The sequence below is a fragment of the Tenrec ecaudatus genome, unplaced genomic scaffold, assembly GCF_050624435.1.
Source record: "Tenrec ecaudatus isolate mTenEca1 unplaced genomic scaffold, mTenEca1.hap1 Scaffold_476, whole genome shotgun sequence".
Classification (NCBI taxonomy): domain Eukaryota; kingdom Metazoa; phylum Chordata; class Mammalia; order Afrosoricida; family Tenrecidae; genus Tenrec; species Tenrec ecaudatus.
This window is the reverse complement of record NW_027459385.1, coordinates 93,980-166,068: the sequence shown is the minus strand read 5'-3', so window position 1 is coordinate 166,068 and position 72,089 is coordinate 93,980.

The following is a 72,089-nucleotide window of genomic DNA, read 5'->3' as shown; positions in this document are numbered from 1 at the left end:
AAGGGTTTGTAATCCTTGTGTAGGCTGGGGGTGGGGCTGATAGGGGGGGATTGATACCACAGGATCCTGTGGGACTGAAAGTGAGGACCTGAGGGTGGACGGGCAGAGGGAGTGCCCCATCCTCTGAGGCAGGAAGGTGGTCAGCTAGGGTGAGTACGGAGGAAGATGAACAGGGGCTGCTGCAGTCACGCAAATGTCACGTAAGAATCTCACTTTAGTATAAAATGTTTGTCTCCATTGCAAAGCCACCTCTAGCAACTAGGATCCCCTCTCTCCCCATCTGGAGTTGACAAGTGAAGAAAATCAAAAACTGAAGCAAAGCAGTCCACAGGACTAACGGACCACCAACACCACAGCCCTCCATCCTTGTCTTGGAGACCAGGAGAGTTAGATGGTGCCCAGCCACCGCCTCAAACTGCTCTGGTTGAGCTCAAACTGGCAACTTGTGCACAGCTTGAAAGCCAATGGAAGGTGACTTCATGAAGAGGGCATTACAAGTTTGACAGGGACTGCTGGAACCCCGAGACCAAGGCCCTTCAAATCCAAAACAGAGTGCAGCTCCAGGAATCACCCCTGCCCAAGCAACAGTCGAGCTGATAAAGTGAACGCATGGCACCTCTGAGGCAAGTGCTTCCCAGAGCAAAGGGGAGCATTTGCCCTCAAAGTTCAGGAGGGAGGGAGGGGCCAGGGAGAAGGCAAGAAGAGTGCTGTGTTATATTATGAGAGCTGCAAACAAAATGTGTAGAAATTGTTAAATTGCTCTGCATGTTTCCACTTAAAACAAAACCCTCTATATTAAAATTCATATATATATGTGCATTATATGTGTGTATATATATATATATTGGTCAAACCCAAGGTCAGAAAAGGCATGCCCCGGGCTGCTGCTCATGGCAAGGTCAGTGGTCTGAAACCCATCACAAAGACAAGGCTCGGCTGTCTGCTCCCGTAGTGACAGCCTCAGAGACGCAGGGGCCGTCGTGTGCTGTCCTACAGGGCCTCGATGATAGAAATCGACTCGATGGCAATGATTTGAGTGCTTTGAAGGTCAGAAACTGTAGACAGTGATCTATAAACGTCCTTCTCTCCTGTAAGGTGTCTGTAACACAATCAAAGGAAAACAATCGGTCTGCTCTCCAGATCTTCAATGGGATCATTTCCAGGTAGCCTGGTCACACACTGCCAGACTGTGCCTTCTCAGATCCGCTGGCACTGCTAGGAAGGTTGTGGGCCCTGCAGGGGTGGGGTACTCTCCAGCCTGCTCCCCAGCAATAGAGGCACTAGGCCAAGACTGGAAGAGCCCCGGCAGGGGAGAGTGGGGAGGTTGAGGCAGTCACGGTGCCCTGCTTCTGACACTCTTCATGTGGCTGCTATGGTCACCCTTGACCTCAGGGAAGGCCAAGGGTCACCAGGGCAGAAAACACTTCCTTTTTATGGTGAGGGCCATATCGCGTCTCAACTTCACTGCTAATTAGCTGTGGTCTCTAGCAAGTAACCCAGCCTCTCGGTGCACCCAGTTTCCCCAGTGCTATCTGGAGTCCCCAGAAGGGCCAGGTACAGCCAGGCTGCTTGCAGCTGGGCCAGAACCAGCAGCTGCCCTCACCGTGCCCTGAAGCCAGAAGCCCAGAACTCAAAGGCTGAGCTTTGCTGAAGGTCGTCTGACATGGCCTCTCAGCTTGAGTAAGGGGTCCCAACTCCAGGCTGCACAAGTTGCTCCCTGGAACACGTGGCCCGGGCCCCCAATGTGGGCACACAGAAAGCCAGTTCACCTCTCAGGGGTTTGGCAGAGCCGCAGCACAGCAAGGGTCTCCCTGGAAGCCCGTCCAGCCCATGCCCAGCACCTCCCCCAAACTCACCCCTGCTCCAGGCTGCTGGTACTCACTGTAGGTCCTGTCACCACTGCTGGGCCCTGGGGGCAGTGCTGGGCCGCCACTCCAGCAGGCTCTCCGCTAGTGGGGCAGGCTGCCCCCTGGTGGCCACCCATCTTCACTTGGTGCTGAAACATTGCAAACTTGGTTAAGAGGAGCTGAGAAGAGAGGAGAGGGGTCCCAGGGGGCCCTGGCTGGTGAGACACCTCAGTGAGTGACTGGGCAGGGCAAGACTGGACAGCCACAGAACTTGCCCCTCTATGCAGAGAGGGGAATAGGAAGCCACAGCTGTCCTCAGTCCAGACTGATGTTCCCCATCAGCCCCTTGTGCATGCAGCCCCCCCTCCACCACCCGTCTTCCTTCGGCTCCAGGGCACCTTCCTTGCCCCTAGCCCCTTCCTCACTAGGGTGTGCTCATAGTCCTCTCTCCTCTGGCCACCAGCTGCTGGCTGCTCAGCCAGCTCTGCAAGTCCTTGGCTTCCCTCAGGAAGCCCTGCAGTGCCAGCATCCTCTTCAGATCCTGGCCCCTGTGGTGACAGCTGAGTCCCCCAACAGTTAGTGTGCATGTGTCCACACTCTGGAGGACAAGGGACTCGATCAAAGGGGCTGCCTGAAGGACAAGGTTCTTCATGGTCTTTGCCCAGGCTGCTCCTCTGGATTCAAGAAGCAAACCCAGGGCAGGGGGAGTTGGGGCTGGCGAGGGTGTGGCTGTGGGGGAGGGCAGGTGACTGGAGCCAGGGAGCCAAGCCCCTGCCCTGCAGGCTCTCCTCAAAGGTTTGTGGGAAGAGGAAACAGTGAAGGACTCATCTTTTCCTGACACATGTCTATAGGCCTCTGTCACGGTTCTCTTCAAGGCAGGGGTAGCATCTAGGGGAATAAGCAACCCCAGCCAGTTTTCTGGTACCCCCGGATGCAGTGACCCTCACTGTTGGGCTGCCAACTCCCACAGTGTCTTCAGCTGCTTCCAGAGCCTCCCCTGCATCACACCCAGCTGCTCTGAGACCTCAGTTACAAGGATCTACATATAACTTCCTCCCTGGGGGATGGACAACAGAAAAGTGGGTGAAGGGAGACAAAATATGTAAGATCTGACAAATTATCAAGGGTTCATGAGTGAGGGGGGAACAGGGAGGGCGGAGAAAAATGAGGACATGATGCCAAGGCCTTAAGTGGAGAGCAAATGTTTTGAGAATGATGAGGGCAATGAATGTACGGATGTGCTTTACACAACTGATGTATGTATGGATTGTGATAAGAGTTGTATGTGCCCCTAATAAAATGATTTTAAAAAATTAACTCATTTATATTTCTTAGGACAATGCCATTTGTATTTCAAAGCAACATTCACGAAAGCTATTTTTTCACCTTCACTATCTTCTATTTAGTTTTAAACAGTGCAAAAACAATTCTTATGCCTTTTTATGAGATGTAATGCAAGTAGACATAAATTTATGCATAATTAAAAATGTGAATGAACAAAATATTTTGTTAAAGAATTTGAACTTTTGTGAAAATCATAGAAAGCATATAGCATTTTATTGAAGGGTTGGGATTTTTTTCCTCTATTTTATTCTAGTATTTGGTCTGAGGTTCTTACGGCATATTCTGATTGTTGTCATGTAAGAGAATGTACATTCCACATAAGAGAAAACTTTCCTTATAATATTTTCCTATCCATTGCTTCCTGCTGAATCTCTCATTTGTTCTTTTATCATTTTTTCCTATAAAAAACCCAGGCTGCTTAATTTTATTCTTATTAATCATTTATATAAGTTAGGAAAATATTTATTATATATACATTTTTATTAAAAATCTTTTATTGGAGACTCTTACAACTTTTGTTGCAATCCATATTGATTGCATCAGGCATTTTATACATATGTTGCCTTCATTCATTTATAGACATTTCTTTCTTTTTCTTTTTTAAAATCATTTTATTGGGGCTCATACAACTCATCACAATCCATACATACACCAATTGTGTAAAGCACACTTATACATTCGTTGCCTTCATCATTCTCAAAATTTGCTTTCTGCTTGGGTTCCTGGAATCAGCTCATTTCCCCTTTCCCCTATCCCCTTCTCACCCTGCTCCTCTTCCCTCATGAACCCTTAATAATTTATACATTATTATTTTCTCTTATCTTACACTGCGCGGCGTCTCCCATCACCCAATTTTCTGTTGCCCATCTCCCAGGGGGGAAGTTATATGTAGATCCTTGTGATCGGTTTCCCATTTCTATACCCACTTCCCTCCCAGTATCGCCACTCTCACCGCTGGTCCTGGGGGGTTCATCTGTCCTGGATTCCCTGTGTTTCCAGTTCCCGTCTGTACCGCTGTGTATCTTCTGGTCTAACCAGGTTTGCAAGGTAGAATTGGGATCATGAGATGTGGGGGGAGGAAGCGTTTAATAACTAGAGGAAGGTTGTGAGTTTCATTATTGCTACACTGAACCCTGAGTGACTCATCTCCTTCCCACTACCCCTCCGCAAGGGATGTCCAGTTGTCTACAGGTGGGCATTGGTCCCCCGTCATGCACTCCCCTCATTCACGATGATATAATCCCACCTCCCGCCTTTGTTGCTTGAAAACTGGTCCCCTCAGCCCTTCATGATCACACATGTTGGTGTGATGCTTCCATGTGGGCTTTGTTGCTTCTGGGCCAGCTTGTTTACTTTCAAGCCTCTAAGACCCGGGACGCTATATCGCTTGATAGCCGGCCACCATCAGCCTTCTTCACCACACATACTTATGCACACATTCATCTTCAGCGTTTATGTGGGGAAGGTGATCACACAATGATGGTTTTTGTTCTTTGGTGTCTGCTACCTGATCCCTTCAACACCTCGTGCTCACTTAGGCTTGTGTGCTACTTCTCTGTGGGCTTTGTTGCTTCTGAGCTAGATTTCAGCCTGTTTGCCTTCAAGCCTTTAAGACCCCCAGAGTTTCATTATATTGTGCAGAGAGTGGCTATGAGCCAAACCCACTAGACTGCACCCAACAACAGTAACAACAGGACTTGTGCTTCTAACAATATGCTGAAGAAGACCTTAAGAGAATCTCCCCTTCGTTTAGAGCAGCGGCTCTCGACCTGTGGGTCGTGTCTACTTAGGGGGTCAAACAGCCCTTTCATGGGGTGGCCTGAATTATAGCAGTAGCAAAATTACAGCTATGATGTAGCAACAAAAATAATTGTATGGTTGGTTGGTCACGACTACATGAGGAACTGGATGAAAGGGTCGTGAGTAAGAATGTTGAAAACCACTGTCCAAGAGGAAGACTCAATTCTTGATACAGTTGAAGGGCAACAAAATAGACTCAGCCCCAATATAGATGGGATAGCACAGTGGCTGCAACAATAAACACAAGCCAAAGAAACACTGCAAGGATGGCACAAGACAGGACAGTGTTTCATTATATTGACATAGAGTTGCTATGAGCAAAACCCACAAGAAATAAAACAGGACTTGTTTTTCTAACAATGTACCTAAGTAGACCTTAAGAGAATCTCCTATTAGTTTAGTGCAGCGGGCCTCAAACTGAGGGTCGTGACCCCTTTTGGGGGATGAATGACGCTTTCACAGCAGTGGACCGTTCATTAAAGTGGAAAAATTAGAGTTATGATGTAGCAATGAAAATAATTTCATGATTTGGCAATCACCACTACATGAGGAATGGTATGAAAGAGTCGTGGCATTAGGAAGGTTGAGAACCACTTCCCTAGGGCAAGACACAAATCTGGTACAGAAGGGAAGGAAGAGAGCGGCAGTCTCCAACAAGTTGGATTAGCACAGTGGCTGCAACACTGAGGCCAAGCACACAAGCACGGTGAGGGTGGCTAAGGGCAGGGCAGCGTTTCATTATATTGTGCATAGAGTTGCTAAGAGTCAAAACCCACTCGACGGAACTTGACAATAACTACAGGACGTGTACTTCTAACAATATGCTGAAGTAGATCTTAAGAGAAACTCCTCTAAATTTAGAGCAGTGGTTCTTAACTTGTGGGTCGCGACCCCCTCTCACAGGTGTTGCCCAATTCATAACAGTAGTGAAATCACAGTAATGGAGTAACAATGAAAAAAAATTACTGTTGGAGGATCACCACAACATTAAGAATTGTATAAAGGAGCCATGCCATTAAGAAGGTTCAGAAACACTGCCCGAGAGGAATACACAAAACGTGGTACTGCAGAAGGGCAGCAAGTGAGAGGCAGACCCTACAAGATGGAATAGCTCAGTGGCTGCAACAATGAGTGCCATCAACGAACCACTGTGAGGACGGCACAGGACGGGGCAGCATTTCATTATATTGTGCGTAGAGTTGCTGAGAGTCAAAACCCACTCGACGGCAACTAACAGCAACACAAAAAGAACTTGAGCTTCTAACAATATGCTGACGTAGATCTTAAGAGAAACTCCTCTTAGTTTAGTGCAGGGTTCTCAGCCTATGAATCACGAACCCTTTTGGGGAGTGAGTGGGTTGAATGACCCTTTCACAAGGGTTGCCTGATTCATAAGATTAGCAAAATTACAGTTATGAAATATCAGCGAAAGTTTTGTATGACTGGGGGTCCACCACTATTTTGGGAACTGCATGAAAGGGTCGTAGATTTAGGAAGATTGAGAACCACTGTCTGAGAGGAAGACACAAATGTTGGTAGAGTAGAAGGGCAGCAAAGGAGAGGCAGCCCCTCCAAGTTGGAATAGCTCAGTGGCTGCAACAACCAGCGCAAGCAAAGAACCACTGTGAGGAATGCACAGGATGGGGGAGCATTTCGTTATATTTTGCATAGTGTTGCTATGAGCCAAAACCCACTTGAAGGCACCTAAATACAATAACAACAGGACTTTTGCTTCTAACAATGTGCTGAAATATATCTTAAGAGATATTCTTCATTGTTTGGAGCAGAGATTCTCAACTTGTGGGTCATGACTCCATTAGGGTGATGAACTACCCTTGCACAGGGGTGACCCAATTCATAGCAGTAGCTACATTACTCTTATGAAGTAGCAATGACGATAAATTTATGACTGGGATTGTACCCACTACATGAGGAGTGGTATAAAAGGCCTGTGGCATTATAGGAAGGTTGAGAGCCACTGTCCTCGAGCAAGACAGAAATCTTGGCAGAGCAGAAAGGCAGCAAATGAGAGGCAGACCCCCAGATGATAGATTAGCGCAGTGGCTGCAACAATGAGTGCAGACAAGAAACCACTGTGAGGATGGCACAGGACGGGGCAGCGTTTCATTATCTTGTGCGTAGAGTTGCTGAGAATCGAAACCCACTGGGCAACACCTAACAACAATCACTGTAGGACTCATGCTTTTCACAATATGGTGCTGTAGATCCTAAGAGAAACTCCTCTTAGTTTAGAGCAGTGGTTCTCAACCTGTGGGTCACGAGCCCTTTGGGGGGGGGGTCAAATGACCCTTTCACAGTGGAGGCCTGATTCATAACTGTAGCAAAATTAAAGTTACGAAGTAGCAATGAAAATAATTTTATGATTGGGGGTTCATCACTACATGAGGAAATGAATGAAAGGGTAGTAGAGGGGCAGCAAAAGAGAGGCAGCCCCCCAAAAGTTGGATTAGCCCATGGCTGCAACAATGACAACAAGCAAAATAACCACGGTGAGGGTGGCACGAGACGGGGTCACGTTTCATTATATTGTGTATAGAGTTGCTATGAGCCAGCACACACTCAAAGGCACCAAACAATAACAACAGGACTGTGCGTCTATGAATATGCTGAAGTAGACCTTAAGAGAAACTCCCCTTAGTTTAGACCACTGGTTCTCAAACTGTGTCACAGTGCCTTTAGAAGACTAATGAACCTTTCACATGGGTGGCCTGATCCATAACAGAAGCGAAATTACAGTTATGATGTAGCAATGAAAATATTTTATGGTTGGGGAGTCACCACTACATGAGGACTGGTATGAAATAGTAGTGGCATTCAGAAAGTTGAGAACCACTATTTTTGAGGAAGACGCAAATCTTGGTACGGAAGGGCGGGAAAAGAGAGGTAGTCCCTAACAAGATGGATTACCACAGTGGCCGCAACAATGAGCCCAAACAGCAGAACCATCGTGAGGATGCACAGGGCAGGACAACGTTTCATTACATTGTGCATACGGTTGGTATGAGCCAAAACCCACTGGAAGGCAGCCAAAAACAAGAACAGGATTTGTGCTTCTAACAATATGCTGAAACATCCCTTAAAAAGAAACTCCTCTTAGTGTAGAATAGCAGTTCTCAAACTGTGGGTCGTGATGCCTTTTGGGGGGTGGGGGGGAGAATGACTATATCACATGGTGGCCTGATTCATAACAGTAGCATAATTTTAGTTATAAAGTAACAAGGAAAGTAATTTTATGATTGGGGGGGGGGAGGTCACCAATACATGAGGAATGGTGTAAAAGAGTCGTGCATTAGGAAGTTTGAGAACCACTGCCCTAGAGGAAGACACAAATCTGGGTACAGTTGAAGGTCAGCAAATGAGAGGCAGTCCCCCAAAAGATGGATTAGCACAGAGACTGCAACAATGAGTGAAAACAAAAGAAAAGTGTGAGGGTGTTAGAGGATGGAACAGTGTTTCATGATACTGTGCATAGAGTTGTTATGAGCCAACTATGAGCCAAACCCACTCGACAGCCTCCTAACAACAATAAGAACAGGACTCGTGCGTGTAATAATATACTGAGCTAGACCACAGGAGAAACTCCTCTTAATTTAGAACAGCGGTTCTCAACCTGTGACTTGTGACCACTTTGGTTGGTTGAACAACCCTTTCACAGGGTGACTAGATTCATAAGACTTGCAAAATTACAGTTATGGAATAACAGTAGAAAAAAACCTTTATGCTTTGGGGACCACCACTACACATTGGGAAGTGTATGGAAAGGTCGTAGAAATAGGAAGCGTGAGAAACACTGTCCTAGAGGAAGACGCAAGTACAGTAGAAGGGCAGCAGAAGAGAGGAAGTCCCTACAAGACGGATTTGCACGGTGGCTGCAACAATGAGCGCAAGCAAAGAACCACCGTGAGGATGATGCAAGACTGGGCAGGCCTTTATTATATTGTGCACAGGGTTGCTATCAGCCCAAACCCTCTCCACGGCCCGAACAACAATAACAGGAGGAATCATACATCTAACAGTATGCTCAACTAAACCTTGAGAGAAACTGCTCTTAGTTTAGAGCAGCCGTTCTCAACTTGTGAGTTGAGTGGTAAATCCTTTGGGGGTGTTCGAATGACCCTCCCATAGGCGTGGCCAGATACGTAACAGTAGCAAAATTACAGTTATGAAGTAGCAACAGTACAATTTTTTTGGTTGGGGGGTCATTACTACACGAGGCACTGTATGAAAGGGTCGTGGCATTAGGATTGCTGAAAACCACAGTCCTACAGGAAGACACAAGTCTTGATACAGTTGAAGGGCCGCAATATAGAGTCAGCCCCCAAATAGATGGAATAGCACAGTGGCTGCAGCAATGAGCTCAAGCTAAGGGAACACTGTGAGGATGGCACAACATGGGGCAGCGTTACATTATATGGAGCACAGAGTTGCTATGAGTCAAAACCCACTCGACTGCACCTGACAACAAAACAACAGGACTTGTGTTTCTTATAATGTGCTGAAGTAGACCTTAAGAGAAACTCCTATTAGTTTAGTGCAGCGGTTCTCAACTTTTGGGTCACGAGCCCTGTTGGGGGATGAATGAACCTTTCATAGTGGTCGCCCAGTCATAACAGTAGGAAAATTAGAGTTACAAAGTTGCAATGAAAATAATTTTATGATTTGGCAGTCAGCACTATATGAGGAACGGTATGAAAATGTTGTGGCATTAGGAAGGTTGAGAACCACTGCACTAAAGGAAGACACAAATCTTGGTAGAGTAGAAGGGCAACAAAAAATAGCCAGGCCCCCCAAATATGGCTCCAACAATGAGCACTAGCAAACAACCACTGACAGGATGGCACAGGTCTGGGAAGCATTTCATGATATTGTGCATAGAGATGCGATGAGCCAAAACCCCCTCCGCAGAACTTAACAACAATAACAACAGGGCTTGTGTGTTTAACAATATGCTGAAGTAAATCTTAAGAGCAACTCTTCTTAGTTTACAGCAGGGTTCTCAACATTGGGTCGTGAACACTTTCAGGTGGGGGGTGTTTCGAAACACCCCTTCACAGTGATGGCCTGATTCATAACAGTAGCAAAAGTACAGTTATGAAATATCAATGAATATAATTTTATGATTGGGGTCCACCACTACATTGGGAACTGTACGAAAGGGCCACAGAATTAGGATGTATGAGAAACATTGTCCTAGAGGAAGACACAAATGTTGGTACAGCAGAAGGGCTGCAAAAGTCAGGCAGCCCCTACAAATGGAATTGATGCAGCAGTGAGCGCAAGCAAAGGACCACAGTGAGGATGGCACGAGATGGGGCCGAGTTTCATTATATTGTGCATACAGTTGGTATGAGCCAACACACACTCAAAGGCACCAAACACTAATAAAAAGAACTTGGGCTTCTAAGAATATTCTGAAGTAGACCTTAAGAGAAACTCCTATTCGTTTAGACCATTGGTTCTCACACTGTGTGTCAAGACACCTTTGAGGAGACTAACGAACCTTTCACATGGGTGGCCTGATCCATAACAGAAGCAAAATTACAATTATGATGTAGCAATGCAAATATTTTATGGTTGGATGTCACCACTACACGAGGAATGGTGTGAAGTGGTTGTGGCATTTGGAAAGTTGAGAACCACTGCTCTAGAGGAAGACACATATCTTGGTACAGAAGGGCAGGAAAAGAGAGGCAGTGCCCAACAAGATGGATTAGCACAGTGGCTGCAAAAATGAGTGTGAGCAAAAGAACCACTGTATGGAAGGCACAGGATGGGAAAGCATTTCATTACATGGTGCATAGAGTTGGTATGAGCCTAAACCCATTCGAAGGCACCAAACAACAGGATTTGTGCCTCTAACATTATGCTGAAGAAGACTTTAAAAGAAACTCTTAGTGTAGAGTAACAGTTCTCTAACTGTGGGTCACAACGTCTTAGGAGGGAACAATGAGCATTTCACATGGGTGACCTGATTCATAACAATAGCAAATTTATAGTTATGGAGTAACAAGGAAAATAATTTTATGATTGGGGGGGGGGTCACTAGTACATGAGGAATGGTGTGAAAGAGTCATGACATTAGGAAGGTTGAGAACCACTGCCCTAGAGGGAGACATAGATCTGGGTACAGTAGAAGGGCAGCAAAAAGAGGCAGCCCACAGCACGATGGAATACAACAGTGGCTGCAACAATCCGCGCAAGCAAAAGAACCACTGGGAGGATGGCGCAGGACAGGACACCTTTCCATCATATTGTGCTTAGAGTTGCTAGGCGTCGAAAGCTACACAACAGAATCTAACAATAACTATAGGATTTGTGCTCCTGACAATAGGGTGAAGTAGATATTAAGAGAAACTCCTCTTAGTTTAGACCAGCGGTTTTTAACCTGTGGTTCGCGACCACTTTTGGCGATCAAATGACCCTTTCACAGGTGTGAAATGATTCACAACTTTAGGAAAATTACAGTTATGAAGTAACAATAATGTTATGATGGGGGTCACCACTACATGAGGAACTGTATGAAAGGGTCATGGCATTAGGAAATTTGACAACCACTGCCCTAGAGGAAGACACAAGTCTTGGTACAGTAGAAAGGCCACAAAAAAGAGGCAGCTACCCAAAAGTTGGATTAGCACAGTGGCTGCAACAATGCGCACAAGCAAAAGAAGCACTGTGAGGATGGCGTAGGATGGGAAAGCGTTTCATTATATTGTGCATAGAGTTACTATGAGCCAAAACCCACTCGATGGTGCCTAACACCAATAACAACAGAACTTGTGCATCTACCAGTATGCTGAATTCTATCTTAAGAGAATCTCCTCTTAGTTTAGAGCAGGGGATCTTCAGCTGTGTGTCGCGACCCCTTTGTGGATATGGAATGAAAATTTCACAGGGGTGTCGTGACTCATAACAGTAACAAAATTACAGTTATGAAGCTGCAATGAAATCATTTTATGGTTGGGGGTGTCACCACTAAATGAGAATCGGTATGAAAATATCATGGCATTAGGAAAGTGGAGAACCACTGCTCTAGAGGAAGTCCCAAATCTTGGTATGAAAGGGCAGGAAAAGAGAGGCGGTCCCCAACAAGATGCATTAGCACAGTGGCTGCAACAATGAGCGCAAGCAGAGAACCACTGTGAGGATGTCACAGGACAGGGCGGCGTTTCATTATATTGTGCGTAGAGTTGCTATGAGACATACCCACTCGACGGCACCTAACAAAAACAACAAATGGACTTGAGCTTCTAACAGTATGGTGAAATAGACCTTAAGAGAGACTCCTCTCAATTTAGAGTAGCGGTTCTCACCATGTGGGTCGTGACCCCTTTGGGGCTTAGACGAACCCTTTACAGGGTTGCACTATTCATAACTTGTAACAAAACGAGAGTTACGAAGTAGCAAAGAATATAATTTTATGATTGGGGTCTACCACTACAAAGGAAACTGTATGAAAGTGTCGTGGATTTAGGAAGGTTGAGAAGCACTGTCCTAGAGGAAGACACAGATATTGGTAGAGTAGAAGGGCAGCAAAGGAGAGGCAGCCCCTACAATTTGGAATAGCTCAGTGGCTGCAACAATGAGCGCAAGCAAAGAACCACTGTGAGGAATGCACTAATGGGGCAGTGTTTCGGTACATTGTACATAGAGTTGCTGTGAGCCAAAATCCACTCGACGGCACTTAACAACAACAATAACAGGACTTGGGCGTCTAACAATATACTGAAGTACATCTTAAAGAAACACCTCTTAGTTTAGAGCAGCGGTTCTCAACCTGTGGATCGGGACCTCTTTGGGGGTTGAGCTACCCATTCACAGGGGTCGGTCTCTTCTTCATAGTAGCAAAATTACAGTTATGAAGTAGCAACGAAAATAATTTTACGAATGGATGTTCACCACAACATCAGGAACTTCATTATAGTGCCAAGGAATTAGGAAGGTTGAGAACCACTGGTTTAGAGCACAGGAAATCTGATGCAATACTGCATATTTTAACACACATGAAGTTGGAAAATAAAGGAAATTGGGAGATGACAGTAGTATCAAATTCCTATGAGTCAGAATTTTTCTATATCATAGAGTAGCTATGACAATGAGAAGAAATGACAAAGTCAAAGAGCTGAAGAGAAAATTCCATAGGACAGGTGGCAACAGCTTTATGCTCTTGTTAGACCCTCGGGGCCTCCTTATCTTTTGTTGGCTTTCTTAAGCCCATCCCCACCATTGTGAATAGTCTTCATTAAACTCTCTTTAATTAAACCTTCGGCATGGTTTTTTTTTCTGCTGGAACCCTCAGAGATATCATTTAATTTTCTTGATTGCAATTCATCTCTAGAATACAGAAATCTTTCAAGAGTTTGTTTTATGTTTTGTTTTCATCCACAATAACATTTCCTTCCAGATTTGTTTGTCCTTGAGACATGATCAATAGTTCTTTCCTCTCCAATGAAACCCAAGTGATACGCTGCCTGACTGCCTATGAAGTTCATGTGTAGTCTACATGGAGATCCCAACCTTTCCCTAGACAAGTGTTTCTCAACCTTCTGAATGCCATGATTCTTTCATACAGTTCCTCAGGTTGTGTTTACCCCGATCATAAAAGTTATTTCATTGCTAATTCATCACTGTAATTGTGCTACTGCGATGAACCAGGCAACCCCTGTGAGAGTGTCATTGGACCCCCAAAGGTGTCGTGACCCACTGGTTGAGATCCACTACCTTAGACCAATGTATGGCCCGAGGGCTGTATAGGGCCCCCCAAATAATCAATAGCTGCCAGCATCACACATCTCAACAACGAGAAGCATTTGTAGCCATCACCTTAGGGGTGAGTTCATTAAATATTTGACCTGTATGGCCCCATGAATGATGTTATAAATCACCACATGGTCCTTGGCAGAAAAACAGGTTTCCAGCTCCTGCTCCAGACCAAAGGTTCCCAAACTTATTCTGCCTACTGCCCTCTTTTCAGAAAAAGAAATTACTCAGGACCCCCCAGCAATGAAATAATTTTGTACTATAGCCCACCATCCAGGATAAAATGTAGATATCTGCTTTGTAGATCTCTGGATTTTTCTGTGCCCAGTAGGTGGGTGGTGTTGCCCACTTTGGGAAACGAGACTCTAGGAAAATCAGGTGTGTTTTCACTCTCTCTGCAAGAATTTCAGTTGAGGAGCAAGATCTGCCTTGAAAGAAGTGTATCCAGATTGCTCCTTAGAGGCAAGGATGGCTAGACTTTATCTCACATCCTTGGGCATCAGGAGCTATGAGGAACAACATCATGGAAAAGGCCATCATGCTTGGTAAAGGGGCACCCAAAAGGGGAGGACCCTCACCAAGATGGATGGACACAGTTTCTACAACAACACACTAAAACATAACAATTGTGAGGCTGGCACAGGAGCAGGCAGTGTTTCTTTCGGTTGTATGTAGAGTCGCCACGAGTTGAAACCAACTTGACAGCATCCAACAGAACCAGATGTGGAGAAAGCATGGCCTGGTCTGTGTACAGTGGCCCCACCGAGGTTCCTCATCAGTTGTGTTTGAATGGGTCAGGTGCTCTCACAAACCTCCTCTTCAATAGACAACTTAGAATGTTTTCTTTCAGCCCAGGAACCATCTTGAAATTTAAAATGACCATTTGACACTGAGTTGATTGCGATTCATGGTGAGTCATAGGACTTTCAATGGGCATAACCTTTCAGAAACAGATGGCCAGGCTTTTCTTCCAAGGTATTTCTGGGTGCGCTTGAACCTCCTCAGTTTCTGTTAAAATGGCCAAGTGTTTTAACCATTTGTACTCTCCAGGGATGACTCACAGCTCTATATATCCTTAAAACTGACATCTCTCCTCTCTTTGGAAAGCCATGGCAATTGTTCTGTTTCAGTAGATTTACCTTCTTTAAATATAGGAATGACATATACTTCTACCACCTCACAGAAAATGTCAGAAACTCGTAGCTCACATTTAATAATGGCGTGGGTGATTACATATTGGGCTGCTAATCCCAAAGCCAATAGTTCAAAACCACCAGCCACTCTCAGCGAAAAACATGAAACTTTCCAATCCTATAAAGTTACAATCTCAAATACCCACAGGAGCAGTTGGACCCTGTCCTATAGGGTAGAACTCAGGTCATGAGGAGTCAGAGTGGATTCGATGGCAGTGAGTTTGGTTTGGTTTTTGGACTCCCCTCCTACCACAATAGCTCACAATTACTAAGTGCATGTTATGTACAAGTATCCTAAGCATTGCATGTACATTCACTCATTTCATCCCACGGGTGGTGGTGTGGGTGAAGCATTAGAACTGCTAACCAGAAGGTCCGTGATTCAAACCCACCAGCTGTTCTTCGGAATCAAGATGGGGCTGTCTGAGCTCATAAAGATTTTCAGGGTCGGACGTCTGCAGGGACAGTTATTACTTTATCCTGCTGAGTTGCTATGAGTCTGAATGAACTCTAGAGAAGTGGGGTTTTGGTGACTTTTGCAACCCCTTTAAGAGGAGCGCTGGCGGGGCAGTAGAGAAGCCCTTGACTATTTACCACTAGCTCAGCGAAACCCTCAGCAGCTTCCCATGAGAATGATGCATCAATTTGCTCCAGTATCAGTCACAGCCTATGGGAACGCCTATAGAATGGTTCCACTCTGTCCTCCAGGCTCACTATGAGTTGGAATCGACTGACCCATTGGTAGTGCATCAGCTTCCGTCTATAGGTGAGAACACGAATGCACAGAGAGGTGAAGCCATCTGGCCCAGGGGTAACCAGGTTATCCAAGGGGGAGCTGGAATTTAAATCCCAGCAGACCAGCCTCAGAGACTACAGGCTTAGCTCTACCGTCTGCTGATATCTGGACTAAGAGTGGTTGGATTTTGCCTCCTTTTCCCTACACATCATCTCCACTGTCCCCTATCAAGCAAAATTAGCTTGAGCATTGAACAGGCACCCTCCAGCCCTGCCCGATTGCACACGCGCAGGGGAGAAAAGGATGGGGAGATCACTGGGCTGTTTTAGCTGCCACCTCTACTCGCACTGCGCCAACACACCCACAACGAAATCAGAGAAAGAATTCTTGGCCTTGTAACCACTCCTCAGCCATGACACCTTGGAGAGAGCCAAAGCCACTCTCTTGGACACCCACTCGACTGCTACCTGGGAACTTCCAATGGAGCACTTGGGGACAAAGGAGAGGGAGCACGCCTGCAATGTAATTAACATTATGACAACTTGTACCCCCCTTGGAGAATGACACCATTAGCTGCTTCAATTGTGCATGAAATGTAAATTACACGACTCAGGGGTATCACGTCTGAGCAGCCATGATGCTAAGTGACGAGGCTCTCCATCGAGCAGCCCCTCCCCAAGCAGCAGGAACTAAGAAACCCAAGCCCCGAGGCCGACAGCTGAGACCGAGGTCCTGTGGTCTTTGAGTGTGCCTACTTCACAGAGCATACAAGGGAGAATCTTTCCGGGTGGCCCTGGATGCCAGGCTAGGATGTTCCAGCCACCTGCTGTCATCACCCTGGACCTCCCATTTTCTTTAAAGGGAGTCGAACGCTGGACAGCACTCTTTCCTCTCTATCTCTCAGAAAATTAGGAAAAAGGGTTGGTGGCTGTGGTTGTGGTAATATCCTTCTTGCTAAGGAGTTTTGGTGATGCTGTGGGTTAAGCATCCCGCTACTAATCTCAAAGCCAGCAGTTCAAACCCACTAGCTGCTCTGAGAGGGAGAAAGATGAGGCCTTCTGACAATGGACAAATTTATAGTGCCAGAAACCCACAGAGGCAGATCCAAACTCGTCCCCCAGATTACTTCCATATCCATTCTGCCTCCCATTCATTACTCTGTCTGGCTCAAATTACTCCGTGTTCACTCCCTGGCCAGCCCCCCACAGTTCCCTACCCCCTTTCACCACGAACTCTCTGGACACTACTCGAAATCAGCTTGAGACACTGGATCAGCCACACTTCTTTGTGGCCCATGAAAGAACTTTCCAAAACCTCCTGTCACAAGCAGGTCCACTTGCTTTTAGAGAAGAGGCATAGGCGAAATTGTATGTTTCCACCTTGAGAGGGGCAAGCACCACCATGTACAATTAGTAGGTGACCACCAGTGTGTCACTTTTGTGGTCACCACACATCTCCTTTGGGGACCCATTTGCCCCTCTCCTAGCACCCTGATCCCTGGTGCCATGGCTAGACTGGGATGGGAAATCCATGTGCTCAACCAGGAACTTCCAGGTGGAATCAGAGCCACTGTCCCCTCTGCAGAGCCTCTGTGAGGACAGGGAGTTTGGAAACACAGCCTAAAGCTGCAGGAGGATCAATTTAAGAAATGATCACGCATTTACCCTAATGTCAACTGTACAAATCCCACAACCACCCTTCAAATGCCCTGCCACTGAGCAGAGCCAAAAGCAGGAAGAGCCAAAACCTACATATGGGTACAGGAAGACCTCTGGAAGGTGTCTCTGTGGGGGGCCGGGGAAGGGGGAGAGTGGAGTTGAGGAGGCTCAGGGGCTCAGGCTCAGGCTGGGAAAGAGCCAGAGTTCCTAGTTCGACTGTCTCTTTGTCTCTCTGACTAACCACCCACCTCCCACCCAGTCCAGGAGATTCTTTGAACAGGGCCCACAGGGTCAGAGGTGAGAGCTGTCAGCTCCTGTTACTACCCTGACTTGGGAAACCTCTCTCATTCTGGAAATTCATATATTTTCTTGGGCTTTGATCAAGATCCAGGTCAAGCCTCCCCTCCCCCTTTTCTCACAGAGGCACTTGGTCAGAAAGGCAAATAGCCCTCAACTGTGCCATGCACTCCGCCTCTTCATTCCCTGTTCCCTTTGAACCATCTGCTGCAAAAAAATCACAAAACAGCCCGATGGAGGGCAGGTCGGTGCTTCTTTTTCAGACTTCCCTCTCATTCTTTCTCTGGTCGCATCATCATTCCAGGTACAGCAAACCCATTACTGTCCAGTCAATTCCAACTCATGGAGGCCCTATGTAAATTTTCCAACGTTGTCCAACATTACTGGAACAGACAGCCTCATCGTTTTCCTTGAAGCAGCTGGTGGTTTGAACTGTCAACCTTTGAGCTAGCAGTTCAACATTTACATGACATCCCTTCAGTGTGGTGAGTCATAGTCTGCAGACACCGTGGGCAAGAATCATTGTTCTGGCTTATTTTCATAAGGTGGGATTCTAGGTAGGCAGGTGTGACGCAGGTGTAACTGGAAGTCGACTTGATGGCAACAAACAACAACACTGATGTCATTGTTTCGGGACTTGGGAACTGAGACCTCTGAGGCATGGAGCTAAGTAACAGCTACTTCAGGTTTGTTAGGTACTTCATTGCTGAGCTCTGTTCTAGATACTGGGAATACAGCTAGAAGGAAGGTGGCATCTCTGTTCCTGGGGTTGAGAGATGAGAGGGGTTGGGAAACTTCCTGTCCTGTTAGTAGCGGGTGTAGACATTGTTTCTGCTGTTAGATGCCATTGAGTCAGTTCCAACCCCTAGCCACCCTATGGATAATAGAACGAAACACAACCCAGTCCTGCCCCATCCTCTCAATTGTTGTTATGTTTGAGCCCCTTGTTGCAGCCACTGTGTCAATCCATTGGCCGAAGTTCTTCTTCATTTTCACTGCCTCTCTGCTTCACCAAGCAGGACGTCCTTCCTCCCCCAGGGACTGGTCTCTCCCTAACAGTATGCCCACGGTACGTGAGGGGAGGCCTCACCATCCTGGCTTCTAAGGAGTATTCTGGCTGTACTTCTAACCCACATTTGTTTGTTCTTTGGCAGTTCATAGTACTTTCAATATTCTTTACCAGCCTCCCAATTCAAATGCATTGATTCTTCTCTGATCTTACTTTTCAATGTCCAACTTTCACATGCATAGAAGGCCATCGAAAATATGACTAAGATGGCTTTAGTCAGGTGCACCTTAATGTAACATTCTTGCTCTTAAACCCTTTGAAGAACACTTTTGAAAGAGGTCTCTGGCGGCAGCACGCGGCCCCTTTAAGGGTGAGGAGGAGGGGCGCACAGGTGGAAGCCCATGGCCCCTTTAAGGCTTGGCCTACTTGGCAGCAGCTGGAGCCTATTGAGAACATGACAGGAGGTCAGCCAGCACTTCCTATAGAGGTCAAGGGCTCAGGAGCTGAGCGAGCCAAGCTCTGAAGCCTCAGAGCCGCACTGCCTCCATGGGCCATAATGACCTGATGCGCAAGGCCTAGGACTTCAAAGACCAGGTGTGGCCTGTGCAGCCTTCCCGCCCCTTCCCAGACCCCTGCCCACCAGGAAGGGCCTTGCCACCATGACCCCTGATGTGGGTCTGGAACCCACCAGGCACCTGGCCAGCCACCAGGATCCCCGCCCTGCCCAGCTGACACACCCAGGACCACACTCCAGACCCCTGACCCCTCCCTGGGCCTGCTCACCACCAAGACTCTGCCCTGGGCCCGCTGCCCACCCAGGAACCTGCATCAGGGCCTTTGCCAACCCTGGGTCCAGTCCAGGCCGGGCACATGCATGGGATCCCTGTTCCAAGTCCCTGCCCACCTGGGACTGGGCCTGCCACAAAGACCCTGCCCGATGCCCTCTGCCTACCCAGGAAACACCACCTGCCCAGCTAGCCCCTGGCTCATCTGGGCACTGCCCCAGGCCCCCTGCCTGCCCAAGATCTTGTGTTAGCCTGACTGGCCATGGAGGATGGAGAGGAAGAGGGACCCTACCCAGGCCCCTGCACCCCATCCCACTTGGGATGCCCTGGGTTGGTCCAGCCCCAAAGGTGGCTCCCCTCCCCCAGGCCCACATACCCAGAACTCCATTGGGCCCACTGCTTACCTGAGGCCTCCCCATCAAGTGCTTGGGATATGTAACCCCAGCCTGGGATGGGCTCCTAGCTTGCTAGGGCCCCATGCCACTCTCCTTAAGCCCCAACTACTTAAGATCCCTAGAAAGTGCCTGTGGGGGCCCTTGTTGAGTCACACTCTGGCTGTAAGGGGCTAGGCTGTAGCTCTTGAAACTTGTCTTCTCCATTCTGAACCTTTAGGACATTGGTCCTTCCACAGGGCAGTTCTACAGAAGTGGCAGGGAACTCTATTCCCGAGTGGAGTTGGCCAGGTTTGAGTGGGGGGTGCCCTGGCAGGGACCCCAACTTGGGAGAACAGCCCATCTCCCCTTTCTCTTTCCCAGCTGCAAAAAGAGAAAAAAGAAAGAGATCTCAAACAGCAGATTTACCCAATACAATACATCCCTTGAGTTCTTGACCGGGGCTCGCATGATCATTTATTGTGGACTCCAGAAAGAAGATAGCCCTGATCACTTCAGTCTTTTCTCCATTTATCCTGATCATGTTGTAGATGACAGGGTCATAATTACATATAAATATGTCCCTGGGACCCAGCTCCTGGGGAGTCCCAAACAACTTGATGTAAAGAAAATAAGAGAGAGAAAACAAGCACTCTGAGCTCTTGTTTGGAAGGAGAGTTCTTTGTGAATAGAGAGCTGCAAGGATATTGGAGTTCCTGAAGGGGGGCAAACAGTTCCACACACAACTATTTAACAAATCATTTGCCATTGGAACCCACCCAGGGACACCATGGAGGAATGGCCTGGCAACCTGCTTAAAGCCTATAGTCTTGAAAGTCCTATGCAATGCACACATGGGGAACCATGAGTCAGAATCAACTCTCTCATGCCTGTTTTGGTTTAGGGCGAGGAGCTATTAGAAGCACTGTGGTATAATGTTGAATCCCAAAATAGGAAGGATTTGGTCACCATTAAAGTGACTTCTGACCAAATTACTAACAATCATAGGGACTTTAGTGGGAGAAAGATGAGGAGTTCTACTGCTGTAAATATTTCGTGTCAAAAACCCACAGACAGTTCTACCCTGTCCTATATAGTCGCTGACTTGCTGTCAACTGGATGGCACTAAGATAGCACCTATCTGCTGAAAGGTTGCCATGCGGCAGGACTTGTGCCAAGTCCATTATGGTTATGCCTATGATCTTTGTGGGAGACAAAGCCCTGCTTATGTTTAATGTCTCTGTTGTCAGATCGCTCCATTGTCCAGTCCTGGCTCTATGTCCTTCGAGCTCCATGACCTGGGACAAATCATTGAACCCCCTTTGCGCTGCTGTGTGTAGAAGGGAAGTGAAAAATAGTGCTTAGGTTGTGTGTTCGAGGTTGAGATTGAATGCATCAATACATAGAAAGACCTTGTTGTTGTTGTTAGTCTCCAGTAAGTCAAATTTGACTCCTTTTGACCGTAGGTCTGATAGGACAAATCACTGCCAGATCCTATGCCATCTTCCTGCCCATCGGCTGGTTTGAGGTCATTGTTGCGGTTATGGTGCCAGTCCGTGTCATGAAGAGTTTCCCCAGATCCACATGATGTCCTCTTCTCGCAACTGGTCTTTCCTAACGACATGACCAAAATCAGCATGACAAAATTTTGCCATTCTCTCTTCTAGGAACATTCTGTGAAGAGTGTCCTGGCTCAATTTCCTCCAGGACTGATTTGCTCGTTCTCCTGGCCACACACAGTATACTCCACAAACGGTCTTTGCCATCACTGCCATTCAAATGCCTCAATCCTTCTGAGAATCCTGGTCCTCACTGTTGTCCCCATTAGAAACTCCATTTCTCACAGCTTGCTTCAGATCTGCTGAAGTGGAATCTGAGTTTCTGTTAGGCCCCAAGGGCATTGTATTTGTGTGCCTGCTAGAAGCACGGCTGGGGAACAATGTCTGGCCCATAGTAAGTGCTTTATAATTATTGGTTGTGATCAGTGTCATTCTTTATTACTCCATCTAATCTTTCCAGCACACTCACAGGTCAGGAAACCAAGATTCTGAGCCTGTCAGTGCCTTTGCTGAGGCTAGCCCTCAGGAGAGGGCAGGGGCTCCATGCAAATCGAATATAGGATCAGGCCAACATTTGGATCACTCTGAATGGAGACACAGTCAATGCTCATTAACCAGTCACTCCCCATTGCTTTCATCACCCAATCCTTATCAACCGTGACTCTGCTTGCTGTCTATGGATTTCCCTATGGATTCTGCATATTTTATATCAATCTCATTATGGTCTGACATGTTTCACTCAGCAGAAGGTGTTCAAGGTCCCTGCATGGTGTAGCATGTTCCAAAACATCATTCCTTTTTAAAGGCTGAATAATATTCCATTGTATGACTTAGATATTGTTTGGTTTATCCATTCTTCGGGCCCTGGGCACTTTGGTAATAGTCACCTTTCAGCTATTGTGGGTAGTGCTGCAGTGAACTTGTATACCACTATCTCTTTGAGTCTCTGTTTGTTATTCTTTGAGGTATATGCTTAGATGTAGAATTGTGAGGTGGTCAAGGATTTCCTCTTCCTTGGATCCATGATCAATGCTCATGCAAGCAGCAGTCAAGAGCTTAAAAAATGCATTGCATTGTATTGGCTAAATATTCAAAAGACCTCTTTAGAGTATTGAAAAGCAGGGATGTTATTTTGAGAACTAAGGTGCATCTGACACAAGCCATAGTATGTTCAAACACTTCCTATGCATGTAAAATTTGGAGATTAAATAAGGCAGGCCAAAGAAGAATCGATGCATTTGAATTATGGTGCTAGGAAAAAAGAACCATAGAAAGTACTATGGACTACCAGAAGCACCAATAAACTTGTCTTGGAAGAAGCACAGGCCAAATGCTCCTTAGAAGTAAGGATGGCCAGATTTTGTCACCCTTTGGATGTGTACTTTCAACATGTTGTCAGGAGAGACCAGGCCCAGGAATAGGACTTCATGTTTGGTAAAGTGGAAGGGCAATGGAAAAGAGGAAGGCTCTCATGAGAAGGATGGACATGGGGGCTGCAGTAATGGGCTCAAACATAAGAACAATTGTGATGATGGTACCGGGTGGCGTTGTGTTCTGTTTGACATAGGGTTGTTATGAGTGGGAACCAACAGGACCGACCCTAACAACAATAGTAAATCTCTGACTTGTTAAGAAGAAACAAGCATTTTTCATTTCCTCTATGAGCCAGGCACTGAGAAGACACTGAAGGTCCAGATAGAAACAGCACTTGGCCCCTACCCATGATGGGTACCCAGTCTAGGCGTGAGGCAGCAGATCTCCACTTTTGGATGAGACCTATGCAGCCCCCTTGGGGTTCTAGTGTGTGCTGGAGAGACTCCAGTTAACTTTGCCTTTCTCTATACCCGCCTTTAGGGAAGTGGAAGAACTTTACAATAAAGCATCCCCCGAGATTGCACAATTAGACAAAAGGAAAACAATGGTGGCTAAAGAGAGCGAACAGAGAATCCAGAGCTGTGTCTGGGTCCTTGGCCATGCAGCTCTCAATCAGCACAGTTGAGTTCAGGAATCAGGAAGCGAAGATCCTCAATATCTGGATCCAGTAGGTATAGAAGGTGTAGCTTCAAAGAAAAAGAAGGATAAACCCTCTTTCGCTTTCAGGAGGAACTCACCCAGGGAGAACTCATTCAGGTGGGACTGCACTAAAGCCTTAGAACTGGGAGGGTCCATAGGAGCATGTTTACTGCCAGAATGGTGGCTTCCCATTCAAGAGCTTCTATCATATTCCAGCTCATGAATGGTCCTCCGAGTGCCTTGGTTCTTTTGCTGTGACTTCTGTGGCATCACTTGAACGCTCCATCCCCTCCAGCCAGGAGCAGTGGCAGGAAAAATCTCTTAGGGAGAAGTGAGAGAGTGAGCTAGGAGATATTCCGTACACAGATTGCAGTCTCCTTCAGCAAATGCCCTGTGGGGTGGGGACTTAACTTTTCTGATTCTCTCCTGTTAGAAGTCAACACGGAGCTAAAGAAGCATGAATGGAAGAAAGCAGGATGATGAGCTGACAGCTTTTCCATAAGGAAATAATAGCCAGAAGGGCTCCAAGTTGGGATGAGGGGATGGTGGGGAGGGGAACACACGTGCTGCTACCAAGAGGATAGTGAGAAGCAAGAGACCAGTAGAGGCTAGTCTCAAAGCCATCTCCAATAACATTTCCCCAACAGGCTGTTTTCCTCTCCCCACTCTAAACACGTCAGCCTTCACCTCCACCAAGCACCAAAACCCCCAATGCAGCCTTTATCTTTCCATTCCTCCCACCAATTGGTCCAGGTTGCTATGGGAACTCTGGGAGTAGTAACGGGTTCCCTCTATTACTACCTACCTCCCCGATTTCAGCACAGATCAATCAACCCGTCCCCGCAGCCCCATATCTAAGGGGAAGGTCCTAGGGGAGAGTAAGGGAAAGATAGATTCAACACAGGACAAGAACAAGAGTGAAAAACTTACAAAGAGAGCGAGTGATGTAATTCCAGAGTATTAGTCAATTCCTTTTGTCCTTCCAGCTACCATCCTCTCGCCCAGCTTAACTCCCTGAAGGAGGAAGGATCTCTCAGTGGGTGTCTGCCAAGGTGAGGTTCTAGGCCACTTGGGGGCTTCTGAGGCTTCCCTTCCAAATTTGCCTTCCCTCCCTTCAAAAGAAAGTCACTGGAACTCACCAGCCAGAGTTGGCAAGGCTACCACTGAGTTGCCCAGTTAAGGTTTATGTCCTGGGGAAGACTGTAGCTCACAAAACGCCTTCAGGGATTGTTTCTTCCCTACAAGCTCTTCCAGAATCTTGTCATTCTGCATCCCAAGTTGGAGTCTATGTTTCCTCCTTTGAACCCACGCCGGCCTTATGGCTCTCCAGGAGTCAAGTTTGGCAGGTGAGGTGTGGTGTGACTTCTGAGGTAATACAGCTCCCACCTGGCTCTTTCTCTGTACAAGACCCTCGGAGTCCAGTCCCCTTGCCGTGAGGAAGTGTGATGAAGAGGCCACATGCAGATGCTGACACTAGTCCCTCTTAAAGTCCCAGCAAACACCAGTGGCCATTGTCAAGTACACCAGTGGGAAAGCTGTGTGAGATGTCTCCATCAGAAGCCATTGCCAGACGGCAACCGCACAGAAGAATCTGCTAGCTTAGTACTGCCAATCCGCAGAACCATAGGAAATGATGACTGATGAGGAAGATAATAATTGACTCCAATTTTGTTTCAAATTGGAAGAAATGTGCTGCACAGCACCGGAGTTGTAGCTCTGGAGCCACAGTCCCGATGCAGATGTATTAAATAATTTATTATCTAGTGATTGTTCCTGGTCCTCACCCTTCCCAGCTTCCCTGTGCCCACCCAGTCCAAGCAGCTGCTTCATCACTTATTCTGTAAAAGTATGTGAGGGTAAGTCAGAAAGCATTGCTCTAAAACCACAGACACTTTATTAAGCAAAAATATCAAAATGTGAAGTGACTGTTTCTAGACATAGCCGCCATCTTGATCTACATCCGGGGAGGCAAACTTTTGAGATAGAAGAGCCCACTTTGTCTCTCACAACAATTGAAACATTCTTTGAGATAAAAATATAGTTTTGCAACTTCAATCACCATTATCTGAATAATAACTGTCCTTGAATAGGTTTCCATTTTACTTCAGAGCCACATGCATGGACCGAGAGACCCGCAGTGTATCCCTGACCCCTGCTCTATAGACTTCAGTAATTGTTCTCTAGGGATTCTCTGCTCATATACACTTCTAGTCACACGACATACCATGACCAACAGGGTCGTTCAAACTCTCTCCAGAGATTCTGCAAGGGTGTGAGTGTGTGTGTGTGTTTGCGTGTGTGTGTGTGTGGAAAAAGAACACGAAGTCAGAAGACATCCAGTGATTATGGAAGGGTATGAGTGTGAATGTGTGTGTGTAAAAAGGACACGAAGTCAGAAGCCCTCTACAGATTCTGAAAGGATGTGTGTGTTTGTATGTAAAAAGGACATGACTTTAGAAGCCCTCCAGAGATTCTGCAAGGGTGTGCGTGTGTGTGTGTGTGTGTGTGTGTGTGTGTGTAAAGGACAAGATGTCAAAAGCCCTCTAGAGATTCTTCAAGGGTATGAGTGTGAGTGGGTGTGTAAAAAGGACACGAAGTCAGAAGCCCTCTGAAGATTCTGCAAGGGTGCATGTATGTGTGTGTTTGGAAAAAGGACATGAAGTCCGAAGCCCTAAGGAGATTCTGGAAGGGTATGATTGTGAGTGTGTGTGTGTGTGTGTGTGTGTGTGTGTAAAAAACAAGAAATCAGAAGCCCTCTATACATTCTGCAAGGGTGTGTGTGTGTATCTGTGTGGGTGTGTCGTGTAAAAAGGACAGGAAATCAGAATCCCTCCAGATATTCTGCAAGGGTGCGTGCATGTGTGTATATGTGTGTGTGTTAGTGTGTAAAAAGGACACGAAGTCAGAAGCCCTCCAGAGGTTCTGCAAGTGTGTGTGTGTGTGTGTATGTGTGTGTGTGTGTGTAAAGGACGGTAAATCAGAAGCATTCTAGAGATTCTGCAACGGTGTGTATGTGTGTTTGTGTGTAAAAAAGACACAATGTCAGAAGCCCTCTAGTGATTCTGCCTGGGTATGATGTTAGTGTGTGTGTGTGTGTGTGTGTGTAAAAGGAAACAAAATCAGAAGCCCTCTAGTGATCCTGCAAGGGGTGTGTGTGTGTGTGTGTGTGTGTGTGTGTGTAAAAAGGACATGAAGTCAGACGCCTTCCAGAGATTCTGCAAGGGTATGGGTATGCATTTGGATGTGAGTGTGACCGTGTGTGTGTGTGTGTGTGTGTGTGTGTGTGTGTAAAAAGGACCCGAAATCAGAAGCCCTGTTTGTGAACCCTGGCTCTATTCCTTAGTGGTCCTTATCTCTCAATTTTGGATGCCCAGATACCTGAGGGTGTCATGGTTCTGTGTTGGGGTTCTAATGGCAAGGACAGCAGTTAGGCCCCACCAGGCACTCCAAAGGAGAAAGATGACACTTTGTGGTCCCCTAGATAGTTCGTATCGGAAACCCACAGGGGCAGTTTTGCTGTGTTCTGTAGGGTCACTGTGAGTCAGAATCGACTCAGCGACAGTGAATGTGGTTGAGTGTTTGAGCACAGTTCCTTTCATCCTCTGTGCAGGCAGCTCTGTTTTAGAGGAGTTAGGCCAGTCCCATGTATTAGACTCTCCTTCAGAGCAACTGGGCAAGTGTGAGTCTGCGTGTTTCTAACGTCATCTTGTTTTCCTCATTCAAGGGATGTGGAGAGCAGGGGTCTTCAAATCGGTTTAAAGAGAGAAAGGAGATAAAAAAGAGAACAAAGAAAAAGAGGGTGAAAAAGGATTGGAGGGGGGGGGGCTCTGAGGAGAAGAGGATGATGCTCAGGCTTCTAAGGCTGTCAATCAGCCTGGTAGCCAACTGTGAGCTTACCTGGTGCACCTCCAAGATCCCAGAATCCCTAGTTGACAGTGGAATTTGCATAGCGAACTGGCTCATTGAGCCGAGCCGGAGGCCTCTGTCTGCAGAAGAGACCAAGCCCTGTGCTGCAGCTCCTGCTCCCATCTGCAAGCAGTGGGGTCCAGATGCGGGTCCTGTGTCTGCTTCCTGTTGTAAAAGGCAGTGTTGGGACAAGTAGCTTTCTACTGAGTCTCTCCTCCGTCTACGCAGTCGACCCCCTTACCTGGGGGAGCAGGCTCCAGGCTTGCTGTGGCCAGCTAATAGCAAGTAGTAGGCACAGCGCTAATGAAGAGAGGGGACAGCTGGGCAGAGGGCCTAAACCTGCTGAGCGCCATGGCCCCTGAGACACTGGCAAGCTGTTGGCTCCCAGCTCCTTGTCCCTGACTCTTACCTGCCTTCCTCTCTCGAGTTCACTCTTGAATTTCAGTCTCCATGTAATCTCACCCAGCCTTGCTGCCTGACTGGAGAGGGAGCCTGGAGGCTGTTAGAATGGCGCTGCTCAGTCTCTTTGGGCTAAAGAGTCTGACTTGGGCCAGCAGCTCCATGAAGTTCCCTCCCTCAGGTAGTTTTCTGCCTCTCCATCCCCCTTAGTCTCCCTGCAGGCCTGGCCCTGGGCCCTGACCTTCCACTTGCTTTCTCATCCAACATGTGGAGGGCTGTCTCTTGCCAAGTACACACATGGGTGCAGACATGAGAGATCCCACTCTCTCCTGGAAACAAGGAGGTCTGTAAACAAGGGCACAGCTGAGGCCTGTTCTTACCCAAATCATGTGCATCCTTCTCTCTGCCCTCTGCCCTGGGGTAGGGACAAGGGCTCTGGGAAGACCGGCCACCCCATCACTGGGCACCCAGGGCTCCCTACAGGCCCTTGCACCGTGTGGGGCTACAGAAGGGGAGAAAGGCAGAAGAGTGCTGCCAGGAGCCAGCTGCACTCTGGCAACATGGGGTCTTCCGGGCTGGGCCACTGAGGTGGGGTGCTAAGCCTGTGCTCCCCTCTCCCTCTCCCCAGGTGTGTGGTTGTGCTCTTCAATCCCCGGAAACACAAGCAGCACCACATCCTCAACAGCTCCAGGTAAATGGGCTCTGGGGCTTTGGGGAGTGCCACCTTTCCCCAGGGACGGCCAGAGGGGTGCCACCTGCTTCTCTGTAGCATTGGGCCCTGTTGGGCCCCAGGCCTGCAAGGGAAGCAGCACAGGGAGGGCAGGTTTGCTGCCCTTGTTTAGAGAGGGGACTGTGAGAGGCCAGACCTGGGCCAGGCTGCCAGTGCCCCTCTTGAGCCTGCCCCCATTCCTTTCAGGAAAACCATCACTGCCCTTGCCTTCTCTCCTGATGGCAAGTACCTGGTCACCGGCGAGGTGAGTGAGGTAGGAAGCTCAGGCACTGCTGAGGGGGTGGCCTGGCCTTAGCAGAGAGTGACAGCCTGCGGCCCTCATAGGACTGGTGCCAAGTTTGATTTTCTGTACTGGTGTCCACTTTGGGTGTTTGGTCTGCCCTAGAGCAGTGTTCTTAGGCTGTAGCCTGCGTCAGAAGTGCTATGGTGGCCCCGTAGTACAGACTGCTGGCTCTCGGGCTCAGCAGGTCTGGGGTGGCTCTCTTCAGTTTGCAATGCTAACAAGTAGTTCCAGATGAGGCTGAAGCTGCCAATTTGGGAACCACATTTTGGAAAACACCTCCTTAAAACATTCCTTATCCCTGGAGTCCCCCTGCTGGTCAGAGTGTGGAACAGGGCTGCCCTCCCATAGACTTGCCCTGTGAGGCTGTGGGAGCAAACCGCAGGAGTGGTGGTTCTTGCCCATTCAAATCACGCCAGGAGCCCATCCCTGAGAGTCCCTGTTCCCCAACACTGACCACATTCCCTCCGGGGGTATCCTTGATTCATGTGCAGGCACATTAGGTTAGGTGTCCTTCATTTATGTGCAGGCTCTTGTCCAGTGGCTGGGAGGGCCAGGCCTCCGTGGATGGGGAGGGAGCTGGCTGCCTCTGGCCTTTACTTTGTGGTCTTCGTCCCCGCAGAGTGGACACATGCCTGCTGTGCGGGTATGGGACGTGTCGGAGCGCAGCTAGGTGGCAGAGCTTCAGGAGCATAAGTATGGCTTGGCGTGTGTGGCCTTCTCACCCAGCGCCAAGTACATTGTCTCAGTGGGCTACCAGCATGACATGATTGTCAATGTCTGGGCCTGGAAGGTGAGTGGGCTGCTGGCCTCAGGACAGGCAGGGCCAGGAGGGGAGCCAAGAAACTGCTGACAGGTGGCCTTCACTTCCGCCTGCTGGCCTCAGTCCCTCTCTAGAGAACTCTGAGCAGAAAGGAGCAACTGTGTATCTAGGATGCTGAAGAAGGGGCAGAAGGAGAGGTCAAGTTCACAGCTTGTCTAACCTCCTTCAGTGTGTAAGTTTCTTTTCCCTCAGCTCCTAGAAGCAGAGCCTTGATTTCCCTTGACTTTCTCTCCAGAAAAAAACATTGTAGTGGCTTCCAACAAGGTGTCCAGTCGGGTGACAGCAGTATCCTTCTCTGAGGACTGCAGCTACTTTGTCATTGCAGGCAACCAGCACATCAAATTCTGGTACCTTGATGACAGCAAGACCTCAAAGGTGAGGCAGCAAGTAGCCACCAGGGTGGGGTCTGCCCAGATCTGTTCCACCTGCGCCCCCTTCTGCATGCTCAAAAGCCCCTTGGAAGTCTCAGCTGGGCCAGGTGCTATGTCAATCTGCAAGGGAAGCCTTTTCCCTCTCTCCCCAGGGCCTGCTTTCCAGAGGGTAGCCTGCAGGGTGGGTGGGTGGGTGGCACCTGTGGTGTGCCTCCACAGGTGAATGCCACTGTGCCCCTGCTGGGCCGCTCCGCGCTGCTGGGGGACCTGCGGAACAACCTGTTCACTGATGTAGCCTGTGGCCGCGGGAAGAAGGCTGACAGCACCTTCTGTATCACATCCTCGGGGCAGCTGTGCGAGTTCAGTGACCGGAGACTGGAGGACAAGTGGGTGGAGCTGAGGGTAAGTGAATGCTTTGTCGGCACCCTCCTGTCTGTCACCTCCAGGCTCCGGGGTTCCTCAGGCTAGCATCGGGGTCTGCATGCACGCTGGGGGAGGCCCCAGGCGGAGGAAGGTGTTTGGGAACCTCTCAGCTCGCTCGTGCTCTCTGTCTCTGCCTCTTCCTCTGCTTTCCTCTTCTGCTCAGCACAAAGATAGCATCACAGTAAGTGTGCTGGCCCTGTCTGCTGCCTCTGCTGCCTTTATCTTGGCCGGCCTTTTCTGAGTGTGTCTTTGCCTAAAACTCAGGTGCCTTATACGGCTTGCTGACTCCTTCCCCCTAATTGCACGGAGCTGTGGGCCATCTGGCTAGCTGCTGTTAGAGGGAGTGGCAATGAGGGGCTCCGGCCAGGGCAGCTGGCCTGCCTTGCACTTGTCCTTGCCTCTTGGCTCATGGCTGTTGAGGTGTCAGGTGAAGGAGTGCGCAGACGCCCTTGCTGACTGGGGCTTCTGTGCTCACAGACCACAGTGGCCCACTGCATCTCGGTGAGCCAGGACTACATCTTCTGTGGCTGTGCTGACGGCACCGTGCGCCTTTTCAACCCCTCCAACCTGCACTTCCTCAGCACGCTGCCCCGGCACCATGCCCTGGGGACAGACATTGCCAGCATCACAGAGGCCAGGTGAGCGGTGTGGGTGGGCCCCTGAGTCCTGTCAGAGCCCCACTCTGTGCCAGGCCATCCTTGGCATGCTGCAAGGAGAGGAGGGCACACATAGACCTCTGGGAAGACCCTTGCAGTCAAGCACAGGTGGGTCTTTTAGCATTTCTTGCTCACTGTGGGCAACCGTGGTAATCTGAGTCTGCCGTGTGGTAATGCATTGTCCTGTAAAGACCACAGCTAGGACAGACGGGCAGTTCCTTAGGGTTTCTGAGAGAGACTGGAAACCTGATGGAGCAGGCCTTTCTCCCTCAGGGTGGTCCTGGGTGGCAGCTGCGGTAGGAGGGGCTTATTGTAGCCTCGGGCCTTGGGTTGGGTGATTGCAGGAAGTGAAGTTTTGCTCTGGTTTCAGTGCTGTCAGGAAGCGGGGCAGTTCTGCAGTTGGGTATATTAATTTCTCTTTCAGGGCAGGACGGGACTAAATCTGCAATTGGTAGGAAATGATATATGACCATGGTTGTGGCTTGCACAGTGTCCTTCCTTGTCCTCTGACGTGAGTCTAGAAGGGCCTGACATCTGCTTGGCTGCATCACGGCCACACACTATCCCCGCCTGACGTTGGGGGCTATGAAATAACTTGTGTTCTTTTGGAGAGCCCCATGGCAAGGAATGCCAGGCCAGCTGCTGTGTTCTTTCTCCAGTGACTGCTGGCCAACCTGCTGCTCCTCCCTTGAGTGCCCCATTTCATTAGCGCTCACTCACCAGTTTGCCCTGTCTGCCCTGGACACCCCGCCCCCCTCTTTCCTCAGTCACCTTTTCGCTGCAGTGGCCAATGCGAGGTATCCGGACACCATCGCCTTGACCTTTGATCCTGCAAATCAGTGGCTGTCTTGTGTGTACAATGACCATAGTATTTATGTCTGGGATGTGAAGGAACCAAGAAAGTGGGCAAGGTGTATTCAGCTCTCTATCATTCCTCCTGCTTCTGGAGTGTAGAGGTACGTGGGCCAGGTCTGCTGAGACTGACCGTGTTTCCTGGGCTACTATTAGGAGCTGGAGTTCCTCAAGTGTGGAATTTGTTTCCTCCAGCACCCTTGCTCCCCCAGCAGTGCCCCTGGGTCCCTGCGTATCTGTTAATTGGCTCTGAGGATGGGAGGGGATTTTAGTGCTGACTCATCTCAGACGTTTTTCAGTATGCCCCTGTGCAGTCTTAGCTTTGCCTCTTTGGACATGTTCCTGAACTTGACCAAACCTTAGTTTCTGCAATTGTGAAATGACATACCTGATGCATTTGATTTTTACGAAAAGGAGACAATGTAAGTGGGAGATTTAGAATGCCTAGTACTTACTAGGTGCTTGGTTAATGTATATTCCTTTACTTGTTAAAGACAAGAGCTAATCATTATGACTTGCTTGCTCTGGGAAAAGCCTGGGGCTAAGTCTTGAACAACCTTTTCTCTACTCTCATCCCGTCCCATCTCTGTGGGCAGCCAAGGTCTGACCCAGGTCCCTCTGGTCCTTGTGCTCCTCCAGGTCTACCCTGAGGTGAAGGACAGTCAACAGGCCTGCCTGCCCCCGAGCTCCTTTATCACCTGCTCTTCTGACAGCACCATCCGCCTGTGGAATACAGAGAGCTCTGGGGTGCATGGCTCCACCCTGCACCGAAACATCCTCAGCCACGTGAGCTTGGTGCCCCCACACCACAGTCTCAGGATCTGAGTCTCCAGAACAGACTGTTCCAGATGTTTCTCAAAGTGTATGAGTGTGAGTGTGTGTGTGTGTGTGTGTGTGTGTGTGTAAAAAGGACCCGAAGTCAGAAGCACTCTAGACATTCTGCAAGGGTGTGTGAGTGTGTGTGTGGGTGTGTGTGTGTGTAAAAAGGACCCGAAGTCAGAAGCCCCTTACAGTTTTTGCAAGAGTGTGTGTGTGTTTGTGTTTGTAAAAATGACATTAAGTCAGACACCCTCCAGAGATTCAGAAAGGGTTTGTGTGTGTGTGTGTGTGTGTGTGTGTGTGTGTGTGTGTGTGAAAAGGGCACGAAGTCAGAAGCGCTCTAGAGATTCTGCCATGGTGTGTGTGTGTGTTTGTGTAAAAAGAACAAGAAGTCAGAAGCCCTCTAGAGGTTCTGCAAGGGTCTGAGTGTGAGTGTGTGTGTGTTTGTAAAAAGACACGAAGTCAGAAGCCCTCCAGCGATTCTGCAAGAATGTTTTGTGTTTGTGTAAAATGGAAACCAATTCAGAAGCCTTCTACAGTTTCAGCAACGGTGTGTATGTGTGTGTGTCTGTAAAAAGGAGAAGAAGTCAGAAGCTCTCCTAAAATTCTGCAAGGGTATGAGTGTGAGTATGTGTGTGTGTGTGTGTGTGTGTGTGTGTGTGTTTAAAAAGGACACGATATCAGAAGCTCTCTAGAGATGCTTGAAGGCTGTGTGTGGGTGTGAGTGTAAAGGATACAAAGTCAGAAGCCCTCCAGAGATTAGGAACGGGTGTGAGTGTTTGTGTGTGTGTGACTAAAAAAGACACGAATTCAGAAGCCCTCCAGAGATTCTGCAAGGGTATGAGTGTGAGTATGTGTGTGTGTATAAAAATGACACGATGTCAGAAGCCCTCTAGAGATTATGCAAGGTTGTGTGTGGTTGTGTGTGTAAAGGACACGAAGTCAGAAGCACTCAAGAGATTCTGCAAAGGTGTGTGTGTGTGTGTGTGTGTGTGTAAAAAGAACGAAGTCAGCAGCCCTCCAGAGATTCTCCAAGGGTGCGTGTATGTGTCTGTGTGTGTAAAAATGAAACAAAATCAGAAGCCCTCTAGTGATTCTGGAAGGGTGTGTGTGTGTCCTAAAAAGGACACAAAGTCAGAAGCCCTCCAGAGATTCTGTAGGGGCATGAGTGTGTGTGTGTGTGTGTGTGTGTGTGTGTGTAAGTAAAACCTACAGTCAGAAGCCCTCCAGAGATTTTGCAAGTGTTTTTGTGTGTATGTGAGTGTAAAAAGGACATGAAATCAGACGCCCTACAGAGATTCTGCAAGGGTGCGTGTATGTTTGTGTGTGTAAAAAGGACACGAAACTAGAAGCCTTATACAGATTCTGGAAGTGCGTGTGTGTTTGCGTTTGTAAAAAGGACATTAAGTCAGAAACCCTCCAGAGATTCTGAAAGTGTGTATGTGTGTGTGTGTTTGTGTGTGTGTGTGTAAAAAGTACACGAAGTCATAAGCCCCCTAGAAATTCTGCCGTGTGTGTGTGTGTTTGTGTAAAAAGGACACGAAGTTAGAAGCCCTCTAGAGATTCTGCAAGGGTCTGAGTGTGAGTGTGTGTGTGCGTGTGTTTGTGTGTGTGTAAAAAGGACACGAAGTCAGAAGCCCTCCTGAGATTCTGCAAGATTGTGTGTGTATTTGTGTAAAAAGGAAACCAAATCAGTAGCCTTCTAGAGATTTGCAAGGATGTGTGTGCGTGTGAGTGTAAAGGACACGAAGTCAGAAGCTCTCAAGGGATTCTGCAAGTGTAGGAGTGTGTTTCAAAAGGGCACGAATAAGAAGCCCTCCAGAGATTTTTCAAAGGTGTGAGTGTTTGTGTGTGTGTGTCAAAAAAGGAAATGAATTCAGAAGCCCTCCAGAGATTCAGCAAGGGTGCGTGATAGTTTGTGTGTGTGTGTGTGTAAAAAGGACAGTAAATCAGAAGCCTTCTAGAGATTCTGCAATGGTGTGTATGTGTATGTGTAAAAAGGAGAAGTCAGAAGCCCTCCAGAGATTCTGTAAGGGTGCGTGTATGTGTGCATGTGTGTGTGTGAGTGTGTAGAAAGGACACAAATTCAGAAGAACTGCAGATATTCTGCAAGGGTGTGTGTGCATGTGTGTGTACAAAGGACACGAGGTCAGAAGCCCTCCAGATATTCTGAGAGAGTGTGAGTGTGTGTGTGTATCTATAAAAAGGACACGAGATCAGAAGCATTCTAGAGATTCTGCAAGGGTGTGTGAGTGTGTGTGTGTGTGTGTGTGTGTGTGTAAAAAAGAGAAAAAGTCAAAAGCTCTCTAGAGTTTCTGTAAGAGTTTGTTTGTTTCTGTTTGTAAAAATGACATTAAGTCAGACACCCTCCAGGTATTCAGAAAGGGTGTGTGTGTGTTGTGTGTGTGTGTGTGTGTGTAAAAAGGGCATGAAGTCAGAAGCCCTCTAGAGATTCTGCCGTGGTGTGTGTGTGTTTGTGTTAAAAGAACAAGAAGTAATAAGCCCTCTAGAGATACTGCAAGGGTCTGAGGGGGAGTGTGTGTGTGTGCGTGTGTGTGTAAAAAGGGCATGAAATCAGAAGCACTCTAGAGATTCTGCCATGGTGTGTGTGTGTGTGTGTGTTTGTGTTAAAAGAACAAGAAGTCATAAGCCCTCTAGAGATACTGCAAGGGTCTGAGGGTGAGTGTGTGTTAGTGTGTGTGTGTGCGTGTGTGTGTAAAAAGGGCACGAAGTCAGAAGCCCTCTAGAGATTCTGCCGTGGTGTGTGTGTGTGTTTGTGTTAAAAGAACAAGAAGTCATAAGCCCTCTAGAGATACTGCAAAGGTCTGAGGATGAGTGTGTGTGAGTGTGTGTGTGTGCGTGTGTGTGTGTGTAAAAAAGACACGAAGTCAGAATCCCTCCAGAGATTCTTCAAGATTCTGTGTGTGTTTGTGTAAAAATGAAACCAAATCAGTAGCCTTTGAGAGATTTGCAAGGATGTATGTGGGTGTGAGTGTAAAGGACATAAAGTCAGAAGCTCTCAAGAGATTTTGCAAGTGTATGAATGTGTGTGAGTGTCTGTGTGTGTGTGTGTGTGTGTGTGTGTAAAAAAGGACACGAAATCAGAAGCACTATAGAGATTCTGCAAGGGTGTGTGAGTGTGTGTGTAAAAAGGACACGAAGTCAGAAGCACTCTAGAGTTTCTGCAAGAGTGTTTGTGTTTGTAAAAAGGATATTAAGTCAGACACCCTCCAGAGATTCAGAAAGGTTCTGTGTGTGTGTGTGTGTGTGTGTGTGTGTGTGCGTGTGTAAAAAGGGGACGAAGTCAGAAGCCCTCTATAGATTCTGCTATGGTGTGTGTGTGTGTGTGTTTGTGTTAAAAGAACAAGAAGTCATAAGCCCTCTAGAGATACTGCAAGGGTCTGAGGGTGAGTGTGTGTGTGTGCATGTGTGTGTGTGTAATAAGGACACGAAGTCAGAAGCCCTCCAGAGATTCTGCAAGATTGTGTGTGTGTTTGTGTAAAAAGAAACCAAATCAGTAGCCTTTGAGAGATTTTCAAGGATGTATGTGGGTGTGAGTGTAAAGGACATAAAGTCAGAAGCTCTCAAGAGATTCTGCAAGTGTATGAGTGTGTGTGTGTGTCAAAAAAGACATGAATTAAGAAGCCCTCCAGAGATTCTGCAAGTGTATGAGTGTGTGTGTGTGTGTGTGTGTGTGTGCCGGGAACGTGGATGGAGGAACGGAGGGTAGGGTAGATGCTGGGTGGGCTGAGGGGGCAGGAGTTGCCCTGCAGAGTTCTAGAACCAGGGCTGAGGGATGTGGGAGCTGTTGGGACCAGCTGGCCCATTCTTGAGTTTTAGGAGCTGCCTGAACCCCATCCACATTGACCCTCTCCAGCCCCACCTTTGGCAGATGCTGGAAGAGAAGTTCAAGGTCTTCCGGGAGAAAAGGCAGAGTGTGGGGCTGCCAGGGTGCAGGCCCTGAGGGAGCTGGCAGGTGCCCTGGAACTCGCCTCCCCCAGCTCCATGGCCCTGAGTCAAGTCCACAGGAGCTGCGTTGAGGCCACATGGGTGAGGCTGGACAAGGCGATGAAAGCACGCACAGAGTTAGGTGCCCAGAGGGACAGGCCAGTGACAGCCAAGGGGCTCGGGACACAGGGGCCTACCCCAGATGTGTGTGCGTGCTCATGTGTAGGGGTGGGCATGTGGGTATGTGCATGCATACTTCTGTGTGTATTCTCGTGTGTGCATGTGTGTATGAAGGGGCATGGCTGACTCCAGCTTCCAGCATCAATCAGCCTTCCCCGTCCAACCACGCTCCTTCCTGCCCCCAGTTTGGAGTCGTTCAGCGCAGGTCACTCCTTGTGGCAGGACCACGAAGTGGGCTCTCCCAATGCTCCCTGAGCACGGGCTGCAGTTTCGTTGGGGGCACAGGCCCTGCTGGTCTTCTTGCTGACCGCCACTCTTAGAGCTCCCTGCCTCCCCTCCCCACACCCTCCTTTCTCGGGATCTGGTGTCTCAGTGCACTGAGCACCTGACAGGTCCTGCTACCGAAATCCTGGGGCTGGGTGGCCCCGGGGCCAGCCCTCTCCTCACTGACTGTTGGAGGTGCTACAGGCAGACCCCCTGACAGGCAGCCCACTCGCTCCCTGAGCCGCCGTCCTCATGTGCTCAGGGCTCCCCATCTTTTTGCCTTCCTCCCAACATGCGTGTCAAGACCCTTTCCTCCCTCGGGCCCTGCCTGTGGCCCCCGGGCCTCATCAGGAACCTGCTGTGATCAGAGGAAACCATCCATCTTCTAACCACCGAAGGGCCAGAAGGCGCGAATGTACAGCGATGATAATAGGTAAAGGTCACGGTAAAGTCACAGAGGACAGGAAAGACAGGGGCGAGAGAATACAATACAGAGTCAGACATGTTTTATTAGGCATGCTCACTTCAGCTCCTCTTGATGGACCACGTGGAACTGGGAGAAGTGGAACCTTTGCTATCTTGGGACATGTATAGGGAGCCTGGAGACACACCTCTTCAGTAGTGACATGGTCACAAGGTGGGCGGTATCTATCGTAAGGTCCCTGTACTTGAGCTCACCAAGGTGAGGAAAGCTAATACCTGAATTGGGGGAAGCTCAAAGTGGGGTTGAGTGTCACGGTGGGAAGAGAGGGCAAAAGGATCATATCTGCTTCTACACAGAGATACAATCAGCCATGTGCTCACATTAAGGCAGCCTAGCTGTTAACGGAGAATCCGTGGGAATGATTTTTAAAGCAGGATAATGTACTTGGACTTTACCTCTAACTTACCAAAGTAGAGGCTTTCCTACCGTGGAATACCAGCTTTCCAGATTCTCCCTGTTATAAGTTAGGGAATAGAGTCTTCGTCCTATTTCCCTCCGTGTTAAAGCCCCACAAATCCCCAAGCCACAGTCTTTGCTCAAAAGGAGGTGGCCCTGTTCTAAGGGAGAAAGTTGCTGGCCCTCCTTCCCGCTGTGCCCTCGACTTCCACAAGGCGGCGCTCGAGCTGTGGGGCCACATGCAGAAGGTGGTCCTGGTGGAGGGTTCTGTCCTTGGCCACGACCTAGCGTCTGTGGAGGTCCTGCAGCGCCAGCACCGCCTCCTGCAGGGGAGGGCCCCAGTCCCTCCCCCCCGCAAGAACCCCTCTTTGTAGGCAATAGATGGATGAGGAGCCCTCACCCCCAGCTGACCCCAGGCAGGACTGCAGCCTGCCCATGCCCCCTCTGGGATGGGGGTTGATGGGCCTGGGCTTGACCTAGGCTGGGGTACAGCCAGGATGGCCTGCAGAGTCCTGGGTGGAGGAGCATTCAGCCTGCTCTCTGCCAGCTGCAGAGGGAGCTGGTGGCTGTGGACGAGGTGGTGGTTCAGATGCGGATGGAGGCCATCCAGGTACACCCTGCGGTCCTGGAGGTCCGGGCCGGGCAGCTGGCTGAGGTGCAGGAGGCCTGGGCCACCTGGACATGAAGGCCTGGGAGCAGGGCCAGCACCTGGAGTGGGTAGCCCATGGCCACGCCTTCCTCAGGCACTGCCAGGAACTGCTGTATGTGCCACCCCACCTGGATGCGGGCTCGCTCTGTTCCATGCGGGTGGGGGCACCCAGCTCTTCCCTGCCTCCTCCCTGTTCTTCCCTCTGGCCCTGAGACCCGTTCCCATGCCCTGTCCCCCACCCAGTACTCGGGCTCAAGAGAAGCAGGCGCTAGTCTATATCCTCAGAATGGCCAGTTAGGGCCAAGGAGACACTGGGGCAGGAGCTCTGCCTGAGAGCCCAGGCAGTGCGGCCGGCGGGGTAGCAGCTGCTGGACACCAGCCACGTCATGGCCCCAGAGATGTGCGCGCTGAGGGCTAGGGCCTGGGTGGTGCGTGGCCAGAGCTCCCTTTCTTGCTTCTCCCTGCTCCACGGTAACCCAGCCCTGCCCCACCCAGGCGACACCCTGCGCCCCTCCCAACAGCTCTCTGCCCCCCAGGTCACAGTGTTTCCGGGAGCTGCACAGGCAGCTGCAGGAGCTCCGGACGGCCTGGGCCCTTCATCAGGAGCACTGCCAGGTGAGCCAGGACCAGGAGGAGCTGCGGGGATTGCTGGGTCAGGCCGAGGTCTGGCTGGCCTCCTGAGAGGACCTCCTGCTAGACCCTGACTGTGGGGTGAGCAGGGATCCGCCCCTTAAGAGGGCCACATACCTGACACCAGGACTTGGAAAGGCAGCTGGCGGCCCATGAGGAGAAGCTCACCCAGCTCCAAATGTAGGTGAGGATGTGGAGGGCGGGACTGAGGAGGGGTCGGGGGGCCTCCACCTGCGGTGGGGTCTCCAGAGCATTGATCTGCCCTGAGGGGCACACCTTCGGGGAAACAGCCACAGGGTCCTGTCCTCCATGGGCAGTCTGGCTCTGTGGGGTCCTTCACAGCTTCTTCTGCCCAACTGCTCTCTACACTCTCCTCCTGGTTTCCCCCTCTGAGAGCTGCCCCCAGAGCAAGCCCTGTGGGACACAGAGGGTCAATATGGGTGGAAACCAATCAATAATCTCATGGGTGCAGAGCACACTCTGAGGAACACAGGGGAGGTGACACTAGCTACAGAGAATCTGAGTGGAGCGAGGGTTTTAATCCTTGTGTAGGCTGGAGGTGGGGCTGATAGGGTGGGTGGGGGATTGATACCACAGGATCCTGTGGGACTGAAAGTGAGGACCTGAGGGTGGACGGGCAGAGGGAGTGCCCCATCCTCTGAGGCAGGAAGGTGGTCAGCTAGGGTGAGCATGGAGAAAGATGAGCAGGGGCTGCTGCAGTCACGCAAATGTCACGTAAGAATCCCACTTTAGTATAAAATGTTTGTCTCCATTGCAAAGCCACCTCTAGCAACTAGGATCCCCTCTCTCCCCATCTGGAGTTGACGAGTGAAGAAAATCAAAAACTGAAACAAAGCAGTCCACAGGACTAACGGACCACCAACACCACAGCCCTCCATCCTTGTCCTGGAGACCAGGAGAGTTAGATGGTGCCCAGCCACCGCCTCTAACTCTTTCTGTGCTGTATTCTCTCTCTCCTTCCTTCCTACTTTTTCATTAATGCTTTTATTTCTCTTCTGCCCCTTTTCTATAGATTCTCCTTCTCTCTCTTTTTTTCTTCTCCTTCCACCTCTACTAGTATCACAGCTTGTCCCTCTTCTATTACAGATTCTCCTCCCTCCCTCTCCAATTTTTTTCTTCCTCCTTCCCAATATTTTGTTAAAAACTATTTTTAAATCGTTAACCTTTTAAATCCTTTTTATTACTAACCTCCACTCCCCATAAAGGGGGTTGCTAAGGGTACCCTGTCACACCTGGTCAAAGCAGCCTGAGGACACTCACTGAGGCTCCAGCCCCCATTCCAGCTGCTGATACATCTCTGCACTGCGGGTTACCAACCCGACAGGGAACTCGGTCTACACAGCAGTCTGACCCACCCTTACAGTAGGTCATAGGCAATTGCCTGAAAGAATCCTTAACAATAACATAGATAAGGTTACCCCGGTCTCACAGAAGCATGGGGCCTATGAAAGAATCAAGAAAAAATCAACAGACCACATCACTCCCAACAAAGAAATAAGAGAAACGAGGCACTTAAACAGACCTAATGTCACTCATAGAAGAAACAGATATGGATCAGCCACAAAAGGAAATCTTCAGAACTCTGCTTGCAGTAATACAGGAGCTAAGAGAAGCAACCCAGAATAAGGATGCAACAATAGAAGGGATGAAATACACAATAGAGGGTATGAAGTCCACAATAGAGGGGATGAATGGTATGAAGTCCACAATAGAGGGGATGAATGCTACCCACCAAAGGGAACTGCAGAAACTAACAGAGGAGGTAGCAGAGGCCACACAAAAGGTCACAGAAGCTACATCTAGGCTTGAGGAGGCTGAGAACCGTATCAGTGAACTGAGGACACTCAAACCGGACGAAGCAAGCAAGAAAAACAATCAGATGGGAAAATTAAAGAAACAGAAGACAGCCTGAGATCAATGACAGATGCTATGAAGAGGAATAATGTTCGAATAATCGGTCTACCGGAACACAACATAACACAAAAATGGACAGCAAAGATAGCAAAGGAATTTCTGGAAGAAGATTTTCCCAACCTAGCAAAGGAGAATCAGACTTTCATACAGGAAGCAGAGAGGACGCCGGCTAAGGTAAACACCAAGAGCAACACGCCAAGACATATAATAGTAAAAATATCCAACTTAGAGGAAAAAGAGAAAATTTATGAGCAGCAAGAGAAAGGAAGACAGTCACATACAAAGGAGCGCAGGTAAGAATATGCTCAGACTTATCAGCAGAAACCATGAAGGAGGAGAGAATGGAGCAACATCTTCCAAAAACTGAAAGATAAAAATGCCTCACCCAGAATCCTATACCCTGCCAAGTTATCCATTAAGATAGAGGGTAAGGGTCTTCCAGGACAAGGAAGAACTCAAAAATATGCTTCAAGTCACCCGACCCTGCAGAAGATATTGGCGGACTCACTATGGCCAGAAGATCAAGCTCCAACTAGAACCATCGGGAGGCCACCATATATCCCATCTCCATCTAGAAGTCAACATGCCAGCAACAAGTACCAGGACAACAGGGTCTCAGATGGAAAAGAGGACATGATAGAAACCCTCCACTCAAACGCAGCACACTGATATGAAGGGAGATAGGTAAAGACCCAAAACACAAAACAGAGTATGGAAACTATGAAGCCAGAGATAGTAATAATCACTCTGAATACCAATGGGCTCAATTCGTACATTAAAAGTAAGAGGCTGGAGGACTGGATTAGAAAACATAACCCATCAATCTGCTTCCTGCAAGAGACCCACCTTAAGCTAGCAGACAAGCTGATGGTTCCCGGCTATCAAAAATATATAGCGTCTGGGGTCTTAAAGGCTTGAAGGCAAATAAGCGGCCATCTAGCTCAGAAGCAACAAAGCCCAAAGAGAAGAAGCACACGGCCTAAGCGAATACAAGGTGTTGAATGGACCATGTAGCAGACACCAAGGAACAAAAACAATCATTGTGTGATCACCTTCCTCACATAATCACTGAAGACGAAAGTGTGCATAAGCAAGTGTGGTGAAGAAGGCTGATGGTGCCCGGCTACTGAGAGACATAGCGTCTGGGGACTTAAAGGCTTGAAAGCAAACAAGCGGCCATCTAGCTCAAAAGCAACCAAGCTCACACGGAAGCAGCACACCAACATATAGGTGATCATGAAGGGCAGAGGAGACCAGGTCTCCAACAACAAAGGTGGGGTGGTGGTGAGAATCATATCACCGTGAAAGAGGGGGAGTAAATGATGGGGACCCAATGCCCAACTGTAGACAGCTGGACATCCCATCCCTTCCAGAGGGGTAGTGGGGAGGAGATGAGTCACTCAGGGTTCAGTGTAGCAACAATGAAACTAAAAACCTTCCTCTAGTTCCTGAATGCTTCCTCCCCTCCCAATTATCATGACCCCAATTTTACCTAGCGGACCTGGTTATACCAGAGGATGTACAGCGGTGCAGTAGGGATCTGGAAACACAGGGAATCTAGGACAGACGAACCCCTCAACACCAGTGGTGGGAGTGGCGACACCAGGAGGGAAGGGGGTGTAGAAAGGGAGAACCGATCTCGGAGACCTATGTGTAACCTCCTCACTTGGAGATGGGCAATGGCGAGGTGGGTAAGGGGAAGATGCCGGAGAGTGTAAGATAAGATATAATAATTATTTATAAACTATCAAGGGACCAGGGGTGGCATCGGGGAGGGAGGGGGACAGGGGCAAAAAAGGGAAACCGAGCTGATTCCAGGAACCCAAGTGGAAGGTGAATTATGAGAATGACGAGTGCAATGAATGTATAAGGGTGCTTTGCTCAATTGATGTATGTACAGATTGTGATAAGAGCCTTATGAGCCCCAATAAAAAGATTGAAAAAATAAAATAAAATGTTAAAAAAATATTCACTGACTTAATGTTTAAAGTGTTGTAAAATATATATGTATATATGCATATATATCATAATGAATTCTTATGTTCTTTCCCCCTCCCACATTCATTGTTTGCTCCCAAAATTTCCTCACCCATGCTACTCCTCTACTCCCCTAGGGCCCTATAGACCATTGCATCAGTTATTGTCTCTAGGGATCCGTGTCTGTGCGTTACAACTTTGGAAACCCAATAGAAACAACCAAAACCAAAACTAAAATAAAGCTGCAAGAAGAAAATAATAATAATATAAAGATAAAAATGAAAATAAAGAATGAGAAAGGAAAGACTACCATCAATATTTTAAAGTTCAGCAAAAAAAAATACTGTTATGGAACAAGTGGGAAATACTTTACCTTAGAGCAAGTACAGGTTGGATCGAGAGGTAGGTCAACTGACCAATTGTCATATTATGCCATGGTCTGATCCACTGTGATCAAGTTCACAATCATCTCTGTCTGATGGTAAACCTTTTCAAGGGGATGTACCAGAGGTTTAATATGACTAGATATTCTTCAGATGGATTTTGAGTTCTCACTGTTCACCTACCCTTCGACAAGATGGATGTTCTTCATTTGAGCTCTGGGACTTTTTCCTTCATTACATTTGAATTTAATTGTCACTATCTTTGGATCCCACATGCTGGTGTGCTTCTTCATTGTGGACTTCCTTGACACCTGACTTAGATGGCTGCTTCTTTGAAGACAAGCCTTTTAGACCCCAGATAATTGATAGCCTGGCACCATCTGCTTTTTTTCACCCCACTTTGCTGTAATGCCCTTATCTTCATTCATTTTTCAATGAAGGTAAGTATTGAACAGAGCCATGTTAAGATCTTGTACCCAGAATATGATCACCTAGAGGATGGATCTAGCTAAATCTTGTCATAAACCATGGGCACCTCTACCTAGTGCCTGGAAAGTGAACATGTGAAACTCCACAACTGTGTTACTCTGGGTTGACTAGGGAAAAAATTCATAGACATTCATATGTGTACAAGAGAGAACTTTATATCAAAGAGCAATTGTACATTAAGAAAGCATACCTGCCCAGTCCAGTTGAAGTCACTAAGTCTGAAATTAGCCCATATATCCAATACCAGACTATAAATTCTTTTCAGACTCACACAACATATACAATGATGTCGAATGCAGGAAGACCACATGCCAGTGAGTGGAAATCTTTTGGATCCAGTGGAGGCGGAAACATCTCAATGCTGTCAAGGGTCTCCACGTGGCTCCTTCAGCTCCAGGGCTCTAGTGTCGCTTCATGTGTCTTGTTCACAGGAATGTCTCACAGGGCATGAGCTTGTGTCCCGCCTCCAGGGAACTATTTATCTCCTCAATGCCTCCAAATGAGGTCATCAAACTGCACCCGCACTGACAGACTAAACTCCACCCCTTCATTCTTAAGTCTCAAATTGACAACAGATTATGCAACTACCACAGCAACCAAGGAGGCAGATGAAGAGGAGGACAGGAAAAGAGAAGTAGGTGCCTTCTCTGTTTTATACTCTACTTAAATTTGTATCTTTATGTTATTATTATTTTTCTTTATGTTTCTTTTTTGGGTTTTTAATTGTTTTTGTTATTGTCTCCCTGTTTGGAAGCAAAAAAGAAGTGGATGCATGGAGACAATAACTGAGGCAATGGTTTATATGGAAGGGGGAGGGGAATTAGGGAGTAATTAGTGGATCTGTGAGGCACGAGTGAGCATTAAGCTTATTTGACAATGGATATACAACTCTTTTCTAGAAGTGTTTTAAGTATGGAAATCTGAATGTTATATCAGGAACATTACAAAAGAAAGGGGGGGGACTTGATCTATGGTTACCATGTGTGAAGGAGGAAGAGTTTTTGCTTAGGGGATAGTGAATTAATTTTAATGGTGGTGGAAAAATATGCAGGGTGATTAAAATAATGGTTGTACAACATGAAAAGAATACTCAGTGGCACTGAATTACACATGCAGAAGTTGTTGAACTGGTGAAAGTTTTGTTACATACATTTTTGCAAGTATGTGAAATATATTACATGAATAATGATTATGGAGGGGAAAATTGTTCCATAATTGACTGTGGTAGAGATTGTACAACTCTTCTTGATATGATTGAGGTATTGAATTATACGATAACTTGAAAAGTGCCAATAAAAGTGATTTGTTTTGTTTTGAAGAGAAGCGGATTCTCAGAAATGTTCATCATTTTACCTCCCACTTTAACCCTACAGCCTGCACATCTCATGGGGGGTACCCTTGTACTAAGGGTAGAACTGGGCTGCCCAGAGAGAAAGTGGAACATTCCAAGAAAAATAGTATCCCCAGGAATTCCCTTCGTTATGGCTCACACCTCAGGCCAACTGTCTGCATTTCTACAAATCTACACATGGTTTTCAGGAAGAAATTGTTTGTCCATAGTGAGTGCAAATGATGAAGGGTAGCGATTGACCTCACAGAACAAAGGTCAGAAAAATTCCCTCTAGAGGCCATTACTCGGCTGCTCCTACTCAGAACCATCCTCCTTCTGCTTCCACATGCACAGCACACGTGAATCACCTAGAGTAAAATATGGTAACAGAGCTCCAAGTCACAAATGAAAGTCAGACTTCTTAGGTCTTCATCCTTACCATGTTGATCATAGATGCCTGTGGAGGTAACGCCCTTCTGGATTCTTCCTGGTGACATGAATGTCCTACCCTGTAAGCACCTTCATGTCAAAAACAATGATTTTCATCTTAGAATGGTTTTAAATTATATCCCCCCCTCTTTATTCCTAGGTGTGATTGCTCAGGTAGAGCTGCTACAGACCAGTCAGAAGTTGGGAAAGCTATGTGCAATGTCTCAAAGTGCTATGTCTAACTTTCAGGTCTGCAGATATCAAGTTTCTAGATCTATCAGGTTCTGGGAAACACAACCTGTGTTAGGTGGCAAAGAAGTCTTGTGATGAGAGTCTTAGCAACAACTCAGTTTTCACATATTGATACATTGAAACCACAGTAGCTCAACCAGCTGGGTGTACTTTAACTGAACAATCTGAAACCTGAGGACAATGACATGTAAATGTAGGAAACTTACCAGGAGACACAGTGAAGGCTAAATGGTCAAACATCTCAAGCATCACAACACTAACTGGGCAGCAGAGGGAGCTCAGGGTACATGGGACACAATCTTTGCCACAGGAGCAGGTGCAGGGGATGCCAAGTTTGTTTCCTCTTGTGTCTGGAGTTTCCCAGTTCACCCACGTGGAGTACCTCTTCAAGGACACTTCAGCAACTACAGTTCTCATGTCTCTTATTTTCCTGAAGGGAAGATCCTAAAATTTAAAATTCCTTGTTCTTCCTGAGAAGACAGGGGAGAAAGAAATCACACTTGGGACAAGTTGAAATCAATCCCAGAAGGACCGATAATCTCTCTAGGCTGTTAAAATCTGACCTCCATGTGCTTCTCTCAACACAATCAGTTACTCTCCATCCTAATTCTTTTTTACCAGTTACTGTAGGTTGAAACTATATGTGTGTGAATCCCAGCTCAAATATCTCCTGTGAAGAGAAAACAAAAGCAAACCTGATTTTACCATTTCTGAAATAATTGACAGTTGCATGTATTTTTGAAACTTGGAGAAACTGACATTTTGAGATTCTTAATAAAGCATCAAAATGTCTCATAGTCATTAGAAATCATATAATGGCGCTTGCCCCAATCCCAACTATTTGGACTCTCCCCCTTCCCTTCCCCTCCCCTACCTAAAGAAGGCACTTCAGAGAACAGAACTGAAGCTGAAGCTTGGGGACATGTGCATCTGTGATTAGAGCACACGGGAGAAGCGAAGAGGGTAGGAGTGTGAGAAGAACACATCCTGACCCACTAATCCCCAAGGACGATATTACTGCTCATAGCAGATAAGGCACAGTGAGGATCATAGGGCCAGTCACACCACAAGACATGATGTCCCTAACTGAACCATATCACTATGGGGGACAACACTGGAGACTCAGGGTGGGACTTGTGTCTGATCAGACCCCATCACATTGGGGCAAAATACTAAGGGCATGCAACAGCAAGGGAAGCAAAGCAATGAAGTCCCCGGGGAATGCCAAAATTAGATGTTGGGGACAGTGTGGCACAGCACCCCTTCAGACTCGACTTGAAAGCATTCCTAGAAGTCAAAAACCAGCCTGCAACGATTTATATGCATTTCTTGTTTTGTCACTGGCTATCTTTTTGTTGTTATTTCTGTTTGTTCGGTTGGTTTTGTCTTCCTCTGTTGTTTTATATGGCTTTGCCTTGTTTTTGTTCTTATTAATGTCTCTGCATGTCGATCTAGATAGAAGACTGGATAAACAATTCAGAGAAGGAAAAACAGGACCAGTGGTCCCGGGGGGACATGGGAGAAGGAGAGGTGGGAGAATAGAAGGTTGGGGTGAGGGGATCAACCAACCCAAGGACAAGTTAACAACAAATGAACTAAAATCGTTGGAGAGAAAGCATAGGATGCCTAGTGGGGATTAATCGAGGGCAAAGTCAGAGCGAGGAATTACTGAAACTCAAATTAAGACTGAACATGTTAGTGGGACAAGAGGAAAGTAAAAGGAAATGGAGGAAAAATTAGAAAGCAAAGGGCATTTACAGAGGTCTAAATATAGGCATATACCTATGTAAATATATTTATATGTAATGGCAGGGAAATAGATATGTTAGGTATTAAGGTTGAAGATGGAAACTGGGCCTCAACTCAAGTACTCCCCAAATGTAAGAACACTTTGTTCTAAAACCCTGCATTCTGTGATGCTCACTTTCCCAACACGATGGCGGTCGACAAATTGGGTGCATAAGCAAATGTGGTGAAGAAAGCTGATGGTTCATTGCTATCAAAAGATATAGTGGCTCTGGTCTTACTGGCTTGAAGATAAACAAACAGACATGTAGTTGAGAAGCAAAAATGGAAGAAGCACACCAGTCTGTGTGATCATGAAGTGTCCATGTGATCATGTATCAGGCATCAAAGACCCAGAACAAAAAAAATTTTTTAAATCATATCCATGTGAATGAAGAAGTGTGTGCAGTGGAGACCCAAAGCCCATCTATAGACAATTGGAAATCCCCTTACATATGGGTCACAAGAAGAAGAGTCAGTCAGAGTGCACTACAGCACCAATGAAACAGACAACTTTCCTCTAGTTCTGTAATGCTTCTCCCCCCACTATCATGACCTCAATTCTACCTTACAAATCTGACTAGACCAGAGCACGTACACTTCTACAGATAAGATCTCACAACAAAAGGAATCCAGGACAGATAAAACCCTCAGGGCCAATAATGAGAATAGAGATACCAAGAGGATAATGGGAAGATGGGAGTAGAAAGGGGGCATCAATCACAAGGACTGACATATAACTCCCTCCCAGTGGGACAAACAATGGAAAAATGGGTGAAGGGAGACAGTGGAAAATGTAAAATAAAAATTTATAATTTATCAAGGTTCATGAAGGAAGAAGAGTGGGAGAGGGAGGGGGGAAATGAGGAGCTGATATCAAGGGCTCAGGTAGAAAGCAAACACTTCCAACATGATGATGGCAGCATATGTACAAATGAGCTTGACAATGGACGAATGCATGGATGGTGATATGAGCCATAAGAGCCCCCAATAAAAGTATTTAATAAAAAAGAAAGCGTTAGTATTGTAAAGCATAATACCTAGATTTGGAGATCAAAATCAACTCCTTAACCATGGGAGACTTCCTCTAGTTTTAGGAAGATGCCCTGGAAACGTCCTGATGTGTTATGCAAATTCACGAACAGCATTGGCTTCTCTGGGAGATGTAGAGATCTTCAGCATTTAAAGAACATCTAAGTGTAACTTGATACCTTAAAATTCTTGGTGTGCAAAAGATTTGTGAAGGGAAGGCAAGCTTGATTAAGGCAAGACAAACCTGCAGGGAAGGAGCAAAACTCAGGAGCCGCTGTCATATTCAGCTCTAGTGGACAATTAGGGAAGGTCTAGAAGGTGATGATGAGGGTTTTACTTTTAGCATATGAATTTCCTTTCCAAAAGATAATTTAAAACAGAATTAGACAAGGGAAGCTTGTGTCAGATTAAATATATATTTCTACGGGGAATATTTAACTGCATCAAGAAAAGAATAAGCACCACACAAAGGGGTGGGGAGGAGGTGGGCACATTTCAAGGAAGTGTCTCTAACTGTAGGTTGACATTTCCATTAAGTCAATTCTTTCTCATAACAACCCTATAGGATAGAATAGGACTGCCCTTCTAGGCTTCTGCGTCTGTAAACCTTCATGGGTGTGGAGAGCATTCTTTCCCCTGCACAGCCATTGGAGATTTAAAATGATTGACCTTGCATTTAGCAGCCCATCGCATAATGAACTCCACACGCAGAGCTCTCCAAGATATCTAGAACATCCTTAGCTACTCTTGGAGTGACTCTCTTAGAAGTCATTCAACATTACTTATGACTATATAGGCAAAAGGTATGCAAATAGACATCTCCCCTGCTGATGAAAACCATCCAAGTCCCAACTCTGAAGTTCGTGGAGAGGTGCTCCAACTCTGGAATTCCCAGGTGCCAACATTCAGGACTGAACACATCAAGTCACCATGGAATCTGTATTGAGCTCAATTTTCCTTTTTGGAATTTCAAATGGTGCTTTGATGCAGATAAAGTGTGTATGAGGGGGCGTGAGTGAGAGGCAGTGAATATGTTATGATTTTCATCATCAGGATGTCTGTGTGTTTGCAGGTGTCCAGTGTGAGGTGGAGCTATGGAATCTGAGGGAGACTTTAGGCAGCCTGAGGCTTCTCTGAGACTCTCCCCTGCTGTCTCTGCATTCACTGTCTGTGTTTATAAATACACAGAGGGTCTGCCTAGGCCCAGAGAATGGGCGGAAGTGGGTTTCATACATTAATAGTGTTGGTAGGAAAAGCCACATAGATTCTCTGAAGGGCCAATTTACCATCTCCAGAGACAATAGTAAGAATATACTATAACTTCAAATGGACAATCTGAAATTCGAGGACATAGCTCTGTAATTCTGTGCAAAAGACTCAACAGTGTGGTAGTTATATAATCTGGTGTAAATTTGGGACTTGAGAGGATAAAGAGGGAAGGGTTGGAGTCTGTCAATTGGATCATAGCCAATGACGCCTACGTGTGGGCATCTCGATCTCCTGAGAATTCTGGGAAATCCCATATTCCATCTTTGAGGGGAAGACACTCTTTCTAATCCCTGGGAGACACCCTACTGACAAGGGTGACCCCCTGTGAGACATCCCTGAGTAGAAGCCATGTGGATCTACCTCATGAAGCCCTGGGTGCTGGAGAATCCATGTAGAGCCCCCGTCAGCACTGAGAAACTTACAATGCCACTCGATCCAAAGACTTTCTGCCCACTTTCCTGTGATCATCTTGCATTCTGGATCATTGCATGTACTTCATAAGTCTGAAGAGGAATTTATACATTGGTATCCGACATATGTGCAAATTATGGACTTATGGGCTTGGACCTAACTGGGGTTGAGATGCTTTCTTAATGTACAATTGCCCTTTATTTTAAATCTCTTATACACAATATGCGTGTGTCTATGGATTTGTTTCTCTAATCTACCCAGACCAACGCATACAGTTAGGGGAAGTCAGAGTTAACCAAGACACGAATGTACTCTAGTGGAAGAGGTTAGGCTGCAGGGGCCCTCAGGACCCAGACCACAGGTCTCAGACCGAGGAGCAGGTGCAGATGGAGCTTCACCACTGGCTTCCTGTTGTGTCTGGGGATTCTTCTCCTTCTCGGTATCCCTCAGGGAATCAGTGCATCTCCTCACGTCTTTCTCAAACACTCACCCAATCTCCCTGTGACGATAGGATGATTTTGAACTTAGTTTCTGTTTCGTTTTCCCCTTGAATCGCGCCACATTTCCCATATAATTGGTAATTCCTACATCTAGGATGAATTCTGTTCACATCATCTGCTTCATCGAGCTCTTTATGCCTTGCATTCAATACCCCTCCTGTATTCCCTCCTTCCCTGGGACAACAGTCCCTGCTGTGCAAAGGATCTCACTTTATTAGCTTGTGTGTATATATATTTTTCCAGACAACATATTACAAGAACTTATCACCAGTAGCCCAATCCTATATCAAGTCGCCTGTCTCCATTCATCCAATCGGAGACTTTCTTCTCTGAGTTCATTCATTTTATTAATTCACAGCTCCTGTCTGCCCTTGTCCACCACAGACTGATTTTAGAGTCCGTTTTTTTTTTTCTCCAAAGGCTGTTTGTTTAATTCGGTAGTTGTGAATATTGATACAAGAGTGGGAAAAGGGAGACAAGACACATTTTATGCTTAGTCTCAAGGTACCTCCACAGAACTCACCTCCCTTCGTGCCCTATGTCCCCTTGTGCATGGGCTATACACGTCCTATTCTGCACAGGGCACCAACAGGTTCCCTTCAAGTTCTGTGGGTGGCTATGCCTCCACATATTATTGAGAGCAGAATATCCTTCTCTAGAGACATGACCAGGAACTGATTTTCCCTCAATTAGCAGTGTGACTGCTGTAGTTACGATCGTGTATTTCTGAGTCGGACACACAGAGGGAAAGGTTGTGGGAACCCAGACACAAACACCAATACAGGGATATGGCTGGGCTCAGGGGTCACTGAAAGCCCACAGATAAAAGGGGCCCTCAGGGGAGAAATGTAGAGGAGCCTAAGAAGGATTAGTTAAATTAGGTACCTATTTCCTCTACCTGCAGAGAAAATGTCCCTACCACAGACCTCCACATTCTTGTAGCTCAGTGTATGTTCTTGTATGCACTTTATATCTCTGTGTTTTGTGTGTGCTAGCACATTGCCTTAAGATGTTATACAATGTGACAGAACTTGTAGTCTGTTCTGCATTTATTTTATTATTATAATTCTAGTATATTTTAGTGTGTCTTTGTGGTTTTTCTTAAGTAAATGCATGTGTATTTATTAATCTGAGGGTATTATATGAAGATTTGTTAGTTGTAGTAGATGTGCTAATTTGTTCACAATATGCATGTGTATGTTAATATGACTGTTAGAATACAAATGTCATTTTGTGAGTTTCCTGCTAGTGTGTGTTCACTCCAACTCATCTGGGCTCTTCATCAAACTTTATGAGCTCGCATCTCCTTGAATAATCTACTGAGTGTTAAGAAATGACTTAGGCTGGGGGAATCCATTAGAGGCCCATAGTAATATGCACAGCAGAGTGTGCTAATCAGTGAAACTTCTTTTTGAAGTGGACAATAAGAGACAGAGGGACATGAACAGCAAATCCTAGAGGTGAGCTGGTCAATGCAGAGACAGCCTTAACAAGGAAACAGGCCAAGGGGGATGCTTATTTTCTCCTCTCTGCAGCTCTTGTGTTTACAGATGGCACTGATAAAGCCTTTGTAAAAGGATGCATGCTATACTCAAAGAATGCCTAGTTGTAGGTAAATGGGTAATGCCAAGAGCCAAGGTGACGGCAGAAGCTTGAAGGTAAATGAGATGGATCAAGGAAAGAGATAACTTATCTTCCGTCATCTTTGCCCAGAGCATGAGGTTCAAGCTCTCTAAATAATGTTCAACTGATGACAAACAACACAAACTGTTGGAAAGGGCTTATTCACTTGTATTCTAGGATGTCCCATCCATAGACTTGGGCTTCTAGGAAGAGGGTGGATAGCTAGTGTGTGGGCATGAGCTTGTAAAACATGCTCCACCAGGAGGCTGAAGGGGTAGGAAGACAAAATGAGTGTGGAGGGAAGAGGCTGTGCTGCGATCAAGTGGGGAGGCATTAGCCTGAGTGGCTACTTGGATATCATTACCATTGGCCTTTTGCAAGCACCAGTGAGTTTCTAAGGCAAGGAGGTGTGAAGTGGCAGTTATCTGACAGAGGTGTAGGTTAGTGCCCCTATAAAACTAATCTGCAAATCAGCCTACTAGAGAAATACACATTTCATAAAATTTCTCCTACCCACTCATCATGCATATGTGGAATATAAGGCTCACCATTCCCCTATGTTATAAGTCCAGGTTCCAATTTCAGATCTCTGGGGCAGGCAGGTTGAAGAACAAGGTTGGATTCTAGGACCCTTGTTGAAGGTCATAAAGACTCAGCCTTGAAACGGCTGAGAAGTCTCAAGACCTATGTGTCACTGTTTGCTGATTTCTTCTGTGAGTTTACATTTAGAACAGACTGTTAAGAACAAGAACGTGTGCAAGCTCTGGGAAAATAGGTCACAAGAGTTGCTATGTGTATCAAATATGCTTGCTTAACAATGAGATAATTAACCCCAGGTTGTTTCTGCATGGTTAAAAGGAGTATGAAAAATAAACGCGAGGCTTCAGTATTCACTATTGCCCTCCCAATAAATTCTGTCTCACTCCCTCTTTCAGGACTGTTCAACTCATTGGCTGGCTTGGACAAGAGTGGCGCCCAAACCAGGGACACTGAAAACGGGGGACAAAGTGAAGGACACCGTGGATTACAAAGGTGTACACAAAGAGATTGGTGGTGACGTGAGTAGCTATTGGGAGAAAAATGGGGCAAGGAAATAGCAAACAGATTTTTGTAAATATTTTTCAAGATATGTTAAAAGCTAGAGGAGCAAAAGTAAGCTACCAAAGAATAGAGAAGTTTTTAGATTTTGTGGTTAAGGTATGTCCTTGGTTTCCTGAGGAAGGGACTGTAAATATTGAAACTTGGCAAAAAGTAGGGAAATGGTTAAAAGATCACTACACCACTAATGGGCATAGAAGGTTCCCATAGACACGTTTAGCTTATGGGATTTAGTTAGGGATAGCCTGTACCATAGGCATGAGGGACTCCAGCCTGAACACCAATTTGCATGCTCAAACAAAAGTGAAAGTAAACTTCCTTCTGCGCCTCTGCCTCCTCCTCAACCACTGAAGTCACTGAAAAGTTAACTGGAGGGCTTTGAAAGCAAGGATGAGGAACCCCTTGACCCAGGCGATGTGGAGCCCTTAGAGGACAAGGTGGCACATTATCATGATGAGGATTTGGGTATTTTCGCTGCCTCCGAGGCACTTCAACCTGAGAATCAAAACCTGGTGCAAGATACTCAGAAGTCCTGCCCAGATTAAACAAAGGTGGTAGGCTGGGAGGAAGCTTATGCATCATTAGCAGCAAAGATGAGGGAAATGCAAGTCAAGTTAACAGAAAAGCACTCTGAGATAGAGTCCCATGAATGGGTGCCAAAACTTACTGGGGCCAAGGTATTTCAGAGGCTTCAGAGTGCATTCAGTGAAAGGAATCCTTTTCTAGAAGACTTGCCAGTTGCAGCACTGGTTGTGACTGGGGCTCCAGGAAAGGGTCTATGCTTAGTGCTGCCGCACATGCAGCAAAACAAGGAGAGGATATAGGGGAGTTCAGTATGCAGTTCCCTGTAACTGAGTGACAGGATGCCCACGGTAATCTGATGAGAGATCATACTCCTATTCCTTTCAAACAGCTAAAAGAATTCAAGGTTGCTTGTGACCAATATGTCCCGAGTACCCTTTTACTCAATCTTTATTAGATACACTTTCCATCGCGGTGCTTGCCCTCACAGAATGGAAACAATTGGCTTTTGAAAATGCCAGGCAGTGCTGAGACCTTTTAGAAAAAAGGGCAACATGTCCGAATATATCAGACTATGCTCGGACATTGGACCTTTCTTTACTCAGGGGCTTGCGACAGCAGCTGCTTTGTAAGGAAAAACAGTAAAGGAGGGTTAATAATACTATGGAACTTATGGGAGCCCTGCAGGCTGGGCTCCCTTCCCCCTCTGCTATTCCAGCCAATACATATGAGATCATTTTAGATTTAAAAGATTGTTTTTATACCATGCCCTTGGATCCAAATGATTGTAAAAGATTTGCCTTTAGCGTCCCTTCCACCAACTTCAAAGAGCCTATGAAGAGATCTCATTGGCTTGTTTTGCCTCAAGGCTTGGCCCCGAACCGGTATTAATATGGGGACGAGGGCATGTTTGTGTTTTTACGCAGGATGCTGATGGAGCACGGTGGCTGCCTGAAGAGTTGGTGCGGTTTGCAAACCATGCGGATGGTAATTTGCCTCGGTGTGTTTCTGAGGACATTGCTCAGTGAGCAGTATAGGCTTCTGTTCCTGATTTACCCTTCTTACATCCTCCTGTCTGGGAAGGTCCGGAAATCAAGGTGTGAGTTAATGACTCATGCCCTCCCTGTACAAAGTGAAGGAAATGTAATCTCACCCACTCCGCAGTCTTTTTCCCCTTGTGGACTAGAGACTCAAAAGAATAAAAGCGTATTGTAGAGATTGTGTCTCACGGACAAGCCCATCAGGTATAATATCTCAAAGGAATTATATATCATAGCTTGGTCTCGCAACCAGGACAATTCTAAAAAAAAACACTGCTGAATGGGAAAGGGGGCTGTCTGCAGGACTTTGGTGGTCAGACTCGGGTTTTCCACAAATTCAATGGTGGAAAATAGGGGCTGCTTTAGTGGACACGAAGCTTATGGGCCCTTCCTCCAGACCGCAGGGAAACGTTACTGCCTGCGTACCATCGCCTTATGTACTTTTGGCAGGGAATATTACTATAGATCAAGATGATTCTAAGTTTAACATGTCTTGTAATAATTGTAATTTGTCTACTTTTATTACCTGGTCCCCTGAAGATATTATCATCACCATTTTGTATCAATCTTCTTTTGTTATGCTACCAGTGAATATTACTGGGGCTTGGTGTTCAGAAAGAGGGTTACAGGTATTAGAAGAGATTGAAAAGCATTAACCAGACCCATGTGCTTTGTAGGTTTGCTTATAGCAAGTATTTTAGATATACTAAGTTTAGGTGCTACTGCTACTACTGCAGCAATTGTACTTTCACAAATCATACAAACTGCCCACTGTGTAAATGAATTATCCAAAAATGTGACTACTGTGTTGGGAACTCAAGAAGATATAGACAGGAAGTTAGAACAAAAAGTAAATGCTCTTTATGACATGGTCATGTATTTAGGAGATGAGGTGCAAGGGCTTAAGGCCAGGTCTAGTCTACAGTGCCATGCTGTACGTACATGGATCTGTGTTACACCTAAATAGTACAATTACAGTCAGTATAGCTGGATTAAAGTGAAGAACCATCTTCAAGGTATATAGCACAATACTAATGAGTCTTTAGATTTATTACAACTCCATCAAAAAATATTAGCCATAAAATATGCTGTCTCTTGATTTTGATGCCGCTAAACTTGCTGAGGATTGGCTCCAGCATTTTTGAGTTGCTTTCCCTTCATTAGGAAATCTCAGAGGCCTACCTCACATGCTTATGTCTCTAGTCAGAGCGGGAGTGTGTGTATTGTTGATCTCATGCATACTCCCTATGATACTGCACAGGGTTATGGTTGAATTATTGGACTTAAGAACAAAGCTTCATGAAGTACACCTGTGCACTTTGCCCCCTCCCCAAACAGGGGTGTAAGACGGAGGCTGGTTAGTCAGAGATGCGTAAGATGGAGTCTGAGTTTCCCAAACTAAGACGGGTCATAGTCACCAACAGGACTGTGACTGGTGACAGGTAAGGGTGATTTGAGGACTCCACAACCTAAGACAGGCACAGTCAGTTGCCAACATTTTGAGTAAAGACACCTTCAGTAAATAGAAAAGGGGGAGATGTTGAAGGCCATTAAGACTCAGCCTTGAAAGGACAGAATTCTCATGACCTATGTATCATTGTGTGCTGATTTCTTCTGCGACTTTATGTTTAGAATAGACACTTAAAAACAAGAACAAGGAAGTATGCAAATGTATCAAATGTAGTTGCTTAACAATGAGATAATTAACCCCGGTTGTATCTGCATGGATAAAAAAAATATGTAAAATAAACTCCAGGCTTCAGTATTCCCTGTTGCCCTCCCAATACTTTTTGTCTCTCCTTTTTCCTTAATCATCACTCCCCCTTTCAGGACTGTTTGACTAGTCGGCTGGCTCTGACAGCCTCTCATTTATCAAAATTCTTAATCTAAAGCTTGAGTAAATTTTAACTCCTTCCAGAAAATTGGTTAGCTTATGGAAAAAAGACCAAACAAAAACCCTGAATACTGAAAATAATAGTCAAGAGATCAATAGTTACACTGCATTAGCTAAATCTGCTGAACTATGCCTCTTTAGAGTATTGAAAGGAAAAGATATTACCTCGAGGACTCGGTTCACCTGACCAAAACATGCTATTGTCAATTGATTTCATGTGCATTTGAAAGATGGACAAAGGAAGGCTGAGGAACAATGAATGCATTAGAATTGTGGTTCTGGTCAAGAATATCTCACTTACCATGGACAGGCAAAGGACAAACAAGTCTGTCTTGGAAGAAGTAATGACAGAGTGCTACTTAGAGGTAAGGATGGTGAGAGTTCATATTATATACTTTGGACATATTATCAGAAAACATCATTCCTTGAAAAGGATATTCTGTTTGCAAAAGACGAAGGGCAGTGAAAAACATGAATCCCTCTACTAAATGGATTAACAAAGTGATTGCGACAATTTGTTCACCCTCACATCACGGCCCACCAAACCCCAAGCATGATATTCCTGCTCAAATTGGCCAATGCACAGAGAGGACCATAGGCCCAGCCACACTACAAGACACAACATCCCTCAATGACCCATAGCACTATGAGGGACAACACTAGTGGCACAGTGTGGGAAATGTGCTCGATCTGACTCCACCACACTGGGGCAAAATGCTAAGGGCATGCAACAGAGCAGCAAGGGGAGCAAAGCAATGAAGTGCCCGGGAAATAAAAAAATAGAGTGTGTGGCCAAGGCATGGTACCACATCAAACTCAACCGATAGTAAAATACTCTTAATGGTCAAAAAACAAACCTGGGACGATTTCTAGTCTTTTCTCTTTTTCTCCAATAGTTGTTTTTTGTTTGTTTTGCTCTGTCTTGTGTTTGTGCTTACTATTGTTTTTGCATGTCTATCTAGATAAGATAGGCAAGATAAACACACCAGAGGAGAAAACAATGGGGCTGATGGTTCTGGGGGGGGGGGATACAGGAGGCGGGGAAGCGGGGGGAAAGGAAGTGGTTGTTAACCTGGGGTCAAGGACACAAGTAATCTAAAATCCTAAAATCGATGTCGAAGATAGTCTGGGATGCCTGGTAGGGCGTGATCTAGGGCAATGGAATGAGAGGAATTACTGAAAACTGATGAATGCCAAACATGATAGTGGGACAAGAGGAAAGTAAAAGGAAATAGAGGAAAGTACTAGGAGACAAAGGGCATTTATAAATTTCTAAATACAGTCATTTGCATATTTAAATATATATGATGAAACGGAAATAAATCTATGTACATATATTTAAATGTTAAATATTAAGGTAGCAGACGGACATTGGACCTCTATTCCAGTACTCCCTCAATGAAAGGAGACTTTGCTCTAATAACCTGGCATTCTGTGATGCTCAGCTTCCTGACACAATCAATTAAGACAAAATGGTGCAGAAAGTTGATGCTGTCTGCCTATCAAAATAATAGCATCTGGGGTCCTAAAGGTCATCTAGCTGAGAAGCAACAAACTCCACATGGAAGAAGCACACAAACCCGTGTGATCATGAGGTATCAATAGGATCAGGGATCAGGCATCAGAGACACAAAACAAAAAATCCTATCAATGTGAAAGAGGGGGAGTATGGAATGAGACATACAGTCCATCTGTAGGCAAGTGGACACCCCCTTACAGAAGGGTATTTTATAAACTAAACCAGGACACTTGTAAATATATATACATATATATGTATATATATTTATGTGCTGTATACATCCATTATATATATTATGTATAATCATGATATATAAAATCATTCTATATAATATATATAATCATTATATATTATTATGTATTATATATAATGGATAGACATATAAAGCACAAAAGAATATAGCAGCTAATTAGTCCACACAGCTGTACAAAGTGCTCAGTTCATCTCACTTCCATGAAATATTTAATATACTGGAAATCTTTCAACTCATGAGAGCCTCTGGGTCCAAGGTCAAGGAAGCAGACAGGTGAGTCTTATGTAGGGCAATGCAGGCAGTGTGGACACAGGAAGCAAACAGAAGGTCAGGTCATCAACAGTCAGCAAGACAATAGGATCCAACAGTCCCAAGCTCAAGTGATGTATAAACCAGCAACATGATGAACCACTTCTCGAAGGAATCTCAAGTTCTAGCGACATGATCCACAGGTTGGCAGTCCCACTGTTAGTGTAGCTCACAAGTTGGGGCAGAGAACTAGCAGGCACACCCTGATCTGATCAGAAGGGAGCAAGAGAGAGAGAGAGAGAGAGAGAGGCAGGATTTGCCTAGCCATTTATCTATTTGCCCTCCAATCAAACTGCAACATTATTAATACCATGTTCCTATTGCCCAAGTTGGCACAATAAACCAACCTATCAGAAAAGGTGAAAGGATGAGAAGAGCCAGTTAGGGTGCAGTATAGCACCAATGAAACATACAACTTTTCTCTACATCTTTAGTGCTCCCTCCCCCCCACCCCCCCACCCCCGCCCCACTATCATGAACCCAAACCTACCATACAATTCTGGCTAGACTAGAGAAAGCACATGGTTACTGATAAGAGCTAGAAACACAGGGAATCAAGGGCAGATAAAACCCAGCAGGACCAATAATCAGAGTAGCAATACCAGGGGGGTAAGTAGTAGGTGGGGGGTGAAGGGGGAAATAAACACAATGATCTACATATAACTCCTTCTCAGGAATGGACAACAGAAAAGGGGTGGAAGGGAGACATCGGTCAATATAAGACATGAAAAAGCAATAAAAACATAAATTATCATGGCTTCATGAGGGAGGAAAAAAACGAGGAGCTGATACCAAGGGCTCAAGTATAAAGAAAATTTTTTAAAAACAATTGATAGCAACATATGTACAAATGTGCTTAACACAATGGATGTATGCATGGATTGTAATACAAGCTGTATAAGCCCCTAATAAAATGAGTTAAAATAAATAAATTAATTAAATTTTTAAAAACATACATTCATCCTCAATTGTGAGGATGGCACAGGAGAGTGCAGTGCTTTGTTGTTGTGCAATGGGTCCCTGTGAAATCGAATTGACTCAATGACAGCTGACATAACAGTCTCAGAATCCACAAATATGCATCCAGCACAAACACAAAGACATTAGTGTGTGTTTACATAAGGTATTATTTCTCTCATTAAAAAAGGGAAGAGGTTTCTTCAGTTAATAAAATTGGAACAAACAAGGTGACAACGAAATCACTGAGGCATTCCTACCCCTCATTAATCCATTCTTTTGGTGAGCTGAAGGCAGTTCTCTAAGGGCCTCACAGCATGCCAGATGGCAGAGTATTTTCACAAACATGAGCTCTAGTCTAAGGGCAGCACAGTCACTAAGTTTTTTTTTTGTTTTTTTTTTACAAACCCTTGTGTGGAGGGCTGACTTTCAATAGATCGCAGCGAGGGAGCTGCTCTGCTATGTACAAAACCCCAACACAGAAGCAGGTCGTCTATGAATGGTTTAGCACCAGGCTCCCCACGAACGTGCGGTGCGTGACGGGCGAGGGGGCGGCCGCCTTTCCGGCCGCGACCCGTTTCCCGGGACGTGGGGCACTCTATACCAGACCCCGGTTCCGAAGCACAGCGGGGGCAAGCGCGTGGCCCACCGAGGCGGATGCGCTCGTGGCCCGCCTGCCGGCGGGGACAGCAGAGCGCCAGCTATCCGAGGCCAACCGAGGCTCCGCGGCGCAGCCGTATCGTTCCTCCTGGGCGGGATTCTGACTTAGAGGCGTTCAGTCATAATCCCACAGATGGTAGCTTCGCCCCATTGGCTCCCCAGCCAAGCACATACACCAAAGTCACTAAGTTTTGAGTAGCTATTTGTCTTTCAAGGAAACTGTGAATCATGTAGTCCTGTACACTGAGGGTTCAGCTGGAAGATCAGAGATCTAGCAGAGCAAGAGACTGACAATAGTTAACTCACTGGATTTCAGTATGTTTAGAAGGTCTATAATCAATTGAATCAAAATAAAGTGTCATGAGAAACTTCCAGCCTAACTGTATGATACATGAAAACTAAAAATTTTGGCAGAGTATTCACAAAAGATGAATAAACACTTTTTTTACTGTTTTGTTGTTTAAGTTCAACTTATTGGGTTCCAACATAACAATAGTTTTGAGAGAGTACTTAGTAACACCATCTATGAGACCAGAAGTAACCTGAGACCAATGTCAGATAATGATACTTTAAGAAAACTGTAGACCAGTGTTGATAAGGGATCTGAATGAAAAAGTTACATTAAAAGCAGGAAACTGAGACAGATAATATATTAAAATAAGTATGTATCATGATTAATTCTAATTCATCCCAGAACTGAATTAACACAAGAAAATAAACACTCAAATATGTCTACTGATGGGGGGGAAAGTCAATTATCTAAATAGACACAGAATACATACTAAACAAAGTCAAAAGCTTTTCACGTTAAAAACAACTACAAATCTAACATGAAATAGGTCAAATCCAATATGCTAATACACATTCATGAAAAAAACTGCAAATTTCACATGTAGAAGAGGAAAAAATTCACACTACCTCAGAATCAGCATAAACATACGTGTCCATTTCCACCACTCATATTAAAAATTGTACTAGCTAGATTAATCAGAAAAAAAGAATTAATAAAAGGAAGAAAAACTTCCAGAAACAAATGAAAATTCCTTCTTCATCATAAATTGATGATTTCATATAAAAAGATGCCAAATAGGTGATAAATGCTATAGCTAGTAAATGTAAAAAAGTTGTAGGCTACATTTCAACACTCAAAAATAATTTGGTACTTAAATCCCTAGTGATTAACTGCTAATCTCCAACTCCCAAACTATTAACTCTTATATATTAAGATGCTGACCATCTTTCCAACACACCGATACCCTCCTAAAACACAAGAGGAGGAGGAGGTGATGCTGTTTGCTAGCGAATAGTGAGCTGGCCAGCCCGGCTGCAGGGCTAAAATGGGCACAAACAGGAATAGCGGATTTATATACGCACTTGGCAGGTAGCACACATATTTCCGAACAAGACTACTGGTCGACCTCCTTAGTGGTGATCCAAAAGAATACTACAAAAACGTGTGCATGGTACACACACATGCACATATGTACACACAAAAATCACGTAAGTAAAATAATAGAATTGAAAATAGACATTTTGTGAAACATTTTGAAACAATGATAAGATCTAAGAAACTAAAATGGAATCCAACTCAACTATTTAAAAGTTTGTGAGAACAGGAGGGAGAGCCTGGGGACCCCAGGGTTGGAGAGCGCCGACAGTGGGCCAGGGATCCAACTGGCATGCTGACACACAGTGCACAATGTGAGCATCTCCAACGTGTTTTCCTAATAGGATCTACCAGTCGACCACCTACGTAGTGTCTAGAAAAACAATTAAGTCCCCACTCAGTGGCTGGTATACCCACCTTGTCGGGCAGGGGGCAGCCTGGGAATCCAGATTAGGGGCCATCAGGGTGTGTGGAAGCTGCTCCAATCTCTCTCTCTCTCCTCCTTCCGCTCCTCTGTCCTCCCTCCTCTCTCCTCTAACCCAGCCCTTCTCTCTCCACCCCCATCTTACAGGGGAGATCAGATCAAATCATTCCAACATTGAAGGATTAAAAAGTGACATCACTATGAACACTTGGCCACCACAAGCCAGTTATCCCTGTGGTAACTTTTCCAGCAATTCCTGCTGAAAACCCACAAGGTCAGAGGAATCTGGAGGTCCTGCTTTCACAGTCTATATTCCTGAAAATCAAGATCCAGCAAGCTTTAGCCCTTCTGCTCCAGGGGAGGTTTCTGTCCTCCCTCAGCTCACCTTAAGACACCTACATTACCTTTGCCAGGTGTACTGTCCCAGTCAAACAACCCACTTGACCCTGATAAGTCCATGGAGACTCTAGCTAAGGCTCAGAGGGAGCACTGTAAGAAATGCCAGTGCAGCAGCAGAGACTTACTCTTGTGTATGTGCACAAGGTGCTCCAGTAAGTCCCCTTGGACTTCAGCATCTCATTCAGGGCCATGGACATCGTGCACTCGTTGATCGACAACTGTGGGCTCATCGCCTACCAGGCATCTCAACTGGCACATTCCAAACTGCTCCACCATCAAAGCCTGGGACATCCTGGCAACTGTGCGCCTGCTGTTGCCCTGCAGGCAGGCTGGCCAGCTCTCGCTGCACTCTGGTAAAGTAAATTGTCCTTCAGCCTCACAACGTTCATAACCCAAGGGCCCATTTCAGGGTCACTTCCATTTTCATCCCCAAAATGGAAGTCAAGTACTTTAGCATTACTTTTTTTTTTCTTTGTTTCAGTTTGTTTTTTTGATTCTTCTGTGCATAGTTTAGTTAGATTGCTTTTATGATGGAGAACTTTCTTTTTTTCTTTAACACTTTTGGGGCACTGAATCCACATATCCCACAAATTCCCACAATTCCATAGTTCAGCCATCTTAAGCACTGCAAAATCATTACCACAATCGATTTCATATTGTCTATTTTCCCACCATGATTAAATCGCCTTTAAAAAGGCTTATTAGTCACTTTCAGTTCTAGTGTTCAGTCCCCTAAATCCTTCATTCTTAGTCCCCAACTCCGCCAGCCACCCACCCCGACCCCACCCAGACATCCTTACAAACCATCGCATGTTATTTCATCTCCAGATATCCACTCCTTCTGTGCTTCACAAACTGAACCCAACAGAACCAATAAAGAATACCAAGGAAAGGAAATGGGAATGGTTTAAAAAACCATAGTAATATATAGATAGAATTCTAAACAAGGGGTTAAGAAAAAAAAGGGCCGCGACCAATATTTTAAAGCCAGGGAAGACGTTTCTGTCACGAACTCGGCAAGAAATCTTGTGCCTAGAACGGACTCTGATCGGGTCCAGAGGGAGGTCAGCAGAACAAGACCCCGGGGCTCACCTTTGAGCTGAGGAGGTGCAAGGAGTCTCGGGGAGCAGGCATCGCTGTGTGGAAGGAAACAAGGGAGGGGGGTTAGGAAACTCACAAAGCAACAAATCTGGGAACCCGGACCCCAAAACCCCAGCCGTGATCCCCTTTCTCCAACAGGGACTCCCACCATGAACCCCACCCAATCCGAAAGCGGGGAAATAGGACTGGCCTTAGGGACACCCGCCCACCTCTCACCAAGAGAAGCGCTGGCAGGGTTCCTGGGGGAGAGAAAGGGCGCTTGCACCCTAGTCAGCTGGACTAAAATAGCCTCCGCCCACATACATGTCCCGGAGCCCAGAGCCTCCCACCTGGGAGCGCCGGCAACAGGGTGCTCAGGCTGTGGGCGCTTCTCTGGCACCCCAAGCAGAGTACCGACAGTGGAATCCTTGCAGTGAGTTGCAGTTCAGAATAAGACACCGCCACTTCAGGCCCTGTCTGGGCGTGACCCGGGGTGGGAGGAGCTGGCGGGGTCAGAGAGGGGTAGGGGTCTGCCTTCACTTCCTCTCAAGGCAGCTCTTTCCCCGCCCATTTCTGCTGAGATGCCAGCACAGGCGCCTGGTGAGGGGGTGGGCGGGGCCTGGCCGGCTTGGGGCGGGGCTCGGGGAGGAGCCAGAGAGGAGAGAGGCGGTCCACGCCAAAGGGCCCACACCTGTGGCTGAAACTCCAGCGGCAAAGACTCAGATAACAATGGCTGAGGCACCAGTAATTTGGCCCTTTGCAGAGGGAGTGCATGGGTGACATGGTTGAGATAGAAACATGTACGTTGGGTGTGGATGTGCATCCTCCTAACAAACTGGAAACACCCAACCCCCCAACTCTGCCAAAGTGTTAATGGGGCTGAAGCAAGAACTGAGGGTCCCTGCTTAACATATGAGTTCAAACAGTTACCGTACCATGGGCTCAGAAGATAAAGGGGTGCCTGGCCTCTATCACTTTCTGTTTATAAGGACAGGACTCCCTCATATGCAAATTATCTTTCAGGCACTAGGGTACAATTTCACCCTTGGGGTGGGAAAACTATCAGTTCTCTTCAGACAGGGCTGTGGGTCTCTTGGGAAACAGAGCTGTGGTCTAAAGATGCTATTGCTGTGTGTTCTGCTGTGCCTGGTGACAGTTCCCCAAGGTGAGAGATTCAGATATCCGACCTGGGTCTATGGAGATAGTTATGACTTCACGTGACTGACATGGAATATATATTTTTTTAATTTGCAGGCGTCCTGTCCCAGGTGCAGCTTCAGGAGTCAGGTCCAGGACTGGTGAAGCCGTCCCAGAAGCTGTCCCTCACCTGCATTGTCTCTGGTTTCTCCATAACAAGCAGTGGTTACTGTTGGAGCTGGATCCGCCAGACCTCGGGGAAGGGGCTGCAGTGGATGGGGTGCATAGATTATGGTGGTAATACAGGTTATAACCCGTCCTTCCAAAGCCGACTCTCCATCACCAGAGACACATCGAAGAATCAGTTCTCCCGGCAGCTGAGCTCCGTGACCGCTGAGGACACGGCTACGTATTACTGTGCAAGGAGCACAGTGAGGGGAAGTCAGTGTGAGCCCAGACACAAACCTCCCCTGCAGGGAAGACACTGGGCAGCAGGGGGCGCAGAGAACCCAGCCTTAGACAGGCACAGATGGATGACAGGGAGGATTTCCTGTTGGAATTGGGGCTTTCTCACTTAACTCTTAGCCTCCCCTGGCACAGGTTTTCATTTTGCCATCTTTTTATCTATTTTACATTGGGATGCAAAGTTCAATGTCAGTAGTTTGAAATCACCAGCTCCTCCAAGCGAGAAAGATGAGGCTGTTTGCTCCTCCAAAAGATTAACAGTGTCTGACACCCTACGGAGCAGTTCTACTCTGTCCTAGAATCACTGTGATTCGGGATTCAACGGTGCCAATGGCTTATAGTTATCGAATTTCTGAATTTGCATCTTGTTTTGTTTATTTATGTCCATTAATTTGTTTTCTGTGTATTCTGCATTGTGTTTAATCATACTTCATATTATTATCAGGAATTGTTCTATTTTTAAAAATTGTTCTATTTTTTCCATCATCCTGGTCTCCACAAAACTTCATGTATCGTATTCTCATTTTAATTATATCATCCTTTTCTGTGACATCTTTTATATTATTTTAAAAATCTTTCTTAACATGTTAATGGTTTTCCTTTTAAATATATTTTTCCTGATTGTGCTTCAATTTACAAGGTTCTTTTATAAAAATAACCTTATTCTCCCTTCCAGTTGAATTACTCCCCTTCTTGTGTACTGCACACATATAACTGTTGATTTCTGTTAAACCAGTGTCGGAAGTCACTGACAAAAGCTCAGCTCACACACAGGCTCTGTGTGCAACAGTAGTTTGCTCACAGAGAAGAGACAGAGCCAGCTCACCATCAGAGTAGGCAGCAGTCCTCACAGCCAGTGGTTTCACTCTGTGGCCAGTGCAGGGAGGGAGGTTTGCAAGCATCCCTCCTTTGTGCTGCAGTTGAAGAACAGCAAACATAGAGAAATAAGGCTGTGCTGTGAGCTGAAATCTCCTTGAAGGCAGGGAGTAGGTGTTTTTTGTTGTTTCTTGCTGTATTCAATATCATGCATATGACAAGCAGTTTGCATGTTCAGCATGAGCCACAGGGCGTGTTGCAGGACACCAGCTACTAAAGAGTGCTTTTGGATCCAGAATATCCTGAGAAAGGCAGTCAACTGACAAGATCCTCACATTCCAGTAGCCAGACTGACACATCGGAAGCACACCTAGGTCTGTTATGGATTCCGAGGAAGGGCTGCTGACTGCACTTGGACTGCCTGCTTCCTCAATTTAAATTCTTATTGGAGTTTATCTCATGTATTTTGTCATTGGGGGATAGCATTCTTGAATTTCAGCGATATGTTTTTCTTTTTGATGGTAGATGAAAGCCAGAATTGATTAACATAAAGAGACAGCAAGTAGAATAAGGGTTTCTGGGACTACAGTGGAGTGGTGGTGGTGGTGGAATAAAGGGAGATGGTGCCACTAGTTGAGAAAGGAAGATGATGTTTTCAAGCTAATTGGGGTAGCAGTTGTATAATACTGCTTGATGCACTTGAACTACGGATGGATATGACAACTGCATTTGCTCCCAATAAAACAGTTTTGGAGGAAAAGTGAGACAATAAATAAAATATTAAATAAAGAATATTTATTCCATTGCTAACACTTTTTATAAATTCAAATTTCTGGCTTATATCATAATCTCTTTTCTGATTGAATATTTTAGCTAGTCTTTTGAAATGTTGTACCAGCAACACTCTCCATCAGTTTCTAATTGTGAGTAAAAAATGAAAACTATGTCATATTCTAAGTTATTTTTATCATATATGTGCTACAAAATAATATTTTCAACATTCTTCTCATACATAATTCAATGGAGAGGTACATAGTTTATTGTGCCAACCTGGCCGATAAACACTTATGGGGTCAATTGAAGGGCCGAGGGATAAATGGCTTGGTGAGCCTCGCCTTTCTAGTTCTAGGGTCACTTGTTTTCTGATGGTCAGACAAGGGTGCAGCTGCCTTAGACAGTTCCCTGCTTCATCTGGCAAGGCTCACTTCCTGCAAGAACATCCCTTAAGAGAAGCTGCATGGACCTACCCCCATGAAGCCCTGAGTGCTAGAACAGCTGAGGGGTGACCCTGCCTGTGCTGAGATGCTTACACATTCTCTTACTTGGCTTTCTTCCTGCCATCGGCCTCATTGTGCATGTTTTGTGAGATGGAAGAAGACTTTGTGGATTGGTGTTGGACATATGGGCTAATGTTGGAGTTGTGGGCTTGGGTACCACTGAGTTAGGATGTTTTCTTGATGTGCACTTAACCTTTATATAAAACTCTCTTATACATATGAGTTTCTGTGGATCATTTATCTAATGTACCCAGACTAACACAAATGGCATTAGATTATTATTGTGTTCAACAATTACCAACAGCTGCAAAATTCCCTCCCAAACGCATCACAGAAACCCATAAAAAGAATTCTCACTTGACAATTTCTTCCTTAACATGGAATAAATAACTCTATAACTCTCTTGCTTGAATTACTTTGAATAGAAATCTGCTTTAAGTATGGTTCCTATTTCTGTGGACAGAATGAACCCTAACCTCTGTTTAATACTTTGATTGTCTTTCAGGCAAACGTCTTTCTTGATTGATATTTTATTGTGGCATATATCTCATAACAATATCTATATAATTATCTACATGAATCGATCTCACTTCATTTCACTGCAACCAATTCAGAGTGTTCGCAACTTGTATCATTCTCTATGGCCCAAGCTTTTCACGGTGAGTGAGAGTCAGTGTGAGTCCAGACAGAAAACCAGTCTCAGGGAGAAAGCAGACTTGCATGGATGCTAAGGACCCACCAGCTCTGGACCAAGAGAAGATAGAAGTGAAGACAGGAGTCTGGGTAAGGACTGCAGTGCCTGGTCAGCTAGAACTGCTGTGCTGACCACTATGGTAGCTCTACTGCCCATGGCAGGAAACCTGCAGAGACAACTCCAGGTAATACTCCTGACCAAGAGTCTGAAAGCTCAGTACCAGAAAAGAATGTTGCTGAGGTACCCACAGTTGTGGAAGACAGTGTAAGTCCAGGAAACGCCTCTCGCTGTTAGCAGGCGCCTCTCAAAATACACTGAGCCCAATGCCCACCCTCGGTAATAACTCATGAGAGGATAAATGCACTTTTTCTTATTTCTGTGGTTTCTTTTAACCACACAATAACCATATTGTTAGGAAACCTTTTATTCCAACTCTAAATCTAGAAGATAGGGTTAAAGTATTTTTACTCCTTTCTAAATATTCTGAAATATCATAGGGCCAAGGAGCTTTATGGATGACATACTCTAGTTTCCCTATGTGTTCAGATGTATGGAAAGATTCAGGTAGGCCTGGTCTTGTTACCTAAATATCGTGAGGATAGAGATTGTCTTTAATTTCAATAGAACATCTGGGTATTTTGATGGAAATGACATAAAGCTACATTAAACATGAAATCTGCACAGATGTTTGTATGATTGCTAGAGTGAAGACCTCAGGGAGAAGACTGTATTCTCCCATGGCTGTCAGGGTAGCCAGCGCCTCACAAATCATCCCAGGTCTGGTAGGCACAATTGTACAGTGATAATAATTAAAGATTATAGTAAACTCATAGAGAAATACAGGCGATAGAAGAAAGAGTAAAATGATGGAATCAGACAAATTTCATGTTAGCATGCTCACCGTAGCCCCGCTCGGTGATTCCCATAGAGATGGGAGACCTGAGGGCAGGAGAGTGAGGGGAAGGAGAACAAGGGGAGAGGGGACACGGAAGCGAGGACCGCAGAGGAGAGCACCACGGGAGAGAGATTCTTTATTTCTAACCAAGATTTATATACCTTTGAGGGTGTGCAAGCCCCCTAATTTCAGGTAAAGACACACATCACAGGGAGGGGTCATACTATAGGTAATACAGTAATGAGAGGATGAAAATCTAGGGGTATACAGGCAATAGGAAGGGGAGGGATTGTGCCAAGATGGACGGATCTCAGATTCAGGATGGCAGCCTAACTTTGGATGTCACTGAGCAGGTTTGACCACTTCTCTGGCTCTCCATGGAAACAATTACCTCCCACAATACGCTGGCAAATAGCCTCTAATGTTTGGCATATTTTTAGGGAAGACAAAGCTGGGGAAAATCTTTTTAGATTACACACTTGGACACCACCATTCTGCCCTTTCCACCTTTTTACATACAACCGCACCTCCCACATGCAAATACCTAATATGCATTCAGATGAAACCACAGCATACATGTACTTAAAGTCATATGCCTTCTCACCCTGGAGAGCATTCCTTTATCATGAATCTCAGCCACATGAACATGAATTGTGTATGGCTTTTCTTGTTTCTGGTGGCAACTCTGGGAGGTGAGTGCTTCAGAGATTCATACATGAAGTCTGAGATTACAGCATTTGAGCACACGACTCACTGTGTTTGTCTTTATACCCAGGTATCCTGGCCAAGGTGCAATTATGAGTCAGGTCTTGGACTGGTGAAGCCCTCACAGACCCTGTCTCTCACCTGTACTGTCTCTGGATTCTCTTTAACCAGCTATGGTGTGTACTGGATCTGCTAGGCCCCAGGAAAAGGACTGGAGTGAGTTGGTGATATACGGGGTGATGGGAGCACAGACTATAATCCAGCTCTCCAGGCCCAAGTCAGCATCACCTGGGCCACCTCCAAGAGCCAAGTTTATTTAAAACTGAGCTCTGTGAATCCTGAGGACACAGCCGTGTATTACTGTGCTAGAGACACAGTGATGGGAAGTCAGTGTGAGCCCAGACACAAACCTTAGTACATCAGGTCATGGTTTAAGCAGATGCAAGAGACTTAGGTCAGTGATGCTTTCCTCTCAGAAGCTGTGGTTCCCTCGCCTTGTCAGCACCTCTCTAGGGACCATTGTGCAGAGTGTGATTCTAGGGAATCTCCAGGCATCTGACCATACTTCTTTTTATAGGGATGGCCTTTATTTACCATCTACCCAAAGGCAGACTTCACAACAATATGTACTCAGATCTCAGTTTACAATTCAGGATACTAACTAGTGCCATTTGTTGTCAAGTTAAAAATATTAAAAGAAAACCAAACCCAAACCCACTGCCATTATTTCAATGCCAATTTATAGTGAGTTTCTGATTTTTACTGATGTAGAATCCCCTGTCTTTCTTCCATGGAGTGGCTAGTAGTTGCAAACTGGTGAATGCAAATCTTAGCATAATGCATAACCACTATGCCACCAAAACTCCTTATAAAAATATTAATGCAGTATAAAATTCTTATGTGAGCCTCAAATTTTCTCCAATCCATCAGCTGCATGTCCAATATTTTCCTTCCAGTGAATACTCACAAATATATGTTTATGTAATAATTTTAACTTACAATAACCTGCAAAATATTTTGTTAGGGATCTTTAAGTTGGCTTAAGTTCACAGTGATCACATGAACAACAGTGAGGTGGTTAGTATATTGTGCAATGTAGCGGATAAACACGTGGTGTTAATTGAAGGGCAGAGTGCTAAATGGCTCGGTGAGCCTCATCTTTCTAGTTCTCGGGTCTCTTGTTTTCTGATGGTTGGACCAAGGTGCAGCTGCCTTAGCCAGTTCCCTGCTTCAGCTGGCAAGGGTTACTTCCTGCAAGACATCCCTGAGAAGAAGCCACATGAACCCACCCCAATGCACCCTAGATACTGGAGCAGCCATGTTGAGACCTCTGCCAGAGCTGAGATGCTTACACATTAATTGACTCAGCTTTCCTCCTGCAGTCGGTGTCAATACATGTATTTTTGAGATGGAAATGGACTTTGTGGATTGGTGTTGAACATATGGGCTAATGTTGGACTTGTGGGCCTGGGCAGCACCGGTTGGGGATGTTTTCTTGATGTGCACTTACCTTTATATAAAACTCTCTTATACATATGAGTTTCTTTGGATTTGTTTCTCTAAAGTACCCAGACTAATACAAACAGGATGAAATACTGCCCGAAAGTGCGCCATCCTTACAATCATCCCTCTCTTTGGACTCATCATTGCAGCCTTAGGACAATCAGTCCCATTGAAAGTCTCTCACATTTTCATTGACATTCTACTTTACCAAGTACAAGATCATTCTCTGGGTTTTGGTTCTCCTTAATGTCATGCCCAAATAAGTGAGATACAATCTTATTTGAATGATTACAAGAATTAAACAAGATGTGTTTACTCCAAGACAGACCTGCTTGTCCTTCAGGCAGCCCATGACAGATTTAATATTATTCTCTAACACCATGTGCTATTCTGGGTATACTAGAGAAACAAATCCAGGGAGAAACTCACATGTGTGTAAG